The sequence below is a fragment of the Lolium rigidum genome, chromosome 5, assembly GCF_022539505.1.
Source record: "Lolium rigidum isolate FL_2022 chromosome 5, APGP_CSIRO_Lrig_0.1, whole genome shotgun sequence".
NCBI lineage: Eukaryota > Viridiplantae > Streptophyta > Magnoliopsida > Poales > Poaceae > Lolium > Lolium rigidum.
This window is the reverse complement of record NC_061512.1, coordinates 11008752-11080840: the sequence shown is the minus strand read 5'-3', so window position 1 is coordinate 11080840 and position 72089 is coordinate 11008752. Positions and strand designations below refer to the sequence as shown.

At 43.8% G+C, this 72089-nt stretch overlaps 2 protein-coding genes and 5 long non-coding RNA genes across 14 annotated transcripts in view; 3 read left to right on the top strand and 4 right to left on the bottom strand.

The window, feature by feature from the left end:
- The window catches only part of LOC124655107, an 8225-nt gene extending 3405 nt beyond the window's left edge, over positions 1–4820 (top strand). Inside the window, exon 5 of the long non-coding RNA XR_006988572.1 lies at positions 181–4820. This is a non-coding gene — a long non-coding RNA (uncharacterized LOC124655107). The remainder of the gene's footprint in view (positions 1–180) is intronic.
- Positions 4821–5097: 277 nt separating this feature from the next.
- Positions 5098–6905, top strand: LOC124655108. Its single transcript, XR_006988573.1, has 3 exons — positions 5098–5909; positions 6002–6143; positions 6665–6905. It is a non-coding gene; the product is annotated as an uncharacterized LOC124655108 (long non-coding RNA).
- Positions 6906–8862: 1957 nt separating this feature from the next.
- LOC124655614 (ankyrin-3-like) lies at positions 8863–13566 on the top strand. Its single transcript, XM_047194480.1, has 12 exons — positions 8863–8910; positions 9027–9152; positions 9500–9652; positions 10400–10403; positions 10453–10637; positions 10985–11068; positions 11194–11319; positions 11646–11798; positions 12276–12377; positions 12838–13008; positions 13094–13173; positions 13309–13566. Exons 1-12 carry the CDS (start codon positions 8863–8865, stop codon positions 13331–13333), a joined length of 1257 nt encoding a protein of 418 aa, XP_047050436.1. The 3' UTR covers positions 13334–13566.
- A 554-nt stretch (positions 13567–14120) lies between these two features.
- On the bottom strand, positions 14121–16946 carry LOC124655613 (glucan endo-1,3-beta-glucosidase-like). Its single transcript, XM_047194479.1, has 4 exons — positions 15909–16946; positions 15642–15803; positions 15106–15186; positions 14121–14416 (listed from the first exon to the last, which is right to left on the bottom strand). The coding sequence occupies exons 1-4, from the start codon at positions 16944–16946 to the stop codon at positions 14261–14263; spliced, it is 1437 nt and encodes a 478-aa protein (XP_047050435.1). The 3' UTR covers positions 14121–14260.
- Positions 16947–33538: 16592 nt separating this feature from the next.
- LOC124652051 lies at positions 33539–38429 on the bottom strand. Of its 4 annotated transcripts, XR_006987566.1 has the most exons (8): positions 38209–38429; positions 37047–37260; positions 36469–36566; positions 36289–36376; positions 35350–35473; positions 34945–35216; positions 34118–34367; positions 33539–33637 (listed from the first exon to the last, which is right to left on the bottom strand). It is a non-coding gene; the product is annotated as an uncharacterized LOC124652051 (long non-coding RNA). The 4 variants fall into 4 exon arrangements; XR_006987564.1 differs by lacking the exon at positions 36289–36376; XR_006987565.1 differs by lacking the exons at positions 34945–35216; positions 35350–35473; positions 36289–36376; positions 36469–36566 and adding an exon at positions 37842–38088 and having other exon boundaries at positions 34118–34306; positions 37236–37260.
- Positions 38430–38436: 7 nt separating this feature from the next.
- LOC124652050 lies at positions 38437–40214 on the bottom strand. Its single transcript, XR_006987563.1, has 4 exons — positions 40134–40214; positions 39755–40005; positions 38980–39155; positions 38437–38586 (listed from the first exon to the last, which is right to left on the bottom strand). It is a non-coding gene; the product is annotated as an uncharacterized LOC124652050 (long non-coding RNA).
- LOC124652049 lies at positions 40211–45562 on the bottom strand. 5 transcript variants are annotated; one of them, XR_006987558.1, is made up of 8 exons: positions 45413–45562; positions 43914–44098; positions 43491–43581; positions 42619–42748; positions 42345–42500; positions 41435–41605; positions 40687–40859; positions 40211–40308 (listed from the first exon to the last, which is right to left on the bottom strand). It is a non-coding gene; the product is annotated as an uncharacterized LOC124652049 (long non-coding RNA). The 5 variants fall into 5 exon arrangements; XR_006987561.1 differs by having other exon boundaries at positions 41435–41598; XR_006987559.1 differs by having other exon boundaries at positions 43985–44098; positions 45413–45561.
- Between the last annotated feature and the right edge of the window lie 26527 nt (positions 45563–72089).

Sequence of the window (72089 nt, the reverse complement as noted above, 5' to 3'; positions counted from 1 at the left end):
AACAAATCAGTGAAATCATTGCTCATTTTTATTGTTAATTGTTTCGTATCCAGGAGTTTTCTCTTTGGTTAGACCTCTGTACGAGTTTGATTGTAGCAATGTCCGTCACTTGGTTAGACCTCTGTATGAGTTTGACTGTAGCAATATTTTGTAAATTGAAGTATATTGTTTGCTTTGCAGGAATTGATGATGAGAAAAAAACAAAGGTAATGCCAAACTTTCGAGTACCTCTCTAATTAATCTAGAGAAGTAAGAATTTCTATTGTCCTATGATTTCTTGGTATGTCAAGCTTTTTAGCTGTGAGTTATTATTCCTTTTAACTATGGGTTGTTACTCTAATATTGGTAGGTAGGTTGGGATATTATTTGACATTGGATTTACTTATCCTTTTAACTATGAGTTGTTACTCCTGCATGTTGCCCAGACTGCTTGCTCTGCAGCTTTAGCAGCGAAAACTGCAGAAGGTTTAATGACCTACATTATTTTTGGCAATTGGGTTTCATAAATCTTCAATACTACTTGAAACTCTGTTCTATGGCCCTTCTTAGTGTCAAGTTTCTCTAATAAGCGGCCTAGCTCGCATTGTCAAAGTTTTACTGTAGCTATTAACCTTGAATAAATGTATCAATAAATGACACACATATCTATGTTAGTTGGCTCAATGTTGCTTCGTTGCCGCACTTGATAAGAATTATCAGGACTGGGATGGTGTGCGTATTTTGCTAGATTCAGCCTAACCTGAGCCTTTCTGGTGATATTATTATTTTTGAATATTGATGCATTTACCATGTTCTGTGAGGCTACTAGCTTAGTGGGCTTTTTTCCCGATTCATAATGAGAGCTCTCGAGCTTATATCATTTTGTTTATGTTACCATTAGCTTCTTTGAGATATCACATACAGTACTGTGCTTTATTTTGAATTCAACCGGTGCTTGTCTAGAATGAGGCTGTTAGAGACAATCGTCTTCTTACTGGTAATTATAATACACTTTAGCTGCATCACATGGAATTGTTAGTTTTCTATAAATCCTTCATTCCTAGATCTTCCACCTATATTTAGATATATGGCCTGAAGTCAATTTATCGCAGATATTTGGTATCAAATCGAACCCAATTCCTAGCTCTGGATTACTGTTTTTGTCTGCTTGCTGTGTTTGTGAAATACTTGCCCTGTTCGTTGGATGCTAAGGTTTGAACTTCCTCTATATTCCATGTTGACAGCCATGCTAATTTTTTAATATGCCAAACCAAGCCATTTGTAGCTTCATTAAAATAAAGTACCGTTTTACGAAAGTCTAAGAGATATGATGTGTTTGGCTGTAACATTTTTGCGTATTCAATTCATTGGACTTAAATTTACTGATTCTAGCATTCTTGCTGCATCAACATGTGCTATTCTAGCATTCTTGCTTTTGGATATAATTTTCTAGTATCAAAAATGGTGTCAAGTCGTTACTATAGCTCCCCACTTGATGAGATCATATTTTATCAAGTTTTTGACAACTAATTTGCTTTAGTCCGAAATTCTTTACATCAGAGCCTTATTAGATAGTTTATACATTCATTTGGATCTTGATTCTTGTAAATGATCTAGAATGCATCATCTGCTGTGCATGTTACTCTTTACAGATAACTTGATCAGTTCTCTTGCTCTACTGTATATAAGTTATTTTAAGATCTGCTCATTTTGAGGGCTGAATGTTTTAGATAGGAATATATGTCTTTATTGTGTGGGCTGGGTTTGGTTGACTTAATCAATGTAAGCATGATCCAGCAATTTTTATTTCATGTAGAATTGACCTTGAGCTTGTTTTTGTTATCTCCATAGTGTCTTATTTAAGTTTTTTTGACTAAGATGAATTCTGTTTGTTATTTGTTTCGGCTTGCCGTTGCGGGGAGTTCACCATGCCTATAGAAATGACATGGTTATTTGAATTTTTGTTAGGTCGGCATCATTTTCTTCTTTTAGTGCTACTCCCTTATGTGGTTTTCTGTGTCAAATCCTCACCATCTCTTAGATGTTTGTAATTATTCTTGCTGTATGAAAATTCTCCTTTTAAAGTTGATTAGGATATATTGGCAATGCCCTGTTTATACAAGTCATATAATTGCGAATATGCATGCCGCTGCGAAATTAATGAATAAGAGTTCTCTGTGCAAATTCAACTTCCACCTCTGTTTGCATCACTTTTATGATATAGTGGAAACTTAACAAATCAGTGAAATGATTGCTCATTTTTATTGTTTACTGTTTGATATCCTGTAGTTCTCTCTCTGGTTAGACCGCTGTTTGAGTTGGATTGTACCAATGTACGTCACACTGGCTGTGACTATTTTGTAAATTGAAGTATATTGTTTGATTTGCAGGTATTGATGTCGAGAAAACAAAAAAGATAATGCCGAACTTTAGAATACCTTGCTAATCAATCTAGATCAGTAATAATTTTCATTGTCCTATGATTTCTTGGTATGTCAAGCTTTTTTTGGGGTATGGTATGTCAAGCCTTTTAACGGTGATTTGTTATTCCTTTTAACTGTGGGTTGTTACTCTTATATTGGTAGGTAGGTTGGGATATTATTTGACATTGGATTTACTTATCCTTTTAACTATGAGTTGTTACTCCTGCATGTTTGGCCTGGACTGCTTTCTCTACAGCTTTAGCGGCCAAAACTACAAAAGGTTTAATGACCTACTTTGTATTTGGCAATTGGCTATCATAAATCTTTAATAACTACTTGAAACTATGTTCTATGGCCCTGCGTAGTGTTAGGTTTCTCTGATAAGTGACCTAGCTCGCACTGTTGAAAATTGTACCTTAGCTTTTAACCTTGCATAAATGTATCATTAAGTGCCACACCTATCTATGTTAGTTGGCTCAGGGTTGCTTCCTTGCACTTGATAAGAATTATCAGGATTAGCTGGGCGTGAGCATTTTCCTTGATTAGTTATAGGAACTAGCCTTTGGTATTCAGTGTAACCTGAACCTTTCTGGTGATATTAGTATTTTAGAATATTGATGCATTTATTATGTTGTGCGAGGCTTGTAGCTTAGTTAGCTTTTTTTTCCTGCATGTTGAGCACCTTTGCTTCTTAACGATTCTTAATGAGCGCCCTCGAGCTTATATCATTTTGTTTATGTTTCCATTAACTTCTTCTAGAATCAGGCAATTAGAAACGATTGTCTTCTTACTACTGAATAATACACTTTAGCTGCATCACATGGAATTGTTAATTTGTTATAAATCCTTTGTTTCGAGGTCTGCCGCCTATATGTAGATATACGGCCTGAAGTCAATTTACCGTAGATATTTGGTATCAAATCGAACCCAAGTCCTAGCTCTGGATTAGTGTTTTTTGTCATCCTGCTCTGTTTGAGAAATACTTGCCATGTTCATTGGATGCTAAGGTTTGAACTTCCTCTATATTCCATGTTGACAACCATGCTAATTTTTTAATGTGCGAAACCATGCCTTCTCAAGCTTCTTAAAAAGAAAGTACTGTTGTTAGGTAAGTCCGAGAGATACGACATGTTTGGCTGTAATATTTTGCATATTCAATTCATTGGTTGTAAATTTACCAATTCCAGCATTCTTGCTGCATCAGTGTGTGGTATTCATGCATTTGCTTTTGCGATATTATTTTCTAGCATCCAGAATGACCCAGAATGGTGTCAGGTCGTTACAATAGTTAACAACTTGATGTGATCATATTTTTATCAAGTTTTTGATTGTGACAACTAATTTGCTCTAGTCTGCAATTGTTTACATCAACGCTTTATTAGATTTAGCTAAGTGGATCGTTTATTTATTCATTTGGATCATGATACGTGTGAATGATCTACGAATGCATCATTTGGCGTGCATGTTACTCTTGGCAGATAACTTAATCAGTTCTTGCTCTACTGTATCTAAATTATTCTAAAATCTGCTCATTTTGAGAGTACCTAGAGTCGTGCATACATAACTGACCTGTAGTGTAACCATGTTGACCTGTAGTGTAATCCTGGGACTGTAAAATAATCCTGGGCTTGATAATGCTTCCTTCTATAGTATGTGCATATGCATGGTGTGGCTTTATATGTTTGTGGTTGACTGGCATTTGGTTCACCTGTTTCAGCAGTATACATGGTGTTTTTCAGATCAGTTGTTGATAAATACGAGGGTGTTCAGTGAAAATGAAACTATGTTATGAACTCTGGTTTATTTCGCTTTTTCCTGTCACAAGTCAATTTGTGACTTTGTGTAGTAGTGTACTGGAATTGTGAGTTCGTGCAAACATGTCATATTTTTTTATTTTGCAATGACATTACTGCATAATGCTGAAGCATCAGTGCAGTAGTAATTGATGATTTAGTAACTACTAGGAAAAGACATTTTCATACACAGTTTGGGTATAATACTTGTTTTCATTAGTTTTGAAGGGGTAAAACCAGTCATATTTCTTGTTTCTACATAACATTACCAATTTAGTCTGCCCCTGAATTCTCAATAAGACATGGACCAATTTTTTGCTGGCCTGCATGCACATGCTAGGGATGGTAAGTTCATATCTCTGGCTCTACTGGAGCTCATCCCATCTTGACATATTTCACGGGTACTTTGTAGTATGGGCTTGTAGTTAAGATGATGCTCCCTAGTTGTGATTGTTATTTCCTTGCAGCATTAAATCTTCCTCTTGTTTTACTCGTACGGCCATGATAGAAAGGAAAAAACATCAATTGGCCTTTTAATTTTGCTCGATCAAACCAGAGTTTCAATTCAGTGTGAAACGTGAGTGTTCTCAAGTGTAATGAAATTTGCAAGTGGACCTGGGCTTCAGTCTACTGTGTTTAATGAAAGTGCATGTCAATCACACTGGAGTGTTGATGTATTGTATTTTTGGCTTTTTTGGGGGGGGGGGGGGGGGTGCATTCGGGAATGCATCATCTGCTGTGCCTTTTACTCTTTGTAGATAACTTGATCAGTTCTCTTTCTCTAGTGCAGCTGTACCTGATGCTCGTATTTTGCGTGCAATCATCAGCTGGACTGAACTTTGGTCCTTCATGTCCACATAGATTCAGACATATTTTTCAATTGGTGTCCATGTTGCAGGTGTGCCTCAAGGCCTGGGCTGCTGATGACGATCGAGGATAGACTCGGCCGGCGGAAAGCATGGCCCTTGGATCTCCTTCAGGCGTGAACCATCTAATCTAGTTCCCGTTATATATTTTATATGAGATTTAGCGGGCACAGAAGCACGATGTTGGATTGACTCCAGGCGTCGGAATTGGAACTCGATGGTCTGCTTCTTTGCTACTAGTCTAAAACAAGTTGATCTGTGTGCGTGTCTGGCCTGGACTGCTTGCTCTGCAGCTTTGGCGGCCAGAATTGCAGGAAGTTAAATGACCTGCTCTGTTTTTGCAATTGTCTAGCATGATCTTCAATAACTATTTGAAAATCGGTTCTATACTTGGCCCTACTTTTATTTGACTAAACTGAACCGAGCTTTATGGTTTCTGTCTACCATGTTATCATGCATGAGAATGTATGTGCTCAAACTATGGCTTGGTTGGCATCATCTATCTAGTTTTGCACCGGTGAAGCTTTGCTCCATTTGTTGGGTCATGTCTACGTATACCAGGATTCTAGTTTTTTTTTCCTTGCGTGTTTAAAGAGTAGAGGAATCTTGGCTGGAAGTGCTTATTGTTAGAAATTTCTGATCAGCTCTACTAATGCTGATTCATTGAAGTGGGCATCATGCTCAGCTACTCTGTTTTGATTATTCATCTCATAGGATATTTTCATATATACACATATCTTGATGCATGTTCGTTGTAACTAGATGGTGCCCAGTCCACCTCATTCCAGTGTAGTCCTAGTGTGGATGGTGGCATTAGAGGGGACCCAAGATGCCGACCTCCTATTTTGGTGAGTTGTCAACTTGCATGCTCTTTTGGTTACGGTTATTATGAATGCAGAGAGATAATGAGAGAAGTTTTGGTCTATTTTTTATGTGTTAGGGATGGCAGCAAGCAGCGGAAGAACTGCTCGCAAAGACGTCGTTCTTGACAGGAACTGACCGATACAACCATGATGAAACTAGACCTGTAACTTCCAGGTCAAGGACCAAATCGAGAGCTTATTCTACTCACATGTTACCTGGTAAGTATGGCCATCCATTACACAGTCATCTTGTTTCAGTTTTTTACTACGTGCATTTATCTATGTTGCTTACTATATCATGTGCATGCATCCATATCAGTCAGAATGAGGAGACGATCTTCCAATTAGATGCCCCCTTTATAAACTTCAAATGAACTCAATCCAGTTTAACTTCGGCTACCTATTAGCGAACTTAGTGCTGCCAAATTAACTTTTACCACTGAAGTAGGCTTCCGTGTGTATGTGAACTATTTTATTATGGTATTTGCTATCTTCTCGCTATGTTATTCTGTTTTTTCGGCTAAGAAGAAATATGATGTCGTCTTGGTTATCGAAAGATGCTTGTATTTCTGTTTTGCCTAACCTTGAAAGTTGTCCCGGTGCGAAGGTCGATTTTTTCTCAAAGGCTTTGGGTGTTTGCTTTACAAGATTTTGTTCCATTCAATTTGGCACTATACCTGAGATCGAACTAGCTGTCCAGGACTGCATGCATATGTTACCTTTCTTCTTAACATGTGCAGATGAAGGAGAAGCTGTAAAAGAGTTTTGGTTGGTACTGAAGCTGCAGAAAAGGCAACCAGGGGGCTCGGGATTGGTTGACTTCTATAACGTTTGTAGCTCTGGAATTAGGATGATGGTTGATCTGGGTTGCTAGTTTGGCTGACATGTTGTACACAAATCACAAGTATAATAGTATGAGTGGTGACGTGCATGTAAAGCGAGTTGTCTGTGTTGCGGTTCCTCATGTACAAATTCTGTTGGTTTTCCCGATGCTACATGAGCACCCTTTATGCAATCTATCATCAGCTCTCCAATAATATTTTTGATGTATATTTTAGTTTCTCGAATGTATCTTGAGCTTAACATGGTACCTAGTAAATGGATGGTTCTTGGTTCTCAATCAAAAGAGGGAAAGCTAAGATCAGGCTGGTGAACAATTAAGCCTAAAGGAAAAAATCTGAGTACCTATTTGAGATACTCCTTCCATATCGGTTTAATGAACTTACTACAAAATTAGAAAAATACCAAGAAGGTAAGCTCATATCATGGATCGTCTTACATTACTCTTATTACTAAGATCAGGCTGGTGAATCTCATCTTCCGTCCAATTTCTTCCAACGACAGCTCTAGTCTAATACTCCAATCTAAACGTATGTCTTCATCATCCCCATGTGCACTAGGTGGCAGCAACGCCGCACTACCTCTACATCCGCGCTGAACTTTTAGCTGCTGGACCGGTGATTGAAGAAAGAGCATGTCGAAACGTAATAGCAGTGGATTGTCAAGGTCTGTCATAGATGCCATGCTCCGTTGCTGTTCAGCAAAAGGTCCCCTCATCGACCTAGCGGCTGGCGCGGATGTTGACGTACTCTGCCGTGCCATGCGCCGCGTCGCTAGATGATGATGTACTTTGTCACAGCGCGTGAGCTGCGGTTCATTGTGATGACAGTTCATGCCTTCATGGCAATGGTCTTGCTTGTTGCGTGAAGACGTGAGGAAACTGGGGAAGAAGAAGACATGAGTTTGAGACATCCGTTGGATGGAAGTAGACGGTAGAGGAATTGCACTATTGTACCGGTATAGTACCAGCGACAAGTAATTACTCCCCAGCGAAAAAATGGATCACAAGAGATTTATAGCAAGATGGAGAAAAAGTCAACACCAGCAAAAATGATCTGCACCAGCGACAAGTAATTACTCCCCAGCGAATGCATGCGTGGCCGCTTGAATTCGGCTACTTTACCAGGAAGTTATAGGGAAAAGATCCTGAAGAATAGGCCTCCTCTTGGCCACGGCCTTCCTCGGTGCCGGGGAGGAAGCCGCCTTGGCCTTGGCAGCACGAGGACCACCGGAGGGCACCTTCGCCCGTGCCCGGGGAGGTGCGGGTGGTGCGGCCGATGCGGGGGCGGGGGCGGGAGCGACGGCCGGTGCGGGGGCGACGGCCGGCACGAGGTGATGCCCCGCACGCCGCCGCTTCGCGCCGACGTGGGTCGCAGCGACCACGGCGGCGACGTGCGGGTGGGCGGCCGGTGCGGGGGCGGGAGCGACGGGCGGCGGGGCGGGCGGCGGGGCGGGCGGCGGGCCAGGGGCCGTCGGCGGCGCGGCCACGGGCGGCACGGGCGGGGCGGGGGAGGCGTCCATGGCGGCGGCGGCCGGTGCGCGGGGGCGGGGGCGGGGCGACGGGCGGCGGCGGCGGGTGGGTGGGATTGGGAAATTTCCCTCCCGCCCGAAACGAAATGGAAATGCAGTTTAGAGGGTCAACCCCTCTCCAACCCGGTTTTGTACAGGCCAAGAATAGATTCCCAGGTCGGACCTGGGAATTTTTTTACAGTTTTACAGTTTTAGGGGCTCTAGTCTTTGCGATTTTTTCGTCAAAAACTGTAAAAAAACGGTTATTTTTACAGATTTAGGGGTTTAGGGGCTCTACTAGACATGCTCTTAGGCTTGTCAAAGTATGGCACTCATTTTCATCATCTAACCTTAAACATTTTTGGTAAAATGTGCACTAAATATCCGGAACCTTTGTACACCAACCAAACAGGCCCTGCTCACAGGTGTTAATCTGTGAGGCTATACTCTTACCAAAGAAGTATCACCTCAGCTCTTTTTTCCATTATAAATTCCATCTTTCTGTTGGAACTATCATATTTTGGCACGAAATTTGAAGTTCTTATTTTTTTAGCCCAACAAGGCTTCTTGTCAGTTTGGACCTTTGGGCATGGCGTTACAAAAATCTTCTGTGTCCTGTATGAAGCTATTAATTCAGGTATAGTATCCTCTGTTTATATTGCAGTGGCAATGCAGAATTTCATTAACTGATGATTGATTTTACCTACTAGACAAATATATGATGGGCTCCTCTTCTATACTTGTATCTGATAGGGTAGCACTAATGTGAGCTGTGATAATCCTTTGGATAATCCATTGGTAAAGGCTGCTGAGAAGGGCTTAACTGAAGCTATCAAGTGCTTGTTGGAAGCTGGTGCAAACCCAAATGTTCATGACACGGTGAGAATGCTCCTTTTGTCACATTATTGTGTCTTGCTTGGCTTTAGTTTCAACAGTCTTGTCTTATAATGATAACCGTATGAGTTGTGATGTAAGTACACCTGCATGGTGCTATCTGTAAAATAAAAATAAAAGACTGCGAATTAAAACCTTTTCTGTATAAGCTTGTTACTATTTCACCGTGTCTTTTATTTGGCCAGGTGTATATCGATGAGATACACTAGCACTAGGTCTACCTATTATGGTGGTAGTGAATCAATATGGTTTATATTGATCATGTCTAGAACATTGCTTATTTCTTGACTAATATATCTTTCTTTTCTAAATCTTTTGTCATGCCTCAACAGTTTGGTAGATTGCCAATAGAGTTGGCTGCTGAGTATGGTACACGGGAAGATGTTGAGATTCTCTTTCCTTTCACCTCTCCCATTTCAACTGTGGAAAAATGGAGCGTCGATGGAATCATTAGTCATGTGAAGATGGAAATCAAGCAACTTGAGGTTTGTCACTGTACAAAATTGTATTGCACACCCACAGCAATTTTCGTCTACATTAACTCTCTGAGCAACGTTGGTCTCGATGTTTAACCAAAACTTCAAACATAAAACTGCCCATTTTTTTCTATTCCCTCTGTCCATCACTACCTAAGCTCTCTATTCTTGAACTAATTTCTTGGATGATACTTTATTGGATAATTAATTTTTTCTATTTATATTTCCTCAACTCTGGTACCAAGCTATTTTTGGAAATAGCTCTCTTGTTTTTTTCCCTCTCCGCGTAGCAAGTGAGAACTGGGGTTTCCAAACCTTCCGTTGATAAAAACTGAATCTAGAGGGAATGCCCTGGTCATAAAATCGGATTTATCTTACCAAGAGCCCAGCTAACCTAATATGAACAATTTTCTTGATGCCATAAATTAAAACAAGCCTGATCTTATTTGCTTCTCATGTCCATCAGCGTCTGAATAGTAATTACTCTTTTTTTTATGGTGCAACGGTAGGGAAAACCCCACCTGAAGTGCTTTTATAAATATATGTGAAATGGCACGAGGCCAGGGTACATCCGGTGCAACATTTTTACATCGGGATTAAACCCACAGCTCGCTGCAGGAAAGAGCTACCGAACTACACGCAGCACATCACACACCCGAGCGCACCAAGCTTCAGTGGGGTGCCTGTCAACACAGTAGTTAGTCTTATGAAACTGTAAACTTAGTTGTCACATTAATTTTAATTTTTTGCTCACAGATTTGTAAAAAATCCATGTGTTATATCATACTGCTATCAATATTTGTATATAGTGTTTATATGTTATGATCCTAATCTCTTGTTCTTCTTTTATTCAGGGTACTCTGAAATAGTAGAGTTTCTTCTTTCTAGAGGAGCTGATGTTGATGCAATATCAGTTACTGGGACACCACTCTCTGTTGCTTCTTTTAAAGGACATGCTAGTACCGTCAAGATCCTTTTGCAGCACAATGCAGATGTACTATTCAAAATCTTCTTTGATCTGTTGCCTTTCAACTTCAATTCTCTCTTTTGCTGGCTTTTTGCTGCGTTCTCCAATTGTCCCCACCTGTATTTAAGGGCATCACTGGTTGGTGACTAATGCCACGCCAAAAGTTAGGAGCATGTGACTTAGTTGGTTGTTAGTTTGGTTCTTATCAGTAGTTGTGGCAAGAATTCTTTCCTACAGCTCGGGACATATAAATTTATAAGCTACTCTTAGGAAAGAACTATCATCTCAGCTCTTTTCCCTTGCAATTTACAATTTTTTTGTTGGAACTGTCATATTTTGGCATGAAAATTAAGTTATTTATTTATCTTTTCCAGCCCAACAAAGGCAATCGTCTGTTTGTAGCCCTAGACATGGCATTACGCAAATCTTTTGTGTCCTGTGCGAAGCTATTGATTCAGGTAAATATTCTCTGTTGTGCTGCAGTATGAATGTAGGATTTCTGTAAATTGATGTTCGTTTTAGTCATCTTTGTATTAACGACAAGACAACCACATGATTGGCTTGTCATACTTGCATCTGATAGGGTGGAGCAAATGTGAGCAGTGCTAGTCCTGGTGATAATCCTTTGGTAAAGGCTGCAGAGAAGGGCTTAACTGAAGCTATTAAGTGCTTGTTGGAAGCTGGCTCAAACGCAAATGTTCTTGACATGGTGAGAATGCTCATTTCGGCACATGTTCTTGTGTCTTGCTTGGCTTTGTAGTTTCAATAGACTTGCCTTATACTGATGCAATGACTGTACGATTTATGATGTAAGTACGCCTTCATGATGCTATCTGCATTGTAAAAAGAAAAGTCTGTGCTAAGTTAGCTTTACTGCATAAAATTGTTACTGTTTTGCCCTTTCTACTTCGTCCCATCTGTTTATTATTTTGATCAGGTAGTTAATAAATAGGTTTGCATGGATTGTATCAAGAATATTGCTTATTTTCTAATGTTAAATATTTCTTTTGTAAAACTTTTCTTGTTCCTCAACAGTATGGTAGATTGCCAATAGAGTTGGCTGCTGAGTATGGTACACGGGAAGATGTCGAGATACTCTTTCCTTTCACATCTCCCATTTCAACTGTGGCCAATTGGAGCGTTGATGGAATCATTAGTCATGTGAAGATGGAAATCAAGCAACTTGAGGTATGTCATGATAGCAAACTTTCTTGCACACCCAAAGAATTTTTGGCCCATTTTAACTCTCTAAGCAAATACTGGGTGTCATGTTTAACTAAAACTTCATACATCAAGAACTCGTCAATTGTGGATCTGTTTTCTTGCAGCTGCTTTGTTGTCTAAGATCCGTTCATGAAAACTCATCATATGTGAATGATGCTTTATCGGATAACTTATTTTGCTTGCATGTTAATTCATTAGCAGGTGTACCAATCAGTTTTCTTAAAGAGCTTTCTTTCTTTTTTCCCTGTCTGTGTAGCAAGTGAGAACTGGGATTTTCAAAGCTTGCAGTCATTGAAACCGCTCCTTGTATTTTTCTTAAGCTGATAGTGCTTCTTGAATTCATTCACTTAACCTTAATGTCTTTTCCAGAGTACTATTTCTTGCTCACACGCATCCAATCTCTTAATTTATACCTGACTCGAGTTATTCTGAGTTGCTCAGGATGGCAATTTTGTGAAAACGAGAATGTCTGAACTGAAAGGGCAAGGGGATGAAGCATTTAAGAAGCAGGATTATCTGAAGGCGTCAGTGTTCTACACACAGGTATTTCCCAGGACCTTTTTTTTCCCGTATAATAGACTGGAGGTACATGTGTACAGCTATGAAAATGGTTCAACCATTTCAGTTGAGTTGGTTTATCTTTAATGTTAATTGACCATACTAATTTGTAGAATTAACCAACTACGTCATAATGCTATCACATGATCCTATTGAAAGACTAGTCGCTAGTGTGCGTGTCTGGTCACATATATCGAATTCTAGCTTAGCAGTGAAGACTGCAGAAGTTTCACTCCTATAGCTAGTGGTAGCAAAAAATGGCGATAATTATGTTTATACAATAAATACATAAGAAATTAAGAATGATGACACATTAATCTCCGATGTTGTTTCATTGCAAGGAATTTCAGGCCTGTGAACAGAATGAAAAATTATTGGTCTAAACCGAGCAGCATTTCAGAAATGTGGTAACAATATCACTTTTTCACTGTCTTGTCTGCTGCAGGCTCTGAAGATGGACAACTTCGATGCCAAGTTGTTATCAAACAGGAGCCTTTGCTTTCTTCGTATGGGTGATGGAAAAAGGGCTTACGAGGATGCAACTGAATGCGCAGAGATTCGCCCGAAGTGGGCAAAGGCACACTATCGGCTAGGCGCAGCTTTTATGTGCATGAAGGTGCGGTAGAACAGTCCAGTCTGAAAACTATGTTGCAACTTTCGTATCTGTTATTTCATTCGACAATGATCTCTCTTTTCCTTAGGATTATAACAGTGCCTATCAGTCTCTCTCACGTGCTTTGGAGCTAAACCCTGAAAGCGAAGAGGTCGAGAAATTATTCTGGTAAGATATACAATCTGCCTTTTCGGGTTTTCTTGACTGTTAGGCTAGCATTGTCAGCAGCTGCAGGTTGTGTGTGTTGCCATGTTTGGTAGAATTCAGATCTTCCTTTATGTTCTTATCAACTGATTCTTGCAGGGAGGCAATGGAAATGAGGAGTTAAACTCCGCACGCCAACTACAGAGAGAAGCTCGCATGGAACGTGAAGATCTTTTTTGGTCCTGTTAGGCAAAAACACTTAACTTTGAACTATGTTGCCCCTTTTTACATGTAATTCATGGACTGTAGCAGAAGCTTACCTTAGAGCAAAACATGCTACAACCTTGTCATTTTGAGCTTTGCGAAACTCTCATCCCGTTTGTATGGAAGAAGTGTGGCAGTGAATGATGAATTGAATTGGCTAAGCATCCTGTTTCTTCTTTATAGAGTGAATGTTTGGTGAAATATTGGGTTATTTTTGCATTGCCAATTCTCATGTCTTTGCAAAATGAGCGAACTGTTTATGGTGCATTATCCAATTTCTGTACCCTGCTGAGTATCTAAACTGTGTGACTTTTTATTTTATTTGCCAATTCCCATTTTGCATTTGCCAATTTCCACGATTTGTTGATAATACACATTCTTTCAAGCTATCAAAATTGACACTAGGATTCTTTTCATGTAAAAAATGCAGTCAAAATGCTTGCTGTCCTCTTACGTGTGCTTGTTGCAACTAAAAGTGTAACAAATGCAATTTCGATGTGTATATTTATGTTTCCCCTGAAGAAAATTTAAATTGGTTCCACTAAAGAAAATCTACTATATTGATTTGGCCCTTATTGGATTTATTGCTTTTATTCTTGGCTTGAGTATCTTGAATCATCTGGCAAAAAGAATTCTTACCATTGCAGAAGGTTCGATTGTCGTAAACCCGACATCTTTTTCATATGAAAGTCAGTTGTCCTGTTGTTGGCAGTTAATCTTTGTTTCGTCCAAATGTTCTTTAATTAACCAGACAACTCATTTCAACTGAAAGATTGAGGCTCTGTCCCCGCTTTTCTTAAATGCAACATACCCTCTAAAGTATTAACATGATTGAAATTGAAGGAATCTATACATGCATAACCAGAGGTAGTGCAACTGCAAGGACCCAAGAGACGTGGAATATAAATGTGGTTGCTTTCGAAGCAGCTCCAGACGGCGGTTGCGTTGCACCGCCTTCTTCAGGATTTGTTTTCTCACTATTTCCTTTGTCGTTGTCACCACCCTGGGAAGGTTCAAAAAAAGCAACAAGCACGTATTAGCTATTGTTCAACTTAAGTGTACTCAGAAGTAGTTTTTCTGAAGCAACTGAAGTTGAAGCCCTAAACCGAAAAGTATTTTGGCTGGCCACCATGGTTGGTATGGAGACTTTAAACACAATCTAGAAAGATCTTGGGATAAGATGCAGGGTTGCGAGGTATATCAAAATCTGGTAATAAGAGAATTCTAGTGAAACCATGTTGTTCCAGCATATACTAGCTATGAGTTGTTTGGTTTTCTCTAAAATTCTATGTAAGCAAATCACCTCTATTATGTCTAGATTCTGGTGTGGATCTAGCAATGGACAACAAAAGGTCCACTAGGTCAGCTATGAGAAGATAGGTCTTGTTTGAAAATGATGCGAATGATATTCTGAAGATTAATTAGAATTAGGGAATGGGAAGGAGAAGACTAGTATGGCAAATGGTATTTTCCCGGTCGAAACTTCATACAAAGGGAGGAGATATGATGGTTTTGTTGTTGATAGAGACATGAAAGGTGGATCAACATCTTATTCCACTGAATCCCACAAGGGTGGCTCGAATTATGGAGCTGTAATGTTGCTTGAAGCATTACCTCTTTGTAAAGCCATATTAATGTAGCATGAACAAAAAAACTCGAGCCTTTCTCTCTAAAAAAGAATAATAACTATACCTTGGCAGCTGCCTCCGACGAGTTGTCATTCGCCGGCTCGCTCTTGGGTGACGACGGAGCCTCCCCTCCTTCCGCCTCCTCCTGTAAATCGGTGCAATTGTTCCGTCAAGATCCGAGAGAAGGAAATGAGGTGCGAACTTTCCTTTGGCATCCCGGGTCGAGGGCGACTCCGGAGGCGAACAAAAAAAACCCTAGCTCGACTCTATCCTCCTCCCTCCTCCTCGCCACCGCCGGTGGTCGCAACCGGGCCTAGCACGCGCGGTTGACGGCGGTAGCGGGGCCTCCGTTGAAGGCTAATTAATTTAACGTTGCGCTTTTGACATGTTATCTGAAAAAAGGGATTTGCTAGTTCTTAGCTAGCTGAGAACTAACTTCGTGCTCAGTTAAGTGTTACACCGTCCGATTTGCATCGTGATTTCTGCTAGTCATGAGTTGTAACATGAGTGCAACTAAACTTTGATGACATCATTGAATGAGAAATAGTCACACCCAAAAATGTAAGAGAAGTGGGCCATCAGCTGGGACGAAGCACAAACCAGTGTCTCGTGGGTTGATTCGTCGTCGGATGGAGCCGGAGAGGTCGCGCCGCCGCTCGATCTATCCTGTGTCGGCGCAGGCGCTGATGCTGCCGCGCTGCTGGCCGACTCTGGAGGCGCCGCGGCGGCGTTCGAGTCATGCGCGGGCGCTGTCGTGTTGACCTGCATGGAACATGCATGAGAAATTGATAACACAACTTGTCGAGAGAGAGGCAGCGTACGTATGTGCTCGTCGTCGCCAAGCTAGCTAGGCGGTTCATTACGTACCGTGTCTTTCTTCATGATGCCGACGTCGTACATGGGCGTGAAGTCCGGCTGGAACATCCCGAAGTTGCGCTCGGCGACGGGCCCGGGCTTGAGGTCCTCGTTGAACAGCGCGAAGATGTACGTCTCGAACGTCCGCTTGGGCATGAGCGGCGTGCCCGACCCGGAGCCGACCTCGCTGATGAGGTACCGGATGTACTCCGCCGCCTCGGCCGGGCTCACGCCGACCTGCCCGTCCATCGCCTTGGTCGGCCACCCGGTCTCCCCGACGAGGATCTCCACGTCCTCGAACCCCAGCTTCTTCATCGCCGAGTACACCGAGTCCAGCTGCGCCTGGAACATGCTCGTGTACGTGATGCCCGTGCCGGCGTCCCGCACGCCGGGGTTCGGCCGCGCCAGCGCGTACGGCAGCGTGTCGCCGTTGTAGCCGAAGTACGGGTACGCGTTCACGACCAGCGGCGAGCTGGTCCTTCGGAGGAACTGGAGCATCGGGGCGAAGACGGCCACGTCCCAGCCGTCGCGGAACCGAGTCGCGGACGGCGGCTGGGAGTCTACCAGGATGCCCAGTGAGCTCGGCGTCGAGACGCGGATCCGCCGGTAGCCCGCGGCGACCAGCGCCGCCTTGAGCGTCCGCATGGCCGGGACCAGGTTGCCGATGAGGTTCTGGTCGGCCGTGTCCATGATCTCGTTGCCGACGGCCACCAGGGAGATCTCCGTCGCGGGGTAGTAGGGCGCCACGTTGGCCGCGACCCAGGCGGTGGCGCCCTCCTTGCTGGCGAGGCTGGGGATGTCGCCGTTGGCAGCCGTCACCATGACCGAGATGCCCGTGCCGGCGAAGGCCCGGACGATGTCCGGGTTGTTGTCGAACAGCTTCACGCGGTCGATGATGGTACGGTTCGCGAGGAAACCCGCCACCGTCGCCGGCGGTGGGAGGTTGTCACCCTTGGTGCCGTAGTTCACGCCGATCGCTGTGGTGAGCGGCGCCGCTATGGCAAGGAAGATACAGATGACGACGAGATCGCCGCCCCACGGCGTCGCCATGGTCGGCCGGTGCGCGCGGCCGGCGGTGGAGGAGACACAGGCCAAACATGCACGAGAGGTGTGCGGAGATTCTTCAGGGTCCTCTAATCTAATTATAGATACATAGCAAAATGGTTTCTTTTGGTAGGAGTAGAAGAAACAAGGAAATCAATATATGGAAATGTTCGGGAGGTGTTAATTTCTAGCGTACATGCTATATATCCAGCCTAGCTACACAAGTTAATTGCGATATGAAACTAAGATGGACTTTGGGTCCATGGTTCTCTCATGGAGTGCAGATTTGGTGCAGTTTTTTGAAAATACTAATCCCTCCGTCTCAGTTTATTAGTTTTCCCTGTATTTCTAGGTCGCTAATTTAACCTATATAATTTAAATTATATAATATAAAAATTATATCATTAGAAAATAAAACATCTGAACTTTCTAATCATATAATTTTTATAACATACTAACTAATGCTAACTCGATCAAATTTACAACCTATGGGTACGTACACGCCTAATAACGGAGTAGTATATCATTATTTTTGAGTTCAAATATTAGCCAGTGATATACAATTTACAACCTATGATCTATTTTGGTTTCGACATAGAACATATTTAAGTGGCCTATTTAATTAGGACTACTACCTCCGATTGTCAAAAAAAAAGGACTACTACCTCCGTCTGGTTGTGTAGATCCTGAGCGTATATCTGGTTTTCAATTTGACAAATATAATATAAATTTTATAAAAATTATATTATTGGAAAATATAATATCTGAAGTTTTTAATGATATATACTTTTATAATATATATTTTCTACTATGTTTGCTAACTTAATAACCTTGAAATATGCGTAGGACCAGACTAATATTACCAATGAAGTGGTGTTCTTCCTATTGAATACAGATACAGTGTTGTAGGACCAGACTAATACACAACTGAAATTTAATTCAGTTTCCGGCCCAAAAAAACATACTTCTAATTGTTAAAAAAAATCACATGTACATCTCGAAATCTATGCGCGTACGAATAGTTTCACAAAAACCCATTATTTTTTCTGGTCGATGTAAAAACGACAAAATATATCTCACAATAAGGCCTATTTTTAGCACCAAAATTTGCCTTTTCACACAGTCCAAACAACAAGTCGATATTTTATGGAAAGACTTTGTACACACGTAGTATGTGAAGATATACACATGAATTTTTTGTCTGATTTTTTTGATATTTCAAGATGTATCAAAGATGCATTTAAAAATAAATAGGTCATATGCATCAAGAAGCCAAAACATCACTGCCAGTAAAAAGCTATCCAATGCTTAAGATTTGATAATTTCACATCTTTCCTTAAGGAGCTTTATAATCAGGAAATGTCAGTCAGAATTCACAAAATACATAAAGATGTGATATTTGAGAGCATCTCCACTCGGCCCTCCATGGAAGATCTGCTCCGCACCTGGTGTTTCGCCCCCTGATGCATGTAAAATGCATATATGAACTTTGTCTTTTATTAGAATAAATTCCCACATATTTGCAACATATATGATGATAATACCATATTTTACATTGATTATGGAAATTTATGAATGATCCCTTTATTTGGTTTATAACTCTGTAAAACAGAAATTTTCCATTTTGTGTATTTTTCACTTTCACAGATCTATACGGAGTCAAATTGAGTTTGGATTTTTGGAGCGTCATTTTTTCATCGGGAGAAGCACCAGGATGGCTACACAAGCTGTTGGGGCGGCGACGAGCGGCTCGTTAGAGGCGCAACGATCTGGGCGGCGTCTTGGTGGCGGGGTGGCGGTGGTTGTTGCCTTCGACGGCGGAAGTGCGGGGTGAGACAAGCCGGATTGGGTGCAAACCGTAGGTCGGTCCTCTCCTTGCCCTCTCCGCGGTCCCGGATGTCGACGGTGGATGGCCCGTTGTTGGACTCTAGGGCGTTGCTCAGGGGTGGGCTTGGGTTCTACGAACTTCGCGATCTACACCTGGTGTCTTCGGTGTTGTCTCGGCCGACCTGGGATGGTCGGCGGTGTTAGGGCATGACCTGAATAAATGTGATGGTCCTAGGGTTTCTCTTGTGCGAAGATGAAGACCTGCCGAAGACCTATCCTTTTTGATCTAGTCGGAGTGTTGAGTTTCAGAAGGATCCGCTGGCTAATGTAATAGTGCACCCTGCCGGAGAGGGGATTCATCTCCCGGAGGACTCTACGCCACCATGGTCGCCTCCGGAGTGATGTGTGAGTAGTCTACCCCTGGACTATGGGTCCATAGCTGTAGCTAGATAGTTGTCTTCTCCCCATTGTGCTTCATTGTTGGATCTTGTGAGCTGCCTAACATGATCAAGATCATCTATCTGTAATTCTATATGTTGCGTTTGTTGGGATCCGATGAATAGAGAATACTTGTTATGTTGATTATCAAAGTTATGTCTATGTGTTGTTTATGATCTTGCATGCTCTCCGTTACTAGTAGATGCTCTGGCCAAGTAGATGCTTGTAACTCCAAGAGGGAGTATTTATGCTCGATAGTGGGTTCATGCCTCCATTGATTGGGTGGCGGTGGTGGTTGCCTCCGGCGGCGGAAATGCGGGGTGAGACGAGCTGGATTGGGTGCAAACCGTAGGTCGGTCCTCTCGCCCTCTCCGCGGTCCCGGATGTCGACGGTGGAGGGCCCATTGTTGGACTCTAGGGCGCTGCTTAGAGGTGGGCTTGGGGTCTACGAACTTCGCGATCGACACCTGGTGTCTTCGGTGTTGCCTCGATCGACTTGGGATGGTCGGCGGTGTTAGGGCCTGGCCTGAATAAATGTGGTGGTCCTAGGATTTCTCTTGTGCGAAGATGAAGACCTGTCGAAGACCTGTCCTTTTTTATCTGGTCGGAGTGTTGAGTTTCGGAAGGATCCGCTGAACGATTGTTTCAAGGAAATAAATATTTCACTTTAATAGTAAAGATACCAGATTGCGTTGAGATAAATCAGAGACGTGGGGGGTATTATTGTCCATCCTAAAAATGTGAATATAGGAAAACCCCTATGTTGCCACAACACAAGAAAATACATGCAATGCAATGCCTTGTTTGGATGTGTGTATTCAATCTTGGAATTAATTTAGATTGTGAATATAGGAAAACTGAGTTGGAAAAGAAATGGCCTCCAATCAAAAGTTGTCACCGAATTCCAATTCATGTTTAATGTACAAACCAATGAATTGGATGTTTTGCACTTTGCGTTCAGGACAATACAAACAATTAACCGTCCTGACAGGTTGAAGGAGCCGTGGAATCATGCAGTGATTCATTCATATTTCAAAGGTATGCAGGTCATTCATATTTCAAAGGTATGCACTTTGCGTCATTAACAGAACTGAACATGCCAGTATAGTCCCGCTACTCCCCTGTCCCTGCTCCCCACACGACACCTCTCCCCGGCGGCGTTGACCGAGCTTGGAGGCGTCCGGCGGAGTGCAGATGGACCAACAAGGATATAGAGATTCAGTAAGTGCAGCTAGAGGCCCTGCCGAGAACTCTGCTTCCTTCCTAGTTTTTCTTGTTCTAGACCAAAGAAAAACGGTATGACTCACCGTGATGCCGCGCTGCCGCCCAATTCAACATGCACCAGTTGGCCGAAGATCCAATCCTCCGCACTCGTTTTGGAAAAATACATCAGTATAGGATGTCGCGCTGCCGCCCTACATCACCATCACCGGTTGGCCGGAGATCTAGTCGACGGCGAGCAGGTCTTGACGATCATGGGGCCGGCTCTCCTTGCCGCGCTGCCGCCCACGGCACCATCATCAGTTGGCCAGAGATCCAGTCCTAGCCAGGGCTGCCTCCTCCGCTCTCCTTTTAGAAGAAGACATCAGTACTGCTTTTTAGAAGAAGAAGACATCAGTACTGCTAGTACTGATATGGCAAGAAGATTCTATCGACGAACCTGAGATGGTCTCGTTGCCGGTTGGCCGGAGATCATGTCGACGGGCAGGATGAATCTTTGCCTCACCGGAGATGGGCTCGTCGCCGGTCGGCCGAAGATCTAGTCGACGGCGAGCATGGCGTCGGCTCCTCTCTCCTCTCCTCGACAAAGTCAAAGTCTAAGTCATAGTCACACGCGCAATCCACACGCGGTGGCTGGTGATGAACTCGTACTTATAGGGAGGAAAGACATGTTTAAACTATGATGAAGGAAAAGATCTGGGCGGGAATGAGATGACGTTTTGGTTCTCTCCCTTATCTTGGAAAGCCAAACAAAGGCCCCGGATAAATTAGCCATTCATTAAGAGCAGGTGCAGAATCCAACGGGCCATGCATGCATTCGCTGGGAGTAACTGTTGCCTTGTTAGTATGCATTCGCTGGGAGTAACTGTTGCCTTGTTAGTATGCATTCGCTGGGAGTATCTGTCGCCTTGTTAGTGTGGCTCATTTTCTTTTTTTTTGGTAGTGTTGACCTATTCTCCAGATCTTCTTCCTATAACTTCTCTGATGTTTGTGAGCCCACAACCTTGTATGGCTGGCTACAAAGAAGCTCGTATGCAGTACGGTAATTACTGCCTACAGGCTACAGCTAACTAGTCTCATATCCAGTTACTACCTCAATGTCTTTTTCCGCGCGCATCAGGACACGCGTAGTGCCGCACTACCTCCGTACATATGGCTGCAACTTACATATGGCTGCAAGGAGTAAGTAGCTGATTAGCTAGCTGTCCGACCGGCTAGTCCATGGACTAGGTTACTAGGGACTGGGAGGAATGTTATTTTCGGTAACTATGTTGTGTCCATCGGCCTTGGGATGCCGGGGATGCCGACGAGGGATCTAACACAACAATGTTTCAGAGCAGAACTCGTCATCGACTGCGGTGTCTTGATTCCCTATGGAGCTGCTCACCGTCGAACAACATTACCGCCAGCAAAAGGTCGTGTAGGGAGACCATACCAATTACCAAACGTAGACTGATGGCTTTCTTCATGCTACCTCTGAAGACGGTTCCCTGACTTCGTCTTCGGGTGTGGCGACAATGACACTAGGGCACTGGCCACTAGGCTTTTCGGCAGGGCCGACGGACTTGTTGGCTTTGGCCGCAAGAAGATTTACTTGGCCTCTCGCAGCCGTTGGATGTACTGCTTTGGGTTTTCCAACCTCCTCACGACATCGCCGGATCCTCTCCCTTGTCAGAGTGCCGATATGCCATTTAGCGATGGAGGTTCACGAGGATGCCGTTATTTGCTGCGCGGAAGTCAAGAATTGGTGAATAAGATGACATCAAAGGGTTTGTTTGAGACCACCATTGGATGCTACATGTACCTTCTAAGATCTACATACGGTTTAGTTTGCAAATCATCTATCCGTTATCTCACCAAGTAGTTTCAGTCAGAGATGCAATCGCAATCACGATGGTTTCTTTCTCGAATACATGCTTCATCTGTGTTTGGGCTATCAATTAGGTTCCTTGTTTAGAGATATGATCCTTGTTGCCTGTAAGGCTAGCCGTTGTGTTTGCAGCTCACCTCCAAGAGAGGCACCCACAAGACAAGAGTGTAGTGTAAGCCACTGGTGCGGAGGTTTTTTATACCGTTGACGGCCGGCGTTAGCGACCGGCGAGAAGAACTGCGTACCTAGCGGCAGCCACAAACCTGTATATGGCACAACGGATCGTGCCAGGTCCTTGAATGGCATCTCCATTACGACAATGGAGAGCACGGGTTGTTTTCTTTGTGAACACACCCCGTAGACTCGGTGCTGAGCTCGTCGTCATCGCTGTTGGGAGGAGAAGACTGGTTGGAACGTAATTCAGGCTGTGAAGTTCCAAATGTCCAGGGCCTAATTGCAAAATAATCCAGCAGGATGCAGGCATTTTAGTGCAAATCGCCTTAGATTAAGCAGACACACATGATTTAGATCAGATGACTGAAAATATAAATATACGCATGCACGGATACAGAAAGACACCAGATTCATAAGATTGACCCCATTATTTTGACGAGTAGTTTCAGTCAGAGAAGCAATCACAAGCACATCGGTTTCTTTCTTTCTGGAATGTATGATTCATCTGTATGGTTGGGATATCAATCAGCTCACACGGACTTTAAGGGTATCTCAAATAAGTAGTAAGCGCCAGCAAGACATGTAGTTTTTGGCAATTGTTCACAAGCCAGATCCTGATTTTTTCTACGAGAAATCAACTAACAAACAAACATTTAAAAGGTACCATGTTCAGCTCAGAAAAACAACAATATACATTAAAAATATTGTTGGAGAGCTGATGATAGATTGCATCAATAGTGCTCACGTAGCATCACGAAAACCAACTGAATTTGGACATGAGGAACTGCAACACAGACATAGATATCAATAGCTTCCATGATTTTGCACTGCAAACTTTAGCATCGTAACATCAACATCTTCTCATCAGGTTCTACCACGAGCAGCATCTTCTCATCACTTCAAACATGAACATGCATATATCAATATATTTTCAAAGAATCTTCTATCATTTTCTAGCCATGGTCCTGCATTGCAAATACATATCAATGACAATCTGTGTCTACACCTCAAGACACTAGCATAGATAGTACCTGAAGTCAATTCTCATCAGGTTACACACAATAAGAGTAACATGAATTGAAAATAACAGAGAAAATCAATATATGTATAGCTAATCATACACACAACTAGATGGTATCAAGAAAATCAATAAACACAGCTAGCTACATGAAAATAAAAGTTTGGACATGCATGCAAAGTACTCTCTACGTACTAGTGATGACCACTCATCACAATAGAAGGTCAATGTCTTGGGTTCTCTCTCATGCCACCATCCACACTCGAATTTCAATGGTATGAGGTGGACTGGGAACCTGTGTACCCAAGAACATGCACCTGCAACCTCCCCCTGCCCCCTCACTTCTTCCCCAAGCTGGACAAATATTGCGTGTTTCCAGGACCTGAAAGGGCAAGAGCTGTTAACATAATACCAATGTGTGTCTATATTAAATGACCATAATAGGAGTGTCTAAGCAAACATTGGAAGTTTTGGCTTGCTATGCGACAATGCTAAATTAACTAAAGAAATCCATGGGTGCCTGAAGCCTGTAGTGTTTGATACATATGTCCCACAGATTGCAGAAATTTATGGACACACAATAGTCCAATATCAAGATATGTGTATATACAAAATATCCTATGAGCTGAATAATCAAAACAGAGTGGCTGATCATGATGCCCACTCCTAACAGTCAGCACTAGCCTGATCAGAAATTTCTAACAATCAGCACTTCCAGCCAAGATTCCTCTACACTTTGCACAGGAAAGCAAAAAAATGGAATCATGTTCTATGTAGACATGACCCAACAAATGGAGCAAAGCTTCACCGGTGCAAAACTAGTTAGATGATGCTAACCAAGCCATAGTTTTAGTATGTGCATTCTCATACATGAAAAAATGGTAGACAGAAACCATGAGCTCAGTTCGGTTCAGTCAAATAAAAGTAGGGCCAAGTATAGAACTGAGTTTCAAGTAGTTATTGAAGATTTTATGCCAGACAATTGCAAAAACAGAGCAGGTGATTTAACTTTCTGTAGTTCTGGCCGCTAAAGCTGCAGATCAAGACAGACACACATATCGACTTCTTTTAGACTTGCTGTGAAGAAGCTGAGCATCTAGTTCCAATTACAACGCCTGGAATCAATCCAGCATCATGCTTGTGTGCCCGCAGAATCTCATCTAAAAAATTATAACTGGAACTAGATTAGATGCTTCATACCAGAAAGAGACCCAAGGGCCATGCTCACCGCCAGCCAATTCTATCCTCGATCGTCTTCAGCGGCCCATGCCTTGAGGCACACCTGCAGCATGGACACCAACTGAAAAATATGTCTGAATCTATGTGGACATGCAGGACCAAATTTGGGTTCAGTTTATGATTACATGCAAAATATGAGCATCAGGTACGGCTACACTAGAGCAAGAGAACTGATCAAGTTATCATCAAAGAGTAAAAGGAACAAAAGATGATGCATTCTCGAATGGAACCCCCAGGTGCACTTGTAAATTTGATTAGAGTTGACAACACTCACGTTTTGCACTGAGTTGAAACTCTAGTTTTTTTTTTTTTTGAACAAAGGAGGGGCCTCGAAGGACCCCGAAGCAGCACTTAAATTCCAGACGGTGGGTACAAATTTACATACAGGACCTTGTAGAACACCTGATCTACGAAACCAACCTGCATGTTTACACAAAGGACCTCAGGGAAAAAGAAAAAAAAAGCAATCGAGACCCTGTCCCTTATCCACTCCACCGACGACGAGACTCCCAGCGCCGGCTACCACTACACCACCGGGGACAAACCACTTGGTGGCGCGAGGGTACTGAACTCCGTCGAGGATCTCCAGCAAGGCCTCCTCCTTGGAGGCTGAAAAGACGTCGCTGCGTCTCGAAAGGCCGCCGATGCGGCTGCAGATCACGACGGCAAAAGCCGCCGCGTAGAACTCCTCAGGGTGCTGCTTGATATTCCGCCGCCGTCGCCATGAAGCAGAAACCGCAACAGCAGGTCTCTCCCTCCCCTCGCCACCAAGGCCGGCCAGGGGGATTTCACCGGCTCCACCACTCCGCTCCAAGCTAAGGCACCTGCTCGAGCTTATTGAAGAAAGCGTGAACGGCTTCCCCATCAGCTTCACGCGGCACCACGCCGCGTTGACCAGAAGGAGCCGCACCAAACATCGCCATGCGCAGCCGAAGCACATAGCAACACGCTCCAGTACTCCAGCCACCGAGATCTGCAGAAATTGATGCCGATACCCTCCTTCCCCTCGCCTCCAAGGCCGGCCAGAAGGAGCCACAGAGCACCAAACCGCGAAAACCAGCGATGGCCGCAACCGCTCTTATTCAAGGGGCCTCCGCCTCCAACAGCTTCCCCACCAACCTCCCACCTCGGGAGCTCGCCGGGAAGCACAGAGAACGGCCAACCTGCGCTGAGCGGCAGCACAGGAGGGGACAAGCCCAAAGGCATCTCACCAAACGCCACTGGGGACAGAACTACAATCCTTAATCCTACAGGAAGGGCGAGAAAGACTAGATCTACTATATACAAGATGAGCGTCTCAACCTTCGAGTCGGAAGAGAGCTCCGAAACGAAGAAGACTCTCAACGGTGGCTACTGTAGCTAAGCGAGAGAGGGAACTTGTTTGTGATCGGGCAAAACTAAAAGGCCAATTGATGTTTTTTTTTCCTTTCTGTCATGGCACGAGTAAATCAAGTGGAAGATTTAATGTTGCAAGGAAATAACAATCACAAGCAGGACGCATCATCTTAACTACAAGCCCATACTACAAGTACCTATGAAATATGTCCAGATGGGATGAGTTCACCATCGCTGGCACATGAATGCGAGCCGGCAAAAAAAAGGTCTGTCTTATCACTCTTACGGAGAATTCAGGGGCATCCTTAATTGGTATATGTTATGTAGAAATTAGAAATATGCTTGCTTTTATCCCTTCAAAACTAATGAAATCAAGTATTATATACAAACTGTGTATGAAAATGTCTTTAACTAGTAGTAACTGAATCATCAGAATTCTGACAGGAACATCCTCATCCATCAACCACTGAACTATGCATGCAATGATCCGAAAAACACCATCTATACTGCTGAAATAGCTGAATCAAATGCCAGTCAACCACAAACATATGAAGCCACGCCATGCATATGCACATACTATAGAAGGAAGCATTACCATGCAGTAGCTCATGGTTGCCAGAACACGCCAGTAGCAACAGCTCCAACCACAATTTCAGCAGCACCAATTGGGGCAGGCAACCCCTGTTCATCCTCTGTGTCTAGACATCCCTAGGCCAGAGAGAGCCCGTCCCACCAGCCAGTCACACGCTGTCACCCATGAGCTCGCCTTGCCCTCCTGGAACGCTCGGACGCTTAAGCGTCGCCTAAGCGACGCCTAGGCGACGCCTTTAAAACCATGATCCTACATGAAAGAAAAACCACTGGATCAGGTTGACATTGAGTAAGTCAACTAATTGTCTTGGATGATATATGGAAATGCAACAGCGAGGATCAGTGGAAGCCAAAGGAAGCATGGTACTTGTCACAACTCGATTCCCCAAGGTAGCATGCATGATGCTTTTGAAGTTGAAAGCCAAACAAGAGAAAATTGAAGTTGAAAGCCAAACAGATAAAAGAAGATTTTGAATAGTCCTTCTGCATTGTGCTGCAAAAGGATCTTGACGGTATGTCATTTAAAAGAAGCAAGAGAGTGGTGTCCCAGTACCTGATAGTGCATCAACATCACCACCTCTAGAAAGAAGAAACTTTACTATTTCCGAGTGCCCTAAAAAAAGAAAGAAAAAAGACATAAGGGTCATAACATATAAACACTAGATACGGCTAAATAAAAATAAAAATGAAGTAGACATCATAAGAGAATATATACGGACTAGAAGGATAAATACAATGCCTACTCTTTTTTATAAGAGTATGACGACACATGGCTTTTATAAATCTGTGAGCAGAAAATTAAAACTAATGTGACAACTACGTTTACCTTTGATTCATAAGACTAATTACTATTCAGACGTATGTGACTAGAATCAGGCTTGTTTTAATTTATGGCAACAAGAAAATTGTTTATAGCCGGTCGTTTACCTTTGATTCATCAGACTAATTACTATTCAGACATAAGCAAATAGAATCAGGCTTGTTTTAATTTATGGCAACAAGAAAATTGTTTATAGCATGTAGTATACCACCTCTAAGCTCGAGAGTAATTTAGTTATAAAGGGACACTAAATTCTGTAGTCGGCAAGGATTACAAGTGGCTTGACTTGTAATGACCCGGTATAAAAATAAATCTTTAAAACTAATATTGGGAGCTTTTAAACCTACAGGACTAAAAGGCAAATGTGAGTTTACCTTCTTTACCTTGCAAACCAAGGGGTGGGACTTTTCCTAATTTGAGTACACCTTTGTCTTACATGGGAGATTTTTTCTTCTGAACCGACCATGTATTACTAGATAAGGATCATGGTAGAATTAAAATAAAGATAATAGGTGATGTTTATCCCAGAGGCTTCCACACACCCTCAGCAGTATAAATACCACTGCCCTCCCATATGTTAGGCTACACTAGTAAAACACACTCACGGTACGACACCTCCAGGAGTAGTAGTTCTAGTAAAGCTGAAGGAAATCGGTGCTTGGGAAGAAGGTTAGATACTCTGCAATATTGTTGTTCTTCACTTGAATCGCTGCTTGCTCTATGATCTAGCAACAAGATACACACAGTAGCAACTAGTACTGAGGCGTTGGTTCTGCTATTCATGTGTATGCATCGCCTCACTTAATCTCTAGTTTTTCTTGCATCTCACAACTCTTGCTTTGTCACTGCCTAGAATCAAGTAACATAGCTGCCGCTTAATAATCTGTTAAAGGTCGCTACACCTCTGATCTAGTAATCTTCTTGTACTAGTATAGAATCTAGTCTGAATGTTTGGTACGTGCATCCCAGGATCTGACTAGTACATGCACCTCACGCTAGTAACCATCTTTTAAAGTGAAGCAATGATACGCATCAACACTAGTACTAGTGGCTCTTGGTTGCATACGTAGGTGCTCAACTAGAAAGGAGCATGCAGGAGATATATTTGGTTCAGGCTTTTGATTCAATAAATAGAATTCAACAAGTAAACTCTTGAGACTGAATCCCTGCAATATGCAGCAAATCTCTGTAATACTAAACCCTGATGACCCAAATCTGCTATGACTGAATAATTATTTCTTGTACTAGGTACAAAGGTTCAGACCAGGAACTGCTCCATAACTTGACGAGGCAAGCTGTGCATATCAGTTAAAACTTGATAAATCAAACACTAATTACTCTGACTTGATTTCTGCTATATGATGTGTTTGCTATATCTGAACCTGAGATTGATTAATGGATCCCTAGATGATGAACGAGTTACAACACTAAAACTCTTACATGACTGCCTTCGTGTGCCTTTCTGATTTGGTGTAAGAAAACAAACACCCACTGACTGAATATATTGTAAGACATAATACTATCCATCATAACAAGGGCAAGACATGGTATACTTAGCCTGAGACGGCCGGTTCCTGAAAGAGCGACGCGCGGCCAGGCCGGTGTCAGGGTGAGATGGGCAATCCTCACACAAGTAGGGAACTCGGTGGCGCGGTTCTCAGAGATGGGGTATTACCAAGGGTGGATGTTATGATGGATGTCTAACACCTCTCTGAAGAGAATAAACTTTGTGGGATTTATACTAACTTGTAATCTTGCAACGTTGTTCTGATGGTAAACAATACCATTAGATTTGTTAGTTTGATTTTCCCCCTCCCATCTAACTTAATCTTGCTGAGTATTTTCCATACTCATATTTTATTTTCCTGATATGCACAGATTATAATGAGGATCAAGGTAGGAATGAAGGGCTTGGGGAGTGACGTCTTGGCGTAGGAGTTTCCAATATGTTTAGTTGTTTACAGTTTTCTACAATAAGAGAATAAATGTCCAGCCTCTCATGTTTAGAAGGCTGAACGCTTCAATGTAATGGCTTGCATACAAGTTTGAATAAAGTACATCTTTGTGCCATACTCCAGATTGTTTCTACAATTTGCCTTATATGCTTATGAGCCCCATGGTTCTTAAGCATATGGCGACTGTCATGCCATCTAGGCCCTAGTTTGGGGCGTGACATGACTTGTTGCGGCTTGTCGCGCAACTTATCTGCGTGTTGCAACCTCAGTGTCGACAACCTAGAGTGACTCGACTAGTTGAAATTGTTGATCAACAAGTTTACTAGTCGATGACAAAACACAACTAGTCCCTGTTTTTTAGTCGAGCTACTAGTAATGGGCTGGGACAAAAAAGGCCTGCCCATGAAACTCTACCCCTCTAGATCCAATAAGACCCCTCCCACCCAGCCGCCTATCCTCTCGCTGCTCTTCCCATTGTGCCACCTCTCTCCTGGCCGCCGCCAGTTCGCTGGCTGCGTGGGCACCGCTGCCTCTCACCTCATTGCTGTGCTCCATTCCTCCTCCCATGATCTCCTTCGCGACTGTACCTATGTCTTGAGCTCGTCTCCACTCCCTTATGCCATCAATATCTAATATTAGTAGCATGTTTATTAGTATTTTCTAGTAGTTACAGCTGCACTACATGCCGATAATTAAGTCTACCCCTAATCGAGACTAGTCACGACTAGTCTGTGAGTCGAGTCGGTACCCCAGAAATGCGTAATTCTTGGTTGTCGGGACAATAAATACTGTAATAATAAAAATCACAAGAGCTACAAAGGTGGTATACTGTGATGATTACGATTATGATGTCCACCGTTATCACAAAATGAGGGGGTGCACAACACACAACAGTCCTATAATCATGCATCAAATATTGTCGCCTAGTACAAATCATATCTTTGCTTTGACCTATGTAAAGCTGACTCATGGATTTTATAAATTTGTAAGCAGAATATAAAAAAATAATGTGACAACTACTTTTACCGTTTCATAAGACTAATTACTATCCAGACGTTGATGAACATGACAAGCAAATAAGAGCAGGCGTCTTTTAATATATGGCAACAATTTTTTTAGAGCATGTCATATATATATACCACCTGTAGGCTCGAGATTTATTTAGGTATGAAGGGACACTAAATTCTGTAGTCAGCAAGAATTACGAGTGGCTCCACTTGCCGCGGCTGTTGCGCAACTTTCCAGCATGTCGCAACCTCACTATCGACAACCTAGAGTGACTCGATTAGTTGAAGTTGTCGATCCACAAGTTCACTAGTCGACGACAAATCACGACTAGTCTCTGTTTTGTGCCCCCTCTCACCTCGCTGTTGTGCTCCATTCCTTCTCCCCTAATCTCCTTCACAATACATGGGTCTTGAGCTCCTCTCCACGCCCTTACTATCAGTAGCTTGTTTACTTAGTATTTTTTTAGTAGTTACAGTCAACTACATGTCGAAAAGTCTACCACTAATACTAGAGACTAGTCACGACTAGTATGTGAGTCAATACCCAACGACAAGTTGCGACTCAGCGACTCGTAACTCGGTAGCCAGGACAATAAATATATACAATAAGAACTGCGAGAATAAGAATGACAAGAGCAGACAAAGGTGGTAAACGGTGATGATTACGATTATGTTGATCATGATCTATTACAAAATGAGGGGGTGCACAACACACAACAGTCCTACAATCATGCATCAAATATTCTCACCTAGTACAAATCGTATCTTTGCTTTGACCTATGTAAAGCTGACCTTCTCAGATATCCCACGACATGTTGTTGGTTTCCTCCTTAGCTGTCCAACGAAATGTACTGAGCCATGATGGCAGAGATCTCTGAATCCATGTAACTCTAGTTAAAATCAAGCACAGACCGGTGTCATTACTACTTCATAATAATTGTGTTGTTAGAGAGGATGAGTAGAGATGCCTCTTACCCTTATCATGTTTTTGTACACTGCTTATGCTCTGACCCCAGCAAAAACAAGTCCAAAGAATATAATCCAACCAACTTTGGAGGCAGTCTGTTTGCCTGCAAGGTGTTTATAAACAACATTAGACTTCTCTAACATAGAAAAGGTGGAATGAAACTGTGAATCTTTTACTTGCTGATGCCATATTTCTTGGCAGAACATCCTGCATAATTGTCTTAATGTACGTACATCACTTATCGCTATCACTCGATTTCAGCTAAGAAAGTGGATTGCAAGGCTACAACAGTAAAAGCAGATGGCATTTGCTAAAAGGGTATGATAATAGCAATGCATGTAGTGAGGTACAAATTTCTACTTACCAAATTGTACAATAATTCAACATGTACAAACATCAAGGAAAGAATCTTATGGAGGTAACCCTTGTATACTAGGAACTAGCACATCCCCCTATTTTTCATAAAAGTACAGAGCACTAAGTGACCAAGCAACAACCAGTCCAACATTTAAACTGAAGTATAATATCAATCATCTCAAACAACAATTATAGGTTTACTAGGCCCTTGGAAAATTAAATCCACTTTAAACACCATGGTGTTCACTCCAGATTCAATTAAAGGACCTTCATAGTAGCATCTGATACTACATGCTTCGTCGGTCAAACACAAAACAATTGTCAAATAGAGAAAAAGTTCAGCACAAAAAAAAGGGGCAAGGAAATAGTAATGACCCTGAGCATGAAACTAATGCTTAGTCTTGCAACATCAGAAAGTTACAAATGAAGTGTCATTTGCTTCATTGCAGCTTTCATTGGTCACCTCCACCGAGGGGATATCCATATGCCAATGAAAAGCCAATACATTTGAGCATTCAGTTCAGATTTTGACCAAGCTCAAATATCAATTAAGTGCTTCACGAAACAAAACAAAAATCACAAAACAGAATTCAAAAAATGTTTGATTCCATCTTGTAAATTAAGATAGGAACTAGTAAGTAGTAACTAGCAGACCACCAGAAAGAACATGTCTATATATAAACATTCCTAGAAATAAAACAAGATACCTATAAACATATTTTATTATTTATCATGATACAATGGTATTTCTTATCTATTACTAGTGGGGATGCTAACTCGGTCACGCCGAAACGGAATCACCTTGTAATCTTTGCAAGTATGTTAAACTTATGTAATCACCTTTCATTTTTGTTCTCGTTTGGCTAGTTATCGATATGGTGTTTTTGGTTGTCAGCAACAATAGCATGGACTTGGGCCGCCATGTATCTTGCTTCTTAGCTTCGGCAGGATCATATCACATATGTGAAGATGATCATTCTAGGGTAATTCTAGTGAGGTGCAGTATTTAATTAAGATGGGATGCAAAGTGATCTTGAGTGACAGAACATGTTGTATGAACAAAATAATATAAGTACTTATTTTATCTGAAATCTGAATGGAAAATGAGCAACGTGATAAAGCGACGATATATCAAACTTCTTGAAACTTCGTCATGTTTCTAAGAACTGGAATGAGTTTATTTTTCATGACAGATGAATGCAAAATGAGTAATATGTTATTCATGATTTACCAAAGTGTACCCTGAGAATTTCATCTCAAAGCCTAGTACTTCACTGGCCCATGTTTCAAAATTTAGGAAAGCACACATACGCACGAAATCTCAACTTTTATACCACCAGAACTGTGGCACGAAGGAAACGACCCAGTGCACCACCTAAAGACAAACTCATCCCCAACTCATTCCTCCTATTGAGCAAGAGCATAATGCACAGAGATCAACAACATGGCAAATATAAGCAATTCCCCAACTGCAACTACTAAAAAATGAACAATACATGATTCTTTACTAGGAGTAAGATCCTGACAACCAAAAACACCATATCGATAACTAGCCAAACGAGAACAAAAATGAAAGGTGATTACATAAGTTTAACATACTTGCAAAGATTACAAGGTGATTCCGTTTCGGCGTGACCGAGTTAGCATCCCCACTAGTAATAGATAAGAAATACCATTGTAGCCAACACCAACACAACGATAACATGGATATTTATTTAACACCAAAATCACCACTTATTTGCCAAACAAAATGAGCATCACTAGGACTAGGAAATTGTACCTCTTCATTCATCAGTTGGAAATCCTACACCAACATGGTAATCTTGTAATGATGGTATCTCTGTTCGTGCACTATAATTGCTCAATGCTTCCTCAATCCTATTAAGAAAAGAAAACAGAAAGTTACAGGCAGAGTTGGAATATTATGATCTTAAATAGTAGGGATACATAGGTAGGAACGAATTGTTCCACCAAACTAGTAAGAAGATTAACCATCGGACTGAAGCAACAAAGCAAACTAGTAAGAAGGTTTTCCTATGAGAGCTTCAATGTCAATACTCTGATATGTAAGTATAGGAAGATTCAGACTTTCATGACCCTACTGGAGAGAGTATTGAACATGACTAGCCTAGGAAGAAAACTGAAGGAACTACCAGAGCCCAAGATGTTGCTATTTCATCTGCATTTTACCTAAGAAGTATATTTTCCATATTTTGGTTTTGCAGTTAAACGTGGAAGTATTTCCCGTCTTTTGTTGACTCGGATCATTTAGCAACAAATGATGAACCCGTATGGTTGTGTACATAAATACAAAGGAGGAGACAAGTAGATCGCACAGGAGCGATTTTTCCATTCTACCTCTACTCTGCCCTTCCATTGTTGGGTCCATGGAGCTCATCACCACGACACTGTTGCTTCAGAGAATGAGTAGGAGGTGGTGGTGTGGTGCCATGTGCACGACAACACTGGCAGAGACCCTAGTGCCCCTTTTTCCTCACCTCATCTTCTGATCGTGTCCCCAGCAACATACCATCGTCTGGTTGTTACCTGCTATAGCTCCTCCCAGTCCCAGGCTTAGCCAAGTTACTATTGGTCACAGCTTCTGTACCTGAAGAAGAAACACAAATTGATCAAACAGCCAGAGGAAAAACGGGGATCGCCATGGCTACAACTTGTGTACTTCAGGTACAGATCAAAAGTGAAAAAATCGTACAAAAACCACAGAAAGAATGCACATCTATGTTTCAAAATTATTTTGGATTGGGCGTAAATAAGAGACAGGGAGCAGAAACGGAATGGTTGAATAACCAGAAATTAAAGCAACTAATAGATATCTACCCCACACGAATTAAACTGCCCAAAATCTCGATCACAAAGATGTACTACATATTTGATAGTGTCAATTAAGCTCTTCAGGACATGTACTGATGCCTAACTTTGTGGCCAAAACCAACAAGATGGTGGACTATTAGCTGAGCATGCCCAGTTGCACTCGATTTTTCAGAGATAAACATTGTAACCAACACAAAATTAAAATGATGTAGAATCACAACAACACAAGATTCATTATTTAGAACAACAAAATAACATGGAGTAAAATAGCGAACCCCACCACACATAGACATCGCACAAAATAGCCGCGGCTCCATGCCCAACAAAGCAAGAAAGGGAACAAAGGAGCTCACCGGAGAGGGGTCCAGCCAAGGCTGACACAGGACCGCCACCGCGGTTGCAGCACAACGACGATGAGGTAGGCAAAGCCTAGGGACAGCCAAGCCTACCTATTCACACGAAGCATGGTGGGCCACAGTCAGCCCAGCAGCAGCGCCGGATCCCTCAGTGGGATACGCTCACAGCAGCTACAAGCTGTGTGGGGAGGTGTTGTTTGAGACCAGCGCACATTTAAGACAACGACGGCTGTGCAGGAGACCTGTGTTGGGCTCCAGGGTGCATCATTCTAAAAATACACAAGTAATAGATGTTATGAATTTGAATATGATCTTTATGAGAGATCTATTTGTATAAGTACAAACTTGTTGAGCATAAGTACGAACAAAAGAGCACAAGTCACATGGGAATAAGCCAACTACCTGGAAGGTGCTCTTGTAGGCTCGTTGTAGTATCTAAGCAGCCACGAGTACTTGGCCGCCACAATGCCCGACTCTCCCTCGTTCGGGAAGGTCTTCTTCGCTATAGACACCACCAAGGGGAGCTCTGCAATTTTATTATTTTCTTATCTATTCCTTTCCGGTTTTGTACAACTGCAAACTGCCCCATCAAGCTTGACACCTTCTCGCATTGCTAATAAAATTCGTTTACACATCTTGACCTATGTGGAGTGAAGGACTCCTACACCAGCAAGACCATCAAGTCCTACCTATGGTATGGCTCCAAGAGGGAAGCAACCCTTTGTGTCAAGGAGCGATGCAACCGGTCGAATTGGGGTTCGATGAGTCACCTAAGGGGGTATTGACCACCCTACGTGGCCTACCTGTGTTGAGTTCAGAAATCTATCCATGTCTCCAAGTGTGTGATCCACCGATTCACTGAGTGTGTCTTTCTTACCACAGTTTTCCCTATCACTTGAAGCCCTATCAGACTTCCGCCCTTCCCCATGGGCCAGGATGCACTCAACCAACAACAACCTAGAACCATCAACATTACTCCCTTAGCCCAGCTGTGGCCGCTCAACGCTTGGGAATACTACTTCACCGACCCATGTTTCAACAACGGCCAGCACAAAACGTACACACATCCGTGGCACGAAGGACACGACCCAGTGCACCACCAAAAGAAAAAATCATCCACGACTTATTCCTCGTATTGAGCAAGAGCATAATGCACAGAGATCAACAACATTGCAAAAATACAAGCAATTCCCCTACTGCCAGCTACTAAAAAATGAACAACACATGATTCTTTACTAGGAGTAAGATCCGGACAACCAGAAACACTACATCGATAACTCTGGCATAAACAGTAGCCAAATGAGAACAAAAATGAATGGTGATTACACAAGTTTAACGTACTTGCAAAGATTAGAAGGTGATTCTGTTTCGGTGTGACCGAGTTAGCATGCCCACTAGTAATAGATAAGAGATACCATTGTAGCCAACACTAACACAACGAAAACATGGATATTTCTTTAACACCAAAATCACCACTTAATTACCAAACAAATGAGCATCACTAGGACTATGAAATTGTACCTCTTCATTCATAAGTTGGAAATCCTACACCAACATGATTATCTTGTACTGATGGTATCTCTGTCCATGCACTATAATTGCTCAATGCTTCCTCAATCCTATTAAGAAAGAAAAGAAAATAGAAAGTTACACGCAGAGCAAGAATACTATGATCTTAAATAGCAGGGATACATAGATTGGAACGAATTGCTCCACCAAACTAGTAAGAAGATTAACCTTCAGACTGAACAGACAAAGCAAACTAGTAAGAAGGTTTTCCTATTAGAGTTTCAATGTCAATACTCTGAAATGTAAGTATAAGAAGATTCATACTTTCATGACTCTACTAGAGAGAGTATTGAACATGACTAGCCTAGGAAGAAAACTGAAGGAACTACCAGAGCCCAACATGTTGCTATTTCATTTGCATTTTAACTAAGAAGTTTATTTTCCATATTTCGGTTTGGCAGTTAAACGTGGAAGTATTTCCTGTCTTTTGTTGACTCGGATGATTTAGCAACAATGATGAACCCGTATGGGTGTGTACATAAATACAAAGGAGACAAGTAGATAGCCCGAGAGAGATTTTTCCATTCTACCTCTACTCTACTCTTCCATTGCTGGGTTCATGGAGCTCATCCACCACGACACTGTTGCTCAGAGAATGACTAGGAGTTGGTGGTGTGGTGTCATGTCCACCACAACACTAGCACAGCCCCTAGTGCCCCTTTTTCCCCACATCCTCTTCTTATCGTGTCCCCAGCAACATACCATCGTCTGGTTGTTACCTGCTATTGGTAACAGCTTCTATACCTGAGAAAGAAACACAAATTGATCAAATAGCCAGAGGAAAAACAGGGATCGCCATGGCTACAACTTCTGTACTTCATGGACAGATCAAAGTGAGCAAATCGTACAAAACCACAGAAATAATGCACATCTATGTTTCAAAATTATTCTAGATTGGGCGTAAATAAGAAAGGGAGGAGAAACGGAATGGTTGAATAACCAGAAATTAAAGCAATTAATAGATATCTACCCCACACGAATTAAACTGCCCAAAATCTCCACCAAAATCACAAACATGTACTACATATTTGTTAGTGTCGATTAAGATTGTCAGGACATGTACTGAGGCCTAACTTTGTGGCCAAAACCAACAAGATGGTGGACTAATAGCTGAGCATGCCCAGTTGCACTAGATTGTTCAGAGATAAATATTGTAACCAACACAAAATTAAAATGATATAGAACCACGACACAACACAGGATTCATTATTTACAACAACAAAATAACATGGAGTAAAATAGCGAACCCCACCACACATAGACAGCGCAGAAAATAGCCGCGGCTCCACGCCCAACAAAGCAAGAAAGGGAGCCAAGGAGCTCACCGGAGAGGGGTGCAGCCAAGGCTGACACAACACCGCCACGGAGGTTGCACCACAATGACCATGAGGTAGGCAAAGCCTAGGGACAGCCAAGCCTACCACCTCACACGAAGCATGGTGGGCCACAGCCAGCCCAGCAACAGCGCCGGAGCCCTCGGTGGGATACGCTCGCAGCAGCTACAAGCTGTGTGAAGAGGTGTTGTTTGGGGCCAACGCACATTTACGACAAAGGGCTCCAGGGTGCATCATTCTAAAAATAAACCAGTAATAGAAGTTATGAATTTGAATATGATCTTTATGAGGGATCTATTTGCATAAGTACAAAAGTACGAACAAAATAGCGCAAGTCACAGGGGAATAAACCAACTACCTGGGCGGTGCTCTTGCAGGCTTGTTGTAGTATCTAAGCAGCCACGAGTACGTGGCCGCCACAATGCTCGACTCTCCCTCATTCGCGGAGGTCTTCTTCGCTATAGACGCCACCAAAAACAAGAAAGGGAAGCAAGCCTTCGTGTCAAGGAGCGATGTGAGCGGTCAAATTGGGGTTCGATGAGTCACCTAAATGGATTATTGACCACCCTTCGTGGCCTGCCTCTGGTTAGGTCGGAAATCTGTCCCTGTCTCCAAGTGTGCGATCCATCAATTCACTGAGTGGGTCTTTCTTACCGCAGTTTTCCCTATCTCTTGAAGCCCTATCAGACTTCCGCCCTTGGCCCATCTGCGGCCGCTCCACGCTTGGGACTACTCCCTATAAACCAAAACTATATGGTCAGAATCAAAACTTTAGAATGCAGTAGCAGTTTAGCACAAACAAGTAGGATATAGCAGATATTCTCTAGAAGTCCAGGACTATAGCAAATGGTGAAAAGGGTAGTATGACTTAAATAATGATGTCATGTTAAAAAGCAGCAGGATAAATAACATGGATAAGAAGATTTAACCAAGAAATCACATAGTATCAGAATTGGTATAACACGATTACACCACAAACTTTTTGGAACTTAATAGAGTTGCTAACTAGCAGTATTAACACTACCATAGGCAGATATGGAAGCATACAGAGGAGTACCACAACCCATCCCAATTACAGGAAAACATAGCAGACCAAATAAGCATAAGTATAACCAAATAAAACCATTACCTTGGTGGTGATGCCGTAAGCTCAGCATAGTATTTAAGCGCACGTAAGCACTTGGCCACCAGCCCACCACAATGCCTGACTCGCCCTGATTCTCCAGGTCACACTCAACCACGTCCAGCCTCAAGACAGCGACACTGCACCCTTTGCCAGCGACAGCCGCTCCATATGACTATTACCTGTCACATAAATGATATGGTCAAAATGAAAACTTAAGAAGACGGATAGAAATTTATCATAAACCGGTACGATATAGCAGATACTGTCTATCACAATTGTGATGAAGACAACATGAATTAAATAACAATGTCATCTCAAAGTAACAAGCAAGATATAGCATATGATTATTCACTTGAAATCATAACTCAAATAAGGTCACCCTAAAAGTGAAAGAACAACCACAATGCTTGGCAAGTAGACAACAAAAAAAACTTAAAGCTAGTTGACCAGTGCATGAATCAATCATCAAGAAACAGGGACATATGAAATCCCTAATTTACACAAGATTAGAAGGTTATTATGTTTTGGTGTGCCCAAAACCAAAAAGATGATGGACCAATAGCTGAACATGCCTAGTTGCACCAGATTTTGTAGAGATAAACATTACTGCCAACACAAAATTAAAATGATGAAGAATCACGGCACGACACAAGATTCATTTTATACAGAAACAAAATTGCATGGAGTAAAAAGACGAACCCCTCCGCACATTGGCAGGGGACAGAATAGCCACGGCTCGATGCCCAATAAAGCAACAAAACGATCCCGAGGAGCTCACCGGAGAGGGGTGTAGCCAATGCCAAGACAACACCGCAACCGCAGTAGCAACACAATGACAAGCTTAGTGAAGCCCAGAGCCAGCCAAGCCTACCACCGCACACGAAGCATGGTGGGCCACAACCAGTCGAACAGCAATGCCGGATCCCCCGGTGGAAGACGCTGGCAGCAGCTCCAAGCTGCGTGGACATGCATTGTCTGAGACCAACTCCCGCACAGGAGACCGGTGGTGGGTTCTGGTGCTTCATTGACCTAAAAATCACCAATAGGAGTTACGAATTTGAATTGGATCTTTGTGAAGGATCTAATTTCATATGTGTAACTACTTGAGCATAAGTGCGAATAAAAAAGCACAAGTCAAAGGGGAATAAACCAACTACCTAGGTGGTCCTCTTGTGTAGGATCATTGTAGTATCTAAGCAGCCATGAGTACTTGGCTGCCACAATGCCCAACTAACCATACTTCTCCAGGTCGTACTCAACCAACAACAGCCTCGAACCAGCAACGAGGATCCCTTGGACCAGCTCCAGCTGCTCCACGCTCAGGACTACTCCCTGTCACCAAAACTATATGGTCAGAATCAAAACTTTAGTTCACTAACAGCAGTTTAGCACAAACCGGTAGAATATAGCATATATTCTCTAGAAGTCGGACAGTGTAACTTAAATAACAATGTCATGTTAAAAAGCATCAGGATAAGTACCACGGATAATACGATTTAACTAAGAGATCACAAGTACTAGAACTGCTATAAGAGCATTACACTGCAATCTTATCTGGAATTTAGAGTAATAGAGCTAATAACTAGCAGCACAAGCACCGCATTGCAGATCTGGAAGCATACATAGGAGTACCACAAATTTACCATCTCAATTTCAGGGAAACATATACCATACCAAATAATCATAAGTACAACCAAATAAACCCAGTACCTTGGCGGTGCTCCTGTAAGCTCTTCATTGTGTTTAAGCGCAGGTAAGCACTTGGTCGCCACAATGCCAGACTTGCCCTGATTCTTCAGGTCACACTCAACCAAGTCCAGCCTCAAGACAGTGATGTTGCTCCCATTGCCCAGCTATAGCCCCTCCATGCTCAGGACTACTCACTGTCACAAAAATAATATGGTCATAATAAGAACTTAAGAGGATGGGTAGCAATTTATCACAAACCAGTACGATATAAAAGATATTTTCTATAAGTCTAGGACTAGCTCAATGGTGACAATGACAACATGAAATAAGTAACAATATTTTAAAAATCGTAGCTCAAATACAAGTCATCCTAAAAATGAAAGCGCAAGTGCTCAACCACAGGTCCATTTTATGTAATGTATAGGCAAGTTCTAGGGGAGCAGTGGTACACTCAATCATCAAGAAACAGGGTACATAATTAATTTGGACATGATTAGAAGGTGATTCTGTTATGGTGTGACCAAACCAGAAACATGACAAACGAGTTGAGCATGCCCAGCTACACAAGATTGTTCAGAGATAATGAAACCAAAAGAAAACTGAAATGCAGCCGAACAAATATTATTGTTTATTTTTTTACAGCCTCAAAATAACCTGGGAGTAGAGTTATGAACCACGCCGCTCAAAGGCGTGGCAGAAAATTACCACAACTCAAATGAGCATATGTACGAACAAATGAGAACAAGTCACAGGGAAATAAGCCCACTACCTTTGCGGTACACTCGTACGGTCATTGTAGTATCTAATGGGCCGTAAGTACTTGGCCGCCACAATACCAAGTTGTTCTTCTTCTCCAGGTCGCACTCAACAAACACCATCCTCGAACCAGCAACACAGCTCCCTTGGCCCAGATCCACCCGCTAAACGCTTGGACTACTCCCTGTCACAAAAACTATATGGTTATAATGCTAACTTAAGAAAGTGGAGATGAATTTATCACAAACCAGTAGGTTGTAGCAGATATTCTCTAGAAGTCTAGGACTACCACAATGGTGAAGGACACTATGGAATAAATAACAATGTTGTTTCTTAATAATCAACACTATATATAACATGGATATTCTCTCACTTCGGAATCGTAGCTCAAATACAAGTCATCCTAAAAACGAAGGCTCAACCACAAAGTTCATTTCATGGAATGTCGACAATTGAAACCTTGGTGCTAGTTGACTACTGCTGCACTCAATCATCAAGAAACAAGGTTCATGATATTAATTTTCGCAAGATTAGAAGGTGATTATGTTTTGGTGTGGCCAAAACTACCAACATGACAAACTAGTTGAGCACGCCCAGCTGCAGTAGATTGTTTCTTTAGAGATAACATTGCCGCCAACACGAAATTAAAATGGTGCATAACATATCTCAGGATTCCATTTCTTACAACCTCAAAAACATATGCAACAGGAACGCTCTATACACACTTGAGGGGGATGAGATTGTAGCATCCAACACAATTACGCTCAATCTACTTGCTATAATTGCTAGCCAAAATTGTATACCAAAACCATACAGTCAACAGAACCTGCAAACAACAAGGTAAATTCACAAGCAAACGATTGTGTTGCACAACAGGCAATCACGGAATAATCAATCAGTGCAGGGCAGGCAACGAGAGGCACCTAGTGGTTCGTTCTTATCCCAGGTGGCGGCATGCGTTCTAGTGGAGGAGGAAGTCACCATCATGTACCCAGGCGCCCTACTGAACCTTCATGCACGGCGCCATCAATGCTGCCGCCGACATTGGGGTCTACCAGCATGACCCAATCATGAACTTTCTACAGAGAACAGATAAGTGAAGCTAGGGTTATCTTTCACCACAGAGAAAATGAAGAAGCCGCAGCCTCTTAATCAGCAAAAGGGATCCGGACAGGTCTAGGAGGATGTGAGGCTTACCGCCATGTGCCAGCGCTCAGCAGTCTAAGTCCGTCGTATGAGAGCCTAAGCAGTAATAGCAGCAGCCTAGCCACCCATTTTCCAGCTCCAAGGCACAATCCACATTCAAGATAAGTGGCGGCAAAAAAATCTGTAATCACGAATGAAGAGAATAATTAGAAGAGAAAACTCAAAGTGTTGATGTATCTAGAAACACTCATGCTACTGCCTTGTGTTGCGGTTGAACCCATTTGATTCATGATAAACTAACAAAGAGTGTAGATATAATATCGACACGAGGACATCAATGAAGGTGCTGCCATTAATTCAGAAACCTAAGAATATAATCTACAAAATTACTACACCTTTATCAGTTTTTCCGGATCGTCGTTTACTAGTTAGATAATTTTTGCTAATGTAGCACATAAACCTAAGTAGAAACAATCCCATTTATGCACCAAAAGAGATGAATGAACTCAAGAACCCCTAAATCAAATACTCAACGTTGTGTGCTGTTTACAAGGTAAAAGGCAGGCTGGAGGCACTGGGTCGTTCTTAACCCCAACTGCGTCCTAGTGAAGGAAGTCATCCTGAACCCACCTATTGTGCACCTCCAAGGCACGCTCCAATAGTAAGGGAAAGTGGCCGCAAGAAATTGTGTGATGAAAAACGAAGAGGATGCTTAGAACTCAATACTACTAATTTAATCAAAGCGTCGAGAAATATTTGTTAAGATGCCGTTCTCCATGAACAAAGAAGCCAGAAATATACATATTTGAGCAATCTTGTATATACTTCCAGAGACTATGCATACAACAGACTGTACATTCAAAAAGAAAAGGAGAGGAGAGGAATCATAAGAGCAGCCCTATGCATGCAGAAAAATCGGAGACCTGAAAGCACAAGTGGAGTCCTGGTCCACCCTCCAACACCGCCTCCTGGTACGCTCAGCTTGGTGCTATTCAACCCTGGTATGATCTGAACCTGAAAGCAATAAAAGTTGTCAGTTGTGTTGATTCATAAGCAGCACCAAAAAAATAACACAATCCATTCCGTTTGGACTATAATTGCAATATAGAATGTAATTCAATACTTGTATGAGTTGCAATATATGCCAGCAAAGCTTAAATACAAACATCTCATGTCTCGGCTATTTAAAATCAGGCCATCAGCATATGAATATGACATTTGTAGAACCCGCTTTATAAGACAGTGTCATAAGACAGTTGTGAACTTGAGGTTACACCATTATAGCAACTGAACACTCTAAGCCAAAAAACTAAATTAGCAATGGTCAGGTCGAAACTAGCTCGAACCTTTCTGTGCAGCAACAATTGCGTGGCTGCCAAAATATCACGGATTGATCAGAGAAGGCAGCAGGATGCACCTTACTATGAGTCGTTCTTGTCTCCGGCGTAGTCCTGAACTTGGAGCTGCGGTTCCTCGCCATCGCTGCCGCATTGGTCTGTACCACCATACAAAGGTAGCTAGGGTATTCGCCCTACACAGAAAAGAAAATGCAGCATTTCATCACCACAGAGAATCATGAACACAAGTGAGCATTAAAAAACACAAGCTAAATCGCACTCACTGGCGATTGTAATGCATAGGCAGCCAAAACAGCAGAAAATTATTATCGAAAGGCAGCGAGATGCACCTATCCGTTTTACTCGTTTTTGTCGACAGCATCCGAGAGGAGGAAGTCCTCCTGAACCCGCTGCCAATTATTCAGCTATAAGGAACACTCCATATTCAGAACTCAACAATAGCATAAACAAATATGGGACATCAAGTTAAATCAGTAGCATATCAAGTACTCATGTGAACTTGACCAAGAAGTTTGATCAAACAATCAACTAGAATAGTAAGGAATTAATTACAATAATAGGTATGGATAAGGAGCTGCTGGAGAGCTCACATATAAAGACCATAAAAACCAGAAGCATGACAACCACCAATGTCGACACCGAGCCAGAAACCGAGGCATTGAATTGTCTGGAAAAAGCAGAGGACTCACTGCCCATGGTTAAAACGTTGGGGTTAGACAAGTAACCCATTCAACGGGGAACAAAAAAAAAAGGCAAAGATCTAAGCAAAACAGAGCGCATGCAATCATCACTTTGAAAAGGCCATTGGATATTCATGGACATGGCAAGGCTTGAACTGCGATGCTAAGTTAAAATTCTAAACTGTAGTGCTTCTTCTTTTCTTCTTAATGTTGGAGATGGCTGGTCAAATGATCCAAGTTTATCTGAACCTGTTATTCTAAATAAGGCCTTTCCCCTTGCATAACCAGTACGCATAAACTACTGGGTGAGTGACATACATACATGTGCAGTACGAAAACTTGATGAAGATACAAGATTACCGGTGCGAAACTATAGTCGTGAGGTACATACATGTACGTCTAAATGTCCGTATCATTTCTGGCCGGTGAGCAGCATTTGCACACTTGGCTCATTAATATGAGGATTATGCATCTAGCCAAAAGACCCAGGTCTGCCATGGCATATCAGGTAAAGAATTAATTAGATAGACTGATGATGAGAAGTAGTCACGTCCTGCAGAAAAATGCAAGATCGACCCGCTGTCCACTGATCATATCCCAGTGTCCAAGGCAAGCAATTGTGCAGTATCTGTCCCCAAATCAATCAATTTGTTGAAGGAGCATAACTAAAAGTGCAGATGGATCAATACCTCGCATGTGTACGTGAGGCAGATGTCCGTGGAAAGTGACGTGAGTAGAGACCCAGAAATTAAGAGTGTTTCACTCAAGGTGATGCTAGATAGCAACGGGATGTTGAAGGATGCTCACCTGGCGGGGCCGGGGCGGAGAGGAAGCCGGATGGCGTCAAATCAGGAAGGTTGCCGGCGTGGGGAGAAGGTCAGGGAGGTGGTCGCTGGCCGGCTGCAGCATCCTGGTCAGGGCCGTCGCCTGCAGGCCTTCCTCCTTCGACCCCCCTGTCGTTCCCGTTGCTTGGGCGGCCACCACCAGGAGCCCCGCGAGCATGCTCTTCGTTGGTCGGGTCGGCGCTGTGGAGGGCGGCCGGCGAGGGAGGGAGGGGCGGCGGTGGCGGCGAGATCGATGAGGCGTCCGTCGGGGAGAGGAGGTTGGGCGGCTTGCTGTGTACTGTATCCAACAGAGAGAGACTGATTGATTTACACAAAAATAACCCAAAAGTGGAAGAAAAGCACAGACTAACCCTCCGGCGAAACTATTTCACCAATCTAACCCTTTTGTGTGGCGCCCCTCCCGGGGCGCGCACACATGCCCATGTGGCTCCCCTCTGCCGGCGCCACCGACCCAGCCGACGTGGCTCCATCGACGCCGAGCTGGTGCGCCCATCCGACGTGGCGGCATGTGTGGCGCCCCTCCCAACGGCGCCACACATGCACTTGTAATCCCCCAAAACATATCGTAAGACAATTCCTCTGGGACTTAGCCGTTTTGCGAGGCTCGATGTGTGGCGCCGATGCCACGGGCGCCACACTAGCATGTGTGGCGCCGATGCCACGGGCGCCACACATAGAGGCTCGCGAAAACGGCTAAGGACTTATCGTCCGAAGCCCCTGGATGTTTTCGACCCAATAGTTCATATAGGTTGGCATGTGTGGCGCCGATGCCAGGGGCGCCACACTAGCACTTGTGGCGCCAGAGTGGAGGGCGCCACACACTGACTTTTGTTAAAAACACGAAAAATCCTACCAAACTCCAACGATTCACGAGTACAACATTGGACACAACAAGTAGCAATTTCATGACATACACATATAACACTTCATAGGTCACATTGTAGCACGTAGATTCAAACAACAAGTAGCATTACGGACCATGGTTCGAAATGACATAGGGTTCACAAATCGATACTTATGAATATAGAGTTCACAACAACACGTAGCACATCCTAGTTGCGTCCTCGACGTGCCGTCCTCGTGGGCTGCTTCCGGACGGCCATCCTCTTCGTCCGCTGCCTTGGCTGCTCCTGCTGCTCGCTCCTGCCGCTGCTCGCTCCTGCTGCCTGCTCCTGCTGTCGCTCTCTGCTTGCTCCTGCTCCTCCTCCTCCTCCTCCTCGTCCTCCTCCTCCGAAGAGAACGGCTCGTCGTTCCTCATCCTCGACATAGCTGATCTCCGCGGCGGCCCGTCATCGGTGACAACCTTCTTTCCTCGGTTGACATAATCTTCCGGAGTGTACCGGTTTGGAGCCTTGCCCCTTGGCTTCAAGCTGGTAAGCCGACCGTTGCTTGGAGGTACGCTTCGGAAGTACGCCTTGACTCGGAATTAGGTCGTCCTCAGGAGGAATCTGCACAAACATGAACACATGAGATTACAAAAGTTGAAATTAGTAAGAACATGTTTCGCAGCAACAAAATAGTCCATACATGTTCTTCAGAAGAGGAGGATGTAGGGATTTCGCCTTCGCGGCAACCTAGCAAGTTCGCTAACCGCCGCATCTTTCGTGCGGTGTTCAGCGTCATGGAACTCACGGTTACAAAGCCACCGGCACATAATTGCGTACATTCAAAGTTGCTGATCATACCTTAACGAAATTCCGCAACGGTCCGACAGAGCTTTTCATCCGTGTGGCTCTGCTCCCACACAACCTCGCACTCCTCGATCTGTTTTACGGATCTCCTCCCGCTGTGACAAACATAGCATACACAATTTAAGCGAGCACATGGCAATCTAGATGATGTACTAGTTAGTGAGAGAATCCATTACCACGAAGTTCAGCTCGGAAGCAATAGAAGTCGATCTCCCTCTGCGAGCAAAAGTGTCGTGCTTGGCTTTGCCCAACCTCATCGAGCTGGATGGGGTCGTCCAAGATCTCTTCACGATACGCGCGCTTCACTAACTCGATACGCGTGTTCGATGGAACCACTCGAGGTAGTTGTTGAAAGCGGTGAAGTCGTGAGGCACAATCTGCTCGGGGCCGGCATTCCGTGCCGCTTCCAAGCGGTGTTGGAACGTCGTGATGTGGCCGCTATGATGGATCGGCCAATTTGTGATCTTCCTCTGCCGCTGCCTATCAAGCCTGCAAGAATCAACAAGTTAGTTTGTACCTCTTCTATCAAGAATCTTCCATCGCATGATTCCGAAGTTTACACGTGAAGCGCCTTGTCCGTGTCTTGCCACGTTGGTGGGCACTCCGATACTGACCCAAGCTGTCTCATCACTCTTTGCGGCTGGTGGTGTTCAACAAGCCACATGCATATGAGTGGGCAGCGCATACGCCGGAACCGCGCCTCCTCCGTGCACTTGGGGTTTAGGTCGGTCATCGCCGCGCCAATACGGTAGTAGGTACCATATGGCTCCCATTCCACCTGCAGCATACAATTATTTAGTAGATGCCGGTAGAATCAATCAAAACTAGGATTGCAACTCCGCGGTGATCGGTTACACTGCTCAGCGGTAAGAGTGTCCAACTCCGCGGTGTACTTGCCTGTACATGACCATTGGATCGCTCGTCATCTCCGAGACATTGTCCCAAAGGTATGCCCAAGTGGGCTCCCGATCGGGAAAGTGAGGGAAATGAGGCCATGGCGTCTCGTTGAGTACCACAGGACGCCCAAGCGATAGGCGGTCCCAGCTCCATACGGAAAGTAGGAGCATGCATCCACCAATACCGCCGCTCCCGGTCTTGCTCCCGGTCCTGCGACAAGTCTTGCTCCCGGTCCTGCGACAAGCTTCGTCCAAGCTGCGTACATAAGATATTTGGTTACTACTTTGTGTAGCGCACTACTATAGGAAAATAGTACATAGAACAAATCATCACCTGCCGGTAGAGGTAGGCAAGTGCCGCTGTTCCCCAACTCCACCGGGCGTCCAACACCGTAAGCGCCTTCAGCCAACACCAATGGGCCAGCTTACCCCACCTGTCGGGAAAGAGAGTCCTGGAAATCATGTACCATAAGTACACGCGGGCGTACGTCCTCCGAGTGTCCTCGTCGGCCTCTATGGGGCATTCCGCAAAGTTAGTTCTGATCCAAGTGAAAGACGCGCCGGCGGGAACTCTCTCCTTTGGATTTTACGGCGGCGGAGGAGCCACGCCAATAAGCCCCACCATCTGCTGGCGCCACCCATCGAAGCTGTGTTCATACACGGTGGCTCGCCACGAATAGGTAGTGCAAGGATCATGGAAACATCCTGCGAGTAGGGGCCATCTCGCCGGCCCTCAAGTGGAAGGTGTGAGTCTCCGGCCTCCACCGGTCGACAAGGGCGGTGAGTGCCGAGGGGTTCATGTGTGGCCCCCACGGCTTACAAGGGATATGAACGGCATAAGACCGGTAGGCCGGATGAACTCCGTGTACCTCTCGTCATAAGGTATATCCGGTGTGCCATGGTAACGAATCTTCAAAGGGTGAAGATCCGTTCCCCTCTCCGTCATATGAACAGCCCGGTGCTCCCTGTCGTACTCTTCATCCGGAAGCCACACCATCCTACATGTATGAGCAACACATACAACATATTATGAGCCATTCATACCAAATATGAGCAACACATACATGAGAATATATCCAAATAAGCCATCACACATACATTCCTAACAAATATGAGTTATTCCATCAAGAATACATGAGAATATATCTAACTTTCGAATCACATATACATCACACATACATGAGAGTTCATATCCAAATACATCACACATATGAATTTCGTAAGACATACCATTCCTAGGCACATAATAGACATATGTAAGACAATAGAATGCATTTGCTAAGCTCCAATTTTGCCTTTCACCACATACATACATAAGGATTTCAACACATACATGTAAAATTTCATTCAACACATCTAGGGTTCCTATATATCTAGGGTTCCTACATATCTAGGGTTCCTACATATCTAGGGTTCCTACACATACACATTCAACACATACATAGCCATTTCAAATCTAGTTTCCATGTCTAGGGTTCATGTGTAAATCTAGCAAGATCTATGAAATTAGTGGATGAATGTGAGGGATTCGAAGGGGATTACCTTGAGGAATGGATGGGGAAGAGATTGGCCGGTCGGATCCGATGAATTTGTGGCCGATTTGTTGGGGGAGAGAGAGAGGGAGGAGGAGGAACCGCCGGCCGCCTTGGGGAGAGAGGGAGAGAGGAGAAGAAACGAGAGAAGAAGATGGTCGGGCTGGGGGCGGGCGCGGGCGCCACACTTAAGTGGATGTGTGGCGCCGTGGCATCGGCGCCACACATGCTAGTGTGGCGCCCGTGGCATCGGCGCCACACATCGAGCCTCGCAAAACGGCTAAGTCCCGGAGGAATTGTCTTACGGTATGTTTTGGGGGATTACAAGTGCATGTGTGGCGCCGTTGGGAGGGCGCCACACATGCTGCCACGTCGGATGGGCGCACCGGCTCGGCGTCGATGGAGCCACGTCGGGCTGGGTCGGTGGCGCCGGCGGGAGGGAGCCACATGGGCATGTGTGGCGCCCCTGGGAGGGGCGCCACACAAAAGGGTTAGATTGGTGAAATAGTTTCGCCGGAGGGTCAGTCTGTGCTTTTCTTCCACTTTTGGGTTATTTTTGTGTAAATCGCCGTATCCAACAGAGAGAGACTGATTTGATTTAGGGGAATTTAATTTAGGTGGTTGGGTTCAGCAACGCAATTAGTGTGATGACTCCTCGGGAGCTGAGCTAAGGCTCTCTCTCTCTGTCCGTTGATTTAGCCCAGATGGATGGACGGCTCAAATGGGGCGATCCACGAAAATCCAATTAGTGTGATCTAATTGGCTGGAGGGATTCGGGGTGAGTGGCACCCGCCAAATATCCCCGCCGCTCTATCAACCTCAAAATTTCATGCGCTCCTCCATCGAACGCGAGCTGAGAAGACGTCCATTGCTAGCTAGAGAAACTTCCATCCATCCGAACTGATAGCATAATCTAGATAGGTGCATGATTTGTGGGGAACCTCGCGACACCAAAGGCGGGAATATATACCACCGGATGAACTCGATCTAGGGGTACACATATATACGCCAAACACAATAGTACTACTAATTAGTGCATGTAGCACAATCCAAAGGCGTTTAGTGTGTGAAAGTATACGTGGCATCATTGTGCATCGCCGGTGAAGCCGAAAGACAATACATGACCCAAAAGGAGGTGTCATCACCATGGTCAGCCAACTTTGCGTGGGACTACATAAAACAATACCTAGTAGTAATGTAGGGTTTCCAACATGTTTCAACTTATAGAGAGTTTTATCTAGCGAATGAGAATTTCGTCGAGGCTAGGGAACTACGGCGGCGGAGTCGAGACCACGACACACATGCATCGGTCATCGGTGTGATGTCAATTCCGCCCGTCGATAGGCTATGTGGATTCGAACACAAATCGAGACGACACGACAAGAGAAACCTCAAGCGAAAACAAGACGCGCCGATGCGACCGGCCATGATGGTGGTGGCCGCCATGCTAGACGGCAGCATGGAGGTGTGCGAGCCCCGGACGGAGCAGCTCACCTACCTTAGGATGTACGAACGAGGCATCGTTGGCGGTGGCAGCAAGTGGAAGGGGTCGGATATCACCACCAGCGACGCAAGCAGCAGCTGGTCACCGCCGTCGTGCTTGTCCGCGCAACAGCTCTCTGCTCCATAGATGACAAACACCTTAATGTCCAAAGTTGTTATGTAAATCGATCAAAACCATGTCTTTTTGTCGATTTTGTGTGTGTGAATATATATAGCATACAGATACAAATCTCCGCTCCATCTCCTTTTGATTTTTCTTGTTTTTCCAACAAGAAGGACTCTCGAGGGTTAGCGGCGGCGGGACGGGATACCATGGCCCATGGGGGCTGGAGGAGAGTAGATTACTCCCTCCATACCAGTTTACAGGGTAATTACGCATTTTACGAAAGAAAAAGTGGCTCCAAATTTAGTCAACAAAAAAAAATATGCCACAAAAATCATACTTCTTTTAAATATGAATTCGATGGTATAATTTTTGTGGCATGGTATTTAATTTTTACTTGAATCGATATGATTGTTGGCTGAATCGATGAGACGCGCGCGCCGCTATTTCTCTGGACGAGTTAAGTGGTACTCCCTCTGTTCCATTCTATAGTGCCTATTGTTTTTGGCACGGAAATTAGCGCAAGAGTATTTTGTACACAAGACCTCTAGCTAAACGATTTGAGATCAATGTAAAATTTGGGAAATCCATATCTTCCTAACTTACCATAATATTTTTGGGAGCTGAACGATTTGGGAGCTGAACGGGGAGGGGGTAATTGAAAAAAAGCTAAGTCTAAAACGCTTATATTCGAAACAAATCTTTAAAAATGCTATAAGACTATAGAAAGGAACGGAGGGAGTATTAATTTGGTCAGATTCGTAGATGGAAGATAGCTACTAGCTGGAGACAGCTCGTTGTGGTTATTATAGACGTGTATCATCACGTACTGTACTCCAAGAAAAATGTGAGCTTCACGTGGCGCGGCCGTGAGCTTCAAATTAATCCAGAAAAAAGATGTACTATGTAGGGCAGTGCAGAGGTACGTAGGGGAGGCTCGGTAGCAGGAATTAATTAAGGGATCGATCGTGGTTGCATTGCATGGAACTAACTTATTAACGCGCATTTTTTGGTTGAGTCGAGTGCATCACTCGTGTTGTGCACGCGCGTGAGTATTCGATATTTTTTTGGTTTGGTTTGGTTTGGCTGGTTTAATTAATTGGGTTGAAGAAATTAAAGAGCATGCCCAGCCAACCAAGGACGCCTCGCATCGCACGTGCTGCTGCTCCTCGTGTGTTTGCCCTCTTCCCCCGCGCGCGTGCGGTACATGCATGCTCATACTGATATCAGCGGACGTGCATAAAGAGGAGGGTCCCGTGCCTGTGCCTGCCAAATCCAAATAAATAGCTGGTTTGTTCGTTTCATTCATATATAGACACAATTTGGAAACGAGTATCTATATTTGATCCACGCTGTACTTTTGCCGCTCAGGTAGTCAGGTTACATTAAGAGCATCTCCAATCGCGTCCCCCAAATCGCGCCGGATCGAGCGTTTGGGGGACGTGTTTTGTTCGTGCCGCGTTTGGGGACGTCACTTCCCAGCCGCATCCCCAAAACACCTCCCCCAAATGAATATTGGTGCACGAAAATAAAGGTTTTCATTCAATTTTGATTATATATTACAAAGTTTGAATGAAAACGGCTAGATTTCATCTAAACCTAGATTACTGACCGCCCGGCGGTGCGTTCGATGGCCCCGCCCCGTCGTCGCCTCCCCTACGCCGCAGCTCCTCCTGCGCGCGCCTCCTCTCCTTGCGTTGGGCGGTGGCCAGACGCCGCCGCTCCAGCCGCGCGTCCTCCTCCGCCCTCCCCTGCTGCGGAGGAGACGGCGGGAAGTGGCCAACGCCGGGCCGGTTCGCCATTGCCACTGGTGGTCGAGGAGACGGCGGTGGAGCGACGAGGGCTGTGTTTGTTGCCGGCGGGTGTGGTGGCTACCATTGAGCCGGGAGACCTTTTATAGACGTCGGCGTCGGGAAGAAAGCGCGGGAACAGGCGAGAAGAGGCGGGAAGATCGCGCGGGAACGGGCGGTGGCGTGCGAACGCCGGCTACGCGTGGAGGCTGCGCAGCACCGACGAGACATCTCGCATGCCCCTCCGTCGCCATTAAGGCAAAGATGCCGCCGTGTGTCACTGCGCGCGAATAACTTCCGTCGCGAGGTAGGCGACAGTTAGGTTAAAATTAATTGTGTCGCTGACGGGTCGGCCCCGCCACTTCCCGCCTCGCTTTTCGTTGTGTCTGGCGTGCCGGAGCGTCCCCCGTGGGACGGGGACGGAGCTCGGGGCGCCGGACACCGTATCGGGACGCGCCGGACAAAATTCAGGTTTGGGGAACGCGGCTGGAGCGGTTTTTTGGTCCGACGCGCCCAAATTGCTTTGGGGGACGCGGCTGGAGATGCTCTAAGTGCACCCAGTGGCAGAGCCAAGCCCCGACTAGCTTGGGCACCTATGCTCATATGCTCAGAAACGTTTAGGATGCATATCAGACATCTAAAATAGCCGCGCACGTTCTTTTGTATCGGACCATGGACACGAAAATAATAGTTCTTTTGTCAAACTTTTCGCAAAAGACACTAAACCAACGCTTAACACGAATTGACACGAAACCGGTCCCACATGTAACCCTAATGTGGCAGAAATTACTTGGCCCCACATATCAGCATATTTAAAAAAAAACTAAATATCTAAATAACAAAAAGTCAAGATCTCTTATTCAGTCTCGGTCCTCGCCGGCTCACGTCCCTCCTCTCCGTCCTCAACCTTCATGTCGATGGAATCGAAGCGGGCCAGGATCATCAAATCGCGGACGCCTACCTGGTCTTCCTCGGCTACAACCTCAGCTGTCGTCGTCGATTTGCCGCCGCTAGACATCGCCGATCGGCTGTGACCAACATCGCTCCAGAGGCAGTACACCTTTTACCTTCTGCGACGCCACGCGTCGGAGGGGCCGCCGCCCTCTCGGCCATGCGTCTAGAATAGTTGTTGACTTTTGATTTTGTTTTAGATATTTAGTATCAGGATTATTATTGCGTTGAGGAAAAAAAACTGAGCGGCACATGCATAGACCGGCTCGCGGATCAAAGGATGGTAGTAGAAATGTATTCAAAGGATGGTTTTAGATATTTGTTTTGCCCGAAAAGAAAAGAAAAAGGGTGATCGAGATGCATCGGAAACGTGCGTGCAACCAACGAATTAAGGATTCACTTTTATAAAACGCTCGTGTACAGCCGGGCCGGGAACCGAAACGAATCAATTGAATCGCGCGCGCCGGCCGGGTGCGTACGTGGGTGACGTCACGGACGGAATTAATTAAAGATCCCCGCGCGCACGCGACTTAATCTCCTTTCCTTTCTTTTTTAGTACGGCGACGCGTCGGGCACTCGGAGCATCGGGGGAAAGACGGCCACGTCGTCCCAGCTGTCGCGGAACCGAGTCGCGGACGGCGGTTGGGAGTCTAAGTTGTAGCCGAAGTACGGGTACGCGTTCACCACGAGCGGCGAGCTGGTCCGCCGGAGGAACTGGAGCATCGGGGCGAAGACGGCCGTGTCCCAGCCGTCGCGGAACCGAGTCGCGGACGGCGGCTGGGAGTCTACCAGGATGCCGAGTGAGCTCGGCGTCGAGACGCGGATCCGGCGGTAGCCCGCGGCGACCAGCGCTGCCTTGAGCGTCCGCATGGCCGGGACCAGGTTGCCGACGAGGTTCTGGTCGGCCGTGTCCATGATCTCGTTGCCGACGGCCACGAGGGAGATCTCCGTCGCGGGGTAGTAGGGCGCCACGTTGGCCGCGACCCATGCGGCGGCGCCCTCCTTGGTGGCCAGGCTGGGGATGTCGCCGTTGGCAGCGGTCACCATGACCGAGATGCCCGTGCCGGCGAAGGCACGGACGATGTCCGGGTTGTTGTCGAACAGCTTCACGCGGTCGATGATGGTACGGTTCGCGAGGAAAGCCGCCACCGTCGCCGGCGGTGGGAGGTTGTCTCCCTTGGTCCCGTAGTTCACGCCGATCGCGGTGGTGAGCGGCGCCGCTATGGCGAGGACGATACAGATGATGACGAGATCGCCGCCCCACGGCGTCGCCATGGTCGGCCGGTGCGGCCGGCGGTGGAGACACAGGCCAAACATGCACGAGAGGTGTGCGGAGATTCTTCAGGGTCCTCTAATCTAATTATAGATACATAGCAAAAAGGTTTCTTTTGGTAAGGAAATCAATATATGGAAATGCTCGGGAGGTGTGTTAATTAATTTCTAGCGTGCATGCTATATATATATCCAGCCTAGCTACACAAGTTAATTGCGATATGAAACTAAGATGGACTTTGGGTCATGGTTCTCTCATGGAGTGCAGATTTGGTGCAGTTTTTTTAAAATACTACTCCCTCCGTCTCAGTTTATTAGTTTTCCCTGTATTTCTAGGTTGCTAATTTAACCTATATAATTTAAATTATATAATATAAAAATTATATCATTAGAAAATAAAACATCTGAACTTTCTAATCATATAATTTTTATAACATACTAACTAATGCTAACTCGATCAAATTTACAACCTATGGGTACGTACACGCCTAATAACGGAGTAGTATATCATTATTTTTGAGTTCAAATATTAGCCAGTGATATACAATGATCTATTTTGGTTTCGACATAGAACATATTTAAGTGGCCTATTTAATTAGGACTACTACCTCCGATTGTCAAAAAAAAAAGGACTACTACCTCCGTCTGGTTGTGTAGATCCTGAGCGCATATCTGGTTTTCAATTTGACAAATATAATATAAATTTTATAAAAATTATATTATTGGAAAATATAATATCTGAAGTTTTTAATGATATATACTTTTATAATATATATTTTCTACTATGTTTGCTAACTTAATAACCTTGAAATATGCGTAGGACCAGACTAATATTACCAATGAAATGTGTTCTTCCTATTGAATACAGATACAGTGTTGTAGGACCAGACTAATACATGTCGAATATAGTCTAGGAAAACAACTGAAATTTAATTCAGTTTCCGGCCCAAAAAACATACTTCTAATTGTTAAAAATAATCACATGTACATCTCGAAATCTATGCGCGTACGAATAGTTTCACAAAAACCCATTATTTTTTCTGGTCGATGTAAAAATGACAAAATATATCTCACAATAAGGCCTATTTTTAGCACCAAAATTTGTCTTTTCTGAAGGAGATATGCCCTAGAGGAAATAATAAAGTGGTTATTATTTATATCTCTATGTTTATGATAAATGTTTATATGTCATGCTATAATTGTATTAACCGAAACATTAGTACATGTGTGATATGTAGACAATAAGAAGTCCCTAGTATGCCTCTTAAACTAGCTTGTTGATTAATGGATGATTAGTTTCATAATCATGAACATTGGATGTTATTAATAACAAGGTTATGTCATTATATGAATGATGTAATGGACACACCCAATTAAGCGTAGCATAAGATCTCGTCATTAAGTTATTTGCTATAAGCTTTCAATACATAGTTACCTAGTCCTTATGACCATGAGATCATGTAAATCACTTATACCGGAAAGATACTTTGATTACACCAAACACCAATGCGTAAATGGGTGGCTATAAAGGTGGGATTAAGTATCCGGAAAGTATGAGTTGAGGCATATGGATCAACAGTGGGATTTGTCCATCCCGATGACGGATAGATATACTCTGGGCCCTCTCGGTGGAATGTCGTCTAATGTCTTGCAAGCATATGAATGAGTTCATAAGAGACCACATACCACGGTACGAGTAAAGAGTACTTGTCGAGGAAACGAGGTTGAACAAGGTATGGAGTGATACGAAGATCAAACCTCGGACAAGTAAAATATCGCGTGACAAAAGGAATTGGTATCGTATGTGAATGGTTCATTCGATCACTAAAGTCATCGTTGAATATGTGGGAGCCATTATGGATCTCCGAGATCCCGCTATTGGTTATTGGTCGGAGTGAGTACTCAACCATGTCCGCATAGTTCACGAACCGTAGGGTGACACACTTAAAGTTGGATGTTGAAATGGTAGTATTTGAATATGGAATGGAGTTGGAATATTTGTTCGAAGTCCCGGATGTGATCCCGGACATCACGAGGAGTTCCGGAATGGTCGGAGAATAAGATTCATATATAGGATGTCATTTTATGTGAATAAAATGTCGCGGAAGGTTCTATGGAAGGTTCTAGAAGGTTCTAGAAAAGTCCGGAAGAAACCACCAAGGAAGGTGGAGTCCACATGGGACTCCACCTCCATGGCCGGCCAACCCTAGTGGGGGAGGAGTCCCAAGTGGACTCCCACTTAGGGGGCCGGCCACCCCCCCATATGGGAGGTGGAACTCCCACCTTGGTGGGAGTCCTAGCTAGGCTAGGTTTCCCCTCCCTATGGAAGGTTTTGGTTCGGGTCTTATTCGAAGACTTGGAGACCAACTCTTGGGGTTCCACCTATATAATGAGGGCCAAGGGGAGGGGGCCGGCCACCTCAAACACCACCAAGGTGGCCGCACCCCATAGTGGCCGGCGCCCCCTCTCCCCAAACCCTAGCCGCCCCGCTCCTCCACTTCCCGCACGCTTAGCGAAGCTCCGCCGGACTTCTCCACCACCACCGACACCACGCCATCGTCGCTGTCGGATTCAAGAGGAGCTACTACTTCCGCTGCCCAGCTGGAACGGGGAGGTGGACGTCGTCTTCATCAACAACCGAACGTGTGACCGAGTACGGAGGTGCTGCCCGTTCGTGGCGCCGGAACCGATCGTGATCAAGATCTTCTACGCGCTTTTGCAAGTGGCAAGTGAATGTCTACCGCAGCAACAAGAGCCTCATCTTGTAGGCTTTGGAATCTCTTCAAGGGTGAGACTCGATACCCCCTCGTTGCTACCGTCTTCTAGATTGCATCTTGGCTTGGATTGCGTGTTCGCGGTAGGAAATTTTTGTTTTCTATGCAACGTTATCCTACGGTGGTATCGAGCCGTGTCTATGCATAGATGGTTGCACGAGTAGAACACAATGGTTTGTGGGCGTTGATGCTCTTGTTATCTTTAGTTGAGTACTTTGCATCTTTATGGCATAGTGGGATGAAGCGGCTCGGACTAACTTTACATGACCGCGTTCATGAGACTTGTTCCTCGTTCGACATGCAACTTGTATTGCATAAGAGGCTTTGCGGGTGTCTGTCTCTCCTACTATAGTAAAGATTCAATTTACTCTTCTATTGACAACATTAGTATCAACGTTGTGGTTCATGTTCGTAGGTAGATTAGATCTATATCGAAAACCCTAAACCACGTAAAATATGCAAACCAAATTAGAGAGCGTCTAACTTGTTTTTGCGGGGTTTGGTGATGTGATATGGCCATAATGTGATGATGAATATGTATGAGATGATCATTATTGTATTGTGGCAACCGGCGGGAGCCTTATGGTTGTCTTTAAATTTCATGTTGAGTAGTATTTCAAAGTAGTTGTAATAGTTGCTACATGGAGGACAATCATGAAGACGGCGCCATTGACCTTGGTGCTTCGCCGACGATGATGGAGATCATGCCCGAAGATGATGGAGATCATGTCCGTGCTTTGGAGATGAAGATCAAAGGCGCAAAGACAAAAGGGCCATATCATATCACATATGAGCTGCATGTGATGTTAATCCTTTTATGCATCTTATTTTGCTTAGATCGCGACGGTAGCATTATAAGATGATCCCTCACTAAAATCTCAAGATAATAAAGTGTTCATCCTTAGTAGCACCGTTGCCAAGACTTGTCGTTTCGAAGCATCTCGTGATGATCGGGTGTGATAGAATCAACAAGTGCATACAACGGGTGCAAGACGATTTGCACATGCGGATACTAAGGTGGCCTTGACGAGCCTAGAATGTACAGACATGGTCTTGGAACACGTGATACCGAAAGGTAGAGCATGAATCATATGGTTGATATGATGAACACTTTGAGTGTTCGCCATTGAAATCACACCTTGTCTCGTGATGATCGGACTATGGTGTGGTGGATTTGGTTCGTGTGATCACTAAGACAATGCGAGGGATATTGTTTTGAGTGGGAGTTCACCTAGATTTTTAATTATGTAGAATTAAAATTTGAACTCAATTTGTCATAAACTTAGTCTAAACTATTGCAAATATATGTTGTAGAGATGGCGTCCCCAATCAATTTTAACCGGTTCCTAGAGAAAGAAAAGCTTAAGAGCAACGGTAGCAACTTCATCGGCTGGTTCCGTCATGTGAGGATCTTCCTCTGCGGCGGAAATCTGCAATATGTGCTTGATGCACCGCTAGGTGACCCTCCTGCGAAACTGAAACCGATGAAGTAAAAGCTGTTTACGCGACTCGGAAAACTCGGTACTCTCAAGTTCGGTGTGCCATCTTATGCGATGCGGAATCCGATCATCAAAAACGTTTCGAGCACCACGATCCTCATGAGTTGATGAAAGAGTTGAAGACTATTTTTGAGACTCATGCGGCCGTGGAATGCTATGAAGCATCGAAACAATTTTTCAGTTGCATGATGGAAGAAGGTAGCTCCGTTAGTGAGCACATGCTCGCCATGACCGGGCATGCGAAGAAACTCAGTGACTTGGGAATAGTGATTGCTAACGGATCGGGGATTAATCGTGTCCTTCAATCATTGCCACCAAGTTACAAGAACTTTGTGATGAACTACAATATGCGAGAACATGAACAAGGAGTTACTGAACTCTTTGGCATGCTAAAAGCTGCGAGAGATTGAGATCAAGAAAGAGCACCAAGTGTTGATGGTCAACAAGACCACCGAGTTTCAAGAAACGGGGCAAGTCTAAGGGAAAATTCAAGAAGGGTGGCAAGAAAGCTGCCACGCCTCCTATGAAACCTAAGAACGGCCCTAAGCCGATCTTGAGTGCTATTACTGCAAGGAGAAGGGACAACTGGAAGCGTAATTGCTCCAAGTATACGGCTGATCCGAAGAACGGCCTTGTCAAGAAGAAGAAAGAAGGTATATACGATATACATGTTATAGATGTTTGTCTCACTTGGTTCTCGTTCTAGTACCTGGGTATTTGATACTTGGTTCGGTTGCTCATATACGTAACTCGAAACGGGAACTAAAGAATAAACGAAGACTGCGAAAGATGAAGTGACCATGCGCGTTGGAAATGGATCCAAAGTCGATGTGATCGCTGTCGGCACACTTCCTCTACATCTACCTTCGGGATTAGTTTTAAGCCTAAATAATTGTTATTTTGTACCCGCGTTGAGCATGAACATTATATCTGGATCTTGTTTAATGCAAGACGGTTATTCATTCAAGTCTGAGAATAATGGTTGTTCTATTTTTATGAATAATATCTTTTATGGTCGAGCACCACAAAAGAATGGCTTATTTCGTTAGATCTCGATAGTAGTGATACACATATACATAACATTGATGCTAAGCGAATTAAATTGAATGATAATTCTACTTATATGTGGCATTGTCGTCTTGGTCATATTGGAGTGAAACGCATGAAGAAACTCCATGCTGATGGATTACTAGAATCACTTGACTTTGAGTCACTTGATAGATGCGAAGCATGTCGATGGGAAAAATGACTAAGACTCCATTTTACGGTATGATGGAGCGAGCTACTTGACTTATTGGAAATCATACATACCGATGTGTGCGGACCAATGAGCGTAGCATCGCGCGGTGGTTATCGTTATGTTCTAACCTTCACGAGATGATGCGAGTAGATATGGGTATATCTATTTCATGAAACATAAATCCGAAACTTTCGAGAAGTTTAAGGAATTCCAAAGTGAAGTAGAAAATCAACGTAACAAGAAGATTAAATTTCTACGATACGATCGTGGAGGTGAATATCCGAGTTATGAGTTTGGCATGCATTTAAAGAAATGCGGAATACTTTCACAATTGACACCGCGGGAACACCACAATGAAACGGTGTGTCGAACGTCGTAATCGAACTCTCTTAGATATGGTTCGTTCTATGATGTCTCTTACTGATTTGCCGTTATCATTTTGGAGTTATGCATTAGAGACAGCCGCATTCACTTTAAATAGAGCACCATCAAAATCCGTAGAAACGACACCGTATGAATTATGGTTTAATAAGAAACCTAAGTTGTCGTTCCTGAAAGTTTGGGGTTGCGAAGCCTATGTAAAGAAGTTACAACCGGACAAGCTAGAACCCAAAGCGGAAAAATGCATCTTCATAGGATACCCTAAGGAAACTATAGGGTATACTTTCTATCACAAATCCGAAGGCAAAATATTTGTTGCTAAGAACGGAACCTTTCTTGAGAAAGAATTTCTCACTAAAGAAGTGACTTGGAAGAAAAGTAGAACTCGATGAGATTGATGAATCTATACTCGTTGATCGGAGTAGCGCGATACGGGAAGTTGTACTGTACCGCCCACACCGACAACGAGAGGAAGCTAATGATAATGATCATGAAACTTCGAACGAGGAAACTGCGAACCTCGCGGATCGACAAGGGAACGTACCACTCTCGATTGGTTTGATCCTTGTCTAAATGTCATGATTGTGGATAACAATGATGAGGACCCTGCGACATATGAAGAAGCGATGATGAGCCCAGATTCCAACAAATGGCAAGAAGCCATGAAATCCGAAATGGGATCCATGTATGATAACAAAGTATGGACTTTGGTAGACTTACACGATAGCCGAAAGGCTGTCGAGAATAAATGGATCTTCAAGAGAAAAACAGATGCTGATGGTAATATTACTGTCTATAAAGCTCGACTTGTCGCAAAGGGTTTCCGACAAATTCAAGGAGTTGACTACGATGAGACTTTCTCACCTGTAGCGAAGCTAAAATCTGTGAGGATTTGATGGCGTGTATTTCACACGTTCGTTGGGCAACCCCAAGAGGAAGGTATGATGCGCACAGCAGCAAGTTTTCCCTCAGAAAGAAACCAAGGTTTATCGAACCAGGAGGAGCCAAGAAGCACGTTGAAGGTTGATGGCGGCGGGATGTAGTGCGGCGCAACACCGGGGATTCCGGCGCCAACGTGGAACTTGCACAACACAACCAAACTACTTTGCCCCAACGAAACGAGTGAGGTTGTCAATCTCACCGACTTGCTTGTAACAAAGGATTAACCGTATTGTGTGGAAGATGATTGTTTGCGAGAGAAAACGGTAAAAACAAGTATTGCGGTAGATTGTATTTCGAGTAAAGAGAATTGGACCGGGGTCCACGGTTCACTAGAGGTGTCTCTCCCATAAGACGAACGGCATGTTGGGTGAACAAATTACGGTTGGGCAATTGACAAATAAAGAGAGCATGACAATGCACATACATATCATGATGAGTATAGTGAGATTTAATTGGGCATTACGACAAAGTACATAGACCGCCATCCAACTGCATCTATGCCTAAAAAGTCCACCTTCGAGGTTATCATCCGAACCCCCTCCGGTATTAAGTTGCAAGCAACGAGACAATTGCATTAAGTATGGTGCGTAATGTAATCAACAACTACATCCTTAGACATAGCATCAATGTTTTATCCCTAGTGGCAACGAGCACAACACAACCTTAGAACTTTACATCCATTGTCCCAGGTGTCAATGCGAGGCATGAACCCACTATCGAGCATAAGTACTCCCTCTTGGAGTTAAAAGTAAAAACTTGGCCAGAGCCTCTACTAGAAACGGAGAGCATGCAAGATCATAAACAACACATAAGCATAACTTTGATAATCAACATAACAAGTATTCTCTATTCATCGGATCCCAACAAACGCAACATATAGAATTACATATAGATGATCTTGATCATGATAGGCAGCTCACAAGATCCGACAATGATAGCACAATGGGGAGAAGACAACCATCTAGCTACTGCTATGGACCCATAGTCCAGGGGTAGACTACTCACTCATCACTCCGGAGGCGACCATGGCGGCGTAGAGTCCTCCGGGAGATGATTCCCCTCTCCGGCGGGGTGCCGGAGGCGATCTCCGGGATCCCCGAGATGGGATCGGCGGCGACGGCGTCTCGGTAATGTTTTCCGTATCGTGGCTCTCGGTGCTGGGGGTTTCGTCACGGAGGCTATTTGTAGGCGGAAGGGCAAGTCAAGAGGCGGCACGGGGGCCCACACCACGGGGCCGCGCGGCCAAGGGGGGCCGCGCCGCCCTAGGGTTTGGCTCCCCCGTGGCCCCTCTTCGTCTCGTCTTTGGTCTTCGGAAGCTTCGTGAGAAAATAGGCCTCCGGGCTTTTATTTCGTCCAATTCCGAGAATATTTCTTTACTAGGATTTACTGAAACCAAAAACAGCGAGAAAACGAGCAAGCGGCACTTCGGCATCTTGTTAATAGGTTAGTTCCGGAAAATGCACGAATATGATATAAAGTGTGCATAAAACATGTAGATAACATCAATAATGTGGCATGGAACACAAGAAATTATCGATACGTTGGAGACGTATCGGCATCCCCAAGCTTAGTTACGCTCGTCCCGAGCGAGGTAAAACGATAACAAAGATAATTTACGGAGTGACATGCCATCATAAACTTGATCATACTATTTGTAAAGCATATGTAGAGAATGCAGCGATCAAAACAATGGTGATGACATGAGTAAACAAGTGAATCATAAAGCAAAGACTTTTCATGAATAGCACTTCAAGACAAGCATCAATAAGTCTTGCATAAGAGTTAACTCATAAAGCAATAATTCAAAGTAAAGGTATTGAAGCAACACAAAAGAAGATTAAGTTTCAGCGGTTGCTTTCAACTTGTAACATGTATATCTCATGGATATTGTCAACATAGAGTAATATAATAAGTGCAATAAGCGAATATGTAGGAATCAATGCACAGTTCACACAAGTGTTTGCTTCTTGAGGTGGAGAGAAATAGGTGAAGCTGACTCAACATTGAAAGTAAAAGAATGGTCCTCTCGGAGGAAAAGCATCGATTGCTATATTTGTGCTAGAGCTTTGATTTTGAAAACATGAAACAATTTTGTCAACGGTAGTAATAAAGCATATGCATCATGTAAATTATATCTTATAAGTTGCAAGCCTCATGCATAGTGTACTAATAGTGCCCGCACCTTGTCCTAATTAGCTTGGACTACCTGGATTATCACCGCAATACATATGCTTTAACCAAGTATCACAAAGGGGTACCTCTATGCCGCTCTGTACAAAGGTCTAAGGAGAAAGCTCGCATTTGGATTTCTCGCTTTTGATTATTCTCAACTTAGACATCCATACCGGGACAACATAGACAACGGATAATGGACTCCTCTTTTAATGCTTTAAGCATTCAACAACAATTAATTCTTTTCTCATTAGAGATTTGAGGATGTTTGTCCAAAACTGAAACTTCCACCATGGAACATGGCTTTAGTTAGCGGCCCAATGTTCTTCTCTCACAATATGCATGCTCAAACCATTCAACTCGGTGTAGATCGCCCTTACTTCGGACAAGACGAACATGCATAGCAACTCACATGAAATTCAACAATGAGTTGATGGCGTTCCCCGAGTAAACATGGTTATCGCACAACAAGCAACTTAATAAGAGATAAAGTGCATAATTACATATTCAATACCACAATAGTTTTTAAGCTATTTGTCCCATGAGCTATATATTGCAAAGGTGAATGATGGAATTTTAAAGGTAGCACTCAAGCAATTTACTTTGGAATGGCTGGAAAATACCATGTAGTAGGTAGGTATGGTGGACACAAATGGCATAGTGGTTGGCTCAAGTATTTTGGATGCATGAGAAGTATTCCCTCTCGATACAAGGTTTAGGCTAGCAAGGCTTGTTAGAAACAAACACAAGGATGAACCGGTGCAGCAAAACTCACATAAAAGACATATTGAAAACATTATAAAACTCTACACCGTCTTCCTTGTTGTTCAAACTCAATACTAGAAATTATCTAGACCTTAGAGAAACCAAATATGCAAACCAAATTTTAGCATGCTCTATGTATTTCTTCATTAATGGGTGCAAAGCATATGATGCAAGAGCTTAAACATGAGCACAACAATTGCCAAGTATCACATTACCCAAGACATTTATAGCAATTACTACATGTATCATTTTCCAATTCCAACCATATAACAATTTAACGAAGGAGAAACTTCGCCATGAATACTATGAGTAGAAACCAAGGACATACTTGTCCATATGCTACAGCGGAGCGTGTATCTCTCCCACACAGTGAATGCTAGGATCCTTTTTATTCAAACAAAACAAAAACAAAAACAAACCGACGCTCCAAGAAAAAGCACATAAGATGTGATAGAATAAAAATATAGTTTCAGGGGAGGAACCTGATAATGTTGTCGATGAAGAAGGGGATGCCTTGGGCATCCCCAAGCTTAGACGCTTGAGTCTTCTTGATATATGCAGGGGTGAACCACCGGGTGCATCCCCAAGCTTAGAGCTTTCACTCTCCTTGATCATGTTGCATCATACTCCTCTCTTGATCCTTGAAAACTTCCTCCACACCAAACTCGAAACAACTCATTAGAGGGTTAGTGCACAATATAAATTGACATATTCAGAGGTGACACAATCATTCTTAACACTTCTGGACATTGCATAATGCTACTGGACATTAGTGGATCAAAGAAATTCATCCAACATAGCGAAAGAGGCAATGCGAAATAAAAGGCAGAATCTGTCAAAACAGAACAGTTCGTATTGACGAATTTTAAAATGGCACCAGACTTGCTCAAATGAAAATGCTCAAATTGAATGAAAGTTGCGTACATATCTGAGGATCATGCACGTAAATTGGCATAATTTTCTGAGCTTCCTGCAGGGCAGTGGTCTCAGATTCGTGACAGCAAAGAAATCTGGAACTGCGCAGTAATCCAAATCTAGTACTTACTTTTCTATCAACGGCTTAACTTGGCACAACAAAACTCAAAACTAAGATAAGGAGAGGTTGCTACAGTAGTAAACAACTTCCAAGACACAAAATAAAAACAAAGTACTGTAGCAAAATAACACATGGGTTATCTCCCAAGAAGTTCTTTCTTTTTAGCCATTAAGATGGGCTCAGCAGTTTTAATGATGCACTCGCAAAAGATAGTATGTGAAGCAAAAGAGAGCATCAAGAGGCAAATTCAAAACACATTTAAGTCTAACATGCTTCCTATGCATAGGAATCTTGTAAATAAACAAGTTCATGAAGAGCAAAGTAACAAGCATAGGAAGATAAAACAAGTGTAGCTTCAAAAATTTCAGCACATAGAGAGGCATTTTAGTAACATGAAAATTTTTACAACCATATTTTCCTCTCTCATAATAACTTTCAGTAGCAACATGAGCAAACTCAACAATATAACTATCACATAAAGCATTCTTATCATGAGTCTCATGCATAAAATTATTACTCTCCACATAAGCATAATCAATTTTATTAGTTGTAGTGGGAGCAAATTCAACAAAGTAGCTATCATTATTATTCTTATCAAGTGTAAGAGGCATAGTATAATCACAACAAAATTTACTCTCCATAGTAGGTGGCACAAAAAGACCACTATCATTATCATCATCAGAAATAGGAGGCAAAGTATCATCAAAGAAAATTTTCTCCTCAATGCTTGGGGGACTAAAAATATCATGAAAACCAGCTTCCCCAAGCTTAGAACTTTCTATATCATTATCAACAATGGTGTTCAAAGCGTTCATACTAATATTACTACCAGCATGCAAATAAGATTCCATAGGTTTTTTAATTTTCGCATCAAACAATCCATGTTTTAAATCAGGAAATAGAATAAGAAGCTCACTCTTGTACATTATGCCAAACTAGTGAAATAAAAACATGCATGATATTAAGTAAAGTAAAACAAGTAACTAATTTTTTTTGTATTTTGATTTAGTGCAGTAAACAAAGTAGTAAATAAAATAAAGCAAGACAAAAACAAAGTAAAGAGATTGAGAAGTGGAGACTCCCCTTGCAGCGTGTCTTGATCTCCCCGGCAACGGCGCCAGAAAAAGAGCTTGATGGCGTGTATTTCACACGTTCGTTGGGCAACCCCAAGAGGAAGGTATGATGCGCACGGCAGCAAGTTTTCCCTCGAGAAAGAAACCAAGGTTTATCGAACCAGGAGGAGCCAAGAAGCACGTTGAAGGTTGATGGCGGCGGGATGTAGTGCGGCGCAACACCGGGGATTCCGGCGCCAACGTGGAACCTGCACAACACAACCAAACTACTTTGCCCCAACGAAACGGTGAGGTTGTCAATCTCACCGGCTTGCTGTAACAAAGGATTAACCGTATTGTGTGGAAGATGATTGTTTGCGAGAAAACGAGTAAAAACAAGTATTGCGATAGATTGTATTTCGAGTAAAGAGAATTGGACCGGGGTCCACAGTTCACTAGAGGTGTCTCTCCCATAAGACGAACGAGCATGTTGGGTGAACAAATTACGGTTGGGCAATTGACAAATAAAGAGAGCATGACAATGCACATACATATCATGATGAGTATAGTGAGATTTAATTGGGCATTACGACAAAGTACATAGACCGCCATCCAAGCTGCATCTATGCCTAAAAAGTCCACCTTCGGGTTATCATCCGAACCCCCTCCGGTATTAAGTTGCAAGCAACGAGACAATTGCATTAAGTATGGTGCGTAATGTAATCAACAACTACATCCTTAGACATAGCATCAATGTTTTATCCCTAGTGGCAACGAGCACAACACAACCTTAGAACTTTACATCCTTCGTCCCGAGTGTCAATGCGAGGCATGAACCCACTATCGAGCATAAGTACTCCCTCTTGGAGTTAAAAGTAAAAACTTGGCCAGAGCCTCTACTAGAAACGGAGAGCATGCAAGATCATAAACAACACATAAGCATAACTTTGATAATCAACATAACAAGTATTCTCTATTCATCGGATCCCAACAAACGCAACATATAGAATTACATATAGATGATCTTGATCATGATAGGCAGCTCACAAGATCCGACAATGATAGCACAATGGGGAGAAGACAACCATCTAGCTACTGCTATGGACCCATAGTCCGGGGGTAGACTACTCACTCATCACTCCGGAGGCGACCATGGCGGCGTAGAGTCCTCCGGGAGATGATTCCCCTCTCCGGCAGGGTGCCGGAGGCGATCTCCGGGATCCCCGAGATGGGATCGGCGGCGACGGCGTCTCGGTAATGTTTTCCGTATCGTGGCTCTCGGTGCTGGGGGTTTCGTCACGGAGGCTATTTGTAGGCGGAAGGGCAAGTCAAGAGGCGGCACGGGGGGCCCACACCACGGGGCCGCGCGGCCAAGGGGAGGCCGCGCCGCCCTAGGGTTTGGCTCCCCGTGGCCCCTCTTCGTCTCGTCTTTGGTCTTCTGGAAGCTTCGTGGGAAAATAGGCCTCTGGGCTTTTATTTCGTCCAATTCCGAGAATATTTCTTTACTAGGATTTCTGAAACCAAAAACAGCGAGAAAACGACAAGCGGCACTTCGGCATCTTGTTAATAGGTTAGTTCCAGAAAATGCACGAATATGATATAAAGTGTGCATAAAACATGTAGATAACATCAATAATGTGGCATGGAACACAAGAAATTATCGATACGTTGGAGACGTATCAGGATTTTGTTAGCAATAGCTGCATTTTTCGATTATGAGATTTGGCAGATGGATGTCAAAACGGCGTTCCTTAATAGAGACATTGAGGAAGAGTTGTATATGGTACAACCCAAAGGTTTTGTCGATCCTAAAAATGCTGACAAAGTATGCAAACTTCAGCGTTCAATCTATGGACTGAAGCAAGCATCAAGAAGTTGGAACCGACGCTTTGATAAGGTGATCAAAGACTTCGGGTTTATACGGTGTCATGGACAAGAAAGTGAGTGGGAGCTACGTAGCATTCCCGATATTATATGTAGATGACATATTATTGATCGGGAATGATATAGAACTATTAAGCGATGTTAAAGGTTATTTGAATAATAGTTTTTCAATGAAAGACCTTGGTGAAGCATCATATATATTAGGCATCAAGATTTATAGAGATAGATCAAGACGCCTAATAGGGCTATCACGAGTACATATCCGGACAAGATTCTAAAGAAGTTTAGAATGGACGAAAGTAAGAAAGGGTTCTTACCTATGTTACCGGGCAAGGTCTTGAGTAAGACTCAAGGACCGGCTACGGCAGAAGAAAGAGAAAGGATGAGTAATATCCCCTATGCCTCGGCAGTAGGATCTATCATGTATGCCATGCTATGTACTAGACCGGATATAGCACATGCTCGTTAGTTTGACTAGCGAGATATCAAAGTGATCCAGGAATGGAACAACTGGACAGCGGTCAAGAATATCCTGAAGTACTTGAAAAGAACTAAGGATATGTTTCTTTGTTATGGAGGTGACCAAGAGCTCGTTGTAAATGGTTACACCGATGCAAGTTGGAACACCGATCCCGATGACTCTAAGTCACAATCGGGTACGTGTTTATATTGAATGGTGCTGCAGATGAGCTGGGCAAGCTCGAAGCAGGTGCACGGTGGCGAAGTCTTCAACGGAATCGAGTACATAGCGGCTTCGGAGGCTTCATCGAAGCGGTATGGATGAAAAGGTTCATTGTAGAGCTCGGTGTGGTTCCTAGTGCATTGGACCCATTAATCATTTACTTGTGATAACATGGGTGCCATCGCCAATGCACAAGAGCCAAGGTCACACAAGAGGCTGAAGCATATCAAGCTGCGTTACCACTCGATTCGCGAGTACATCGAAGATGGAGAAGTAAAGATTTGCAAAGTACACACTGATCTAAATTTAGCAGATCCGTTGACTAAAGCTCTCCCTGGGGAAAAGCATGACCAACACCAGAATGCCATGGGTGTTAGGTATATTACAATGTAATCTAGATTATTGACTCTAGTGCAAGTGGGAGACTGAAGGAGATATGCCCTAGAGGCAATAATAAAGTGGTTATTATTTATATCTCTATGTTTATGATAAATGTTTATATGTCATGCTATAATTGTATTAACCGAAACATTAGTACATGTGTGATATGTAGACAATAAGAAGTCCCTAGTATGCCTCTTAAACTAGCTTGTTGATTAATGGATGATTAGTTTCATAATCATGAACATTGGATGTTATTAATAACAAGGTTATGTCATTATATGAATGATGTAATGGACACACCCAATTAAGCGTAGCATAAGATCTCGTCATTAAGTTATTTGCTATAAGCTTTCAATACATAGTTACCTAGTCCTTATGACCATGAGATCATGTAAATCACTTATACCGGAAAGGTACTTTGATTACACCAAACACCACTGCGTAAATGGGTGGCTATAAAGGTGGGATTAAGTATCCGGAAAGTATGAGTTGAGGCATATGGATCAACGATGGGATTTGTCCATCCCGATGACGGATAGATATACTCCGGGCCCTCTCGGTGGAATGTCGTCTAATGTCTTGCAAGCATATGAATGAGTTCATAAGAGACCACATACCACGGTACGAGTAAAGAGTACTTGTCGGGAAACGAGGTTGAACAAGGTATGGAGTGATACCGAAGATCAAACCTCGGACAAGTAAAATATCGCGTGACAAAAGGAATTGGTATCGTATGTGAATGGTTCATTCGATCACTAAAGTCATCGTTGAATATGTGGGAGCCATTATGGATCTCCAGATCCCGCTATTGGTTATTGGTCGGAGTGAGTACTCAACCATGTCCGCATAGTTCACGAACCGTAGGGTGACACACTTAAAGTTGGATGTTGAAATGGTAGTATTTGAATATGAAATGGAGTTGGAATATTTGTTCGAAGTCCCGGATGTGATCCCGGACATCACGAGGAGTTCCGGAATGGTCCGGAGAATAAGATTCATATATAGGATGTCATTTTATGTGAATAAAATGTCGCGGAAGGTTCTATGGAAGGTTCTAGAAGGTTCTAGAAAAGTCCGGAAGAAACCACCAAGGAAGGTGGAGTCCACATGGGACTCCACCTCCATGGCCGGCCAACCCTAGTGGGGGAGGAGTCCCAAGTGGACTCCCCCTTAGGGGCCGGCCACCCCCCATATGGGAGGTGGAACTCCCACCTTGGTGGGAGTCCTAGCTAGGCTAGGTTTCCCCTCCCTATGGAAGGTTTTTGGTTCGGGTCTTATTCGAAGACTTGGAGACCAACTCTTGGGGTTCCACCTATATAATGAGGGCCAAGGGGGAGGGGGCCGGCCACCTCAAACACCACCAAGGTGGCCGCACCCCATAGTGGCCGGCGCCCCCCTCTCCCCAAACCCTAGCCGCCCCGCTCCTCTACTTCCCGCACGCTTAGCGAAGCTCCGCCGGACTTCTCCACCACCACCGACACCACGCCGTCGTGTCTGTCGGATTCAAGAGGAGCTACTACTTCCGCTGCCCGCCGGAACGGGGAGGTGGACGTCGTCTTCATCAACAACCGAACGTGTGACCGAGTACGGAGGTGCTGCCCGTTCGTGGCGCCGGAACCGATCGTGATCAAGATCTTCTACGCGCTTTTGCAAGTGGCAAGTGAACGTCTACCGCAGCAACAAGAGCCTCATCTTGTAGGCTTTGGAATCTCTTCAAGGGTGAGACTCGATACCCCCTCGTTGCTACCGTCTTCTAGATTGCATCTTGGCTTGGATTGCGTGTTCGCGGTAGGAAATTTTTTGTTTTCTATGCAACGTTATCCTACATTTTCACACAGTCCAAACAACAAGTCGATATTTTATGGAAAGACTTTGTACACACGTAGTATGTGAAGATATACACACGAATTTTTTGTCTGATTGTTTTGATATTTCAAGATGTATCAAAGATGCATTTAAAAATAAATAGGTCATATGCATCAAGAAGCCAAAACATCACTGCCAGTAAAAAGCTATCCAATGCTTAAGATTTGATAATTTCACAGATTTCCTTAAGGAGCTTTATAATCAGGAAATGTCAGTCAGAATTC

Bases quoted from the DNA above. Each gene is read 5' to 3' on its own strand.
- LOC124655613 (XM_047194479.1), bottom strand. From the start codon at position 16,946: ATGGCGACGCCGTGGGGCGGCGATCTCGTCGTCATCTGTATCTTCCTT. The intron at 15,187-15,641 runs GTTTGTGCTTCG...ACCGATTTACAG, and splicing joins AATCAACCCACGAGACACTG to GAGGAGGCGGAAGGAGGGGA. The intron at 14,417-15,105 runs GTATAGTTATTA...GAACCTTCCCAG, and splicing joins CGTCGGAGGCAGCTGCCAAG to GGTGGTGACAACGACAAAGG.
- LOC124655614 (XM_047194480.1), top strand. From the start codon at position 8,863: ATGGCGTTACAAAAATCTTCTGTGTCCTGTATGAAGCTATTAATTCAG. The intron at 8,911-9,026 runs GTATAGTATCCT...TGTATCTGATAG, and splicing joins GTATGAAGCTATTAATTCAG to GGTAGCACTAATGTGAGCTG. The intron at 13,009-13,093 runs GTGCGGTAGAAC...TCTTTTCCTTAG, and splicing joins CAGCTTTTATGTGCATGAAG to GATTATAACAGTGCCTATCA.